This window comes from Malus domestica, chromosome 11 (assembly GCF_042453785.1).
Source record: "Malus domestica chromosome 11, GDT2T_hap1".
Lineage (NCBI taxonomy): Eukaryota > Viridiplantae > Streptophyta > Magnoliopsida > Rosales > Rosaceae > Malus > Malus domestica.
Window position 1 is genome coordinate 8435974 of NC_091671.1, and position 59166 is coordinate 8495139.

The 59166-nt window shown below is 38.0% G+C and overlaps 2 protein-coding genes and 4 long non-coding RNA genes across 14 annotated transcripts; 4 read left to right on the plus strand and 2 right to left on the minus strand.

Moving 5' to 3' along the window:
• The first annotated feature begins 1192 nt into the window (after positions 1-1192).
• LOC139189162 (uncharacterized) lies at positions 1193-2163 on the plus strand. Of its 2 annotated transcripts, XR_011572775.1 has the most exons (3): positions 1193-1582; positions 1702-1752; positions 1876-2163. It is a non-coding gene; the product is annotated as an uncharacterized lncRNA (long non-coding RNA). The 2 variants fall into 2 exon arrangements; XR_011572774.1 differs by having other exon boundaries at positions 1239-1582; positions 1702-1906.
• Positions 2164-4076: 1913 nt separating this feature from the next.
• On the plus strand, positions 4077-23049 carry LOC108174390 (uncharacterized). 3 transcript variants are annotated; one of them, XM_070807498.1, is made up of 4 exons: positions 22064-22345; positions 22460-22552; positions 22643-22711; positions 22824-22888. In XM_070807498.1, exons 1-4 carry the CDS (start codon positions 22112-22114, stop codon positions 22848-22850), a joined length of 423 nt encoding a protein of 140 aa, XP_070663599.1. In that variant the 5' UTR covers positions 22064-22111; the 3' UTR covers positions 22851-22888. The 3 variants fall into 3 exon arrangements, 2 of the variants coding, with proteins under 2 accessions (XP_070663598.1, XP_070663599.1); XR_011572773.1 differs by lacking the exons at positions 22064-22345; positions 22460-22552; positions 22643-22711; positions 22824-22888 and adding exons at positions 4077-4932; positions 5014-5106; positions 5197-5597; XM_070807497.1 differs by lacking the exons at positions 22064-22345; positions 22460-22552 and adding an exon at positions 4196-4932 and having other exon boundaries at positions 22824-23049.
• LOC108172762 (uncharacterized) lies at positions 7784-10972 on the plus strand. Its single transcript, XR_001789343.3, has 3 exons — positions 7784-9652; positions 10570-10638; positions 10744-10972. It is a non-coding gene; the product is annotated as an uncharacterized lncRNA (long non-coding RNA).
• Positions 12182-13143, minus strand: LOC114819493 (uncharacterized). Its single transcript, XR_011573207.1, has 3 exons — positions 12984-13143; positions 12775-12851; positions 12182-12567 (listed from the first exon to the last, which is right to left on the minus strand). It is a non-coding gene; the product is annotated as an uncharacterized lncRNA (long non-coding RNA).
• Positions 23050-29798: 6749 nt separating the features above from the next.
• On the minus strand, positions 29799-33565 carry LOC139189163 (uncharacterized). Of its 3 annotated transcripts, none has more exons than XR_011572778.1 (3): positions 32616-33565; positions 32067-32225; positions 29799-31827 (listed from the first exon to the last, which is right to left on the minus strand). It is a non-coding gene; the product is annotated as an uncharacterized lncRNA (long non-coding RNA). The 3 variants fall into 3 exon arrangements; XR_011572777.1 differs by having other exon boundaries at positions 29799-31857; XR_011572776.1 differs by having other exon boundaries at positions 29799-31869.
• A 577-nt stretch (positions 33566-34142) lies between these two features.
• LOC114819202 (probable LRR receptor-like serine/threonine-protein kinase At3g47570) lies at positions 34143-40371 on the plus strand. Of its 4 annotated transcripts, none has more exons than XM_070807503.1 (5): positions 34143-34749; positions 35755-35918; positions 36572-36736; positions 36827-39870; positions 39984-40371. In XM_070807503.1, the coding sequence occupies exons 4-5, from the start codon at positions 37176-37178 to the stop codon at positions 40349-40351; spliced, it is 3063 nt and encodes a 1020-aa protein (XP_070663604.1). In that variant the 5' UTR covers positions 34143-34749; positions 35755-35918; positions 36572-36736; positions 36827-37175; the 3' UTR covers positions 40352-40371. The 4 variants fall into 4 exon arrangements, 3 of the variants coding, with proteins under 3 accessions (XP_070663604.1, XP_070663605.1, XP_028945146.2); XM_070807504.1 differs by having other exon boundaries at positions 35755-35825; XM_029089313.2 differs by having other exon boundaries at positions 35755-35825; positions 36572-39870.
• Positions 40372-59166: the final 18795 nt, after the last annotated feature.

The window sequence follows — 59166 nt, forward strand, 5'->3', positions numbered from 1 at the left end:
TTTGCGGGAAACAAAGCAGCTCTAAATCACTCGCCTTTGAGTTCGAAATGCATACCTCGATTTCTTAGAGATAACGACGCTTTCTCAAACGTCGTCTATGAGAAGGCCATCCCGGCAATGATCAACGAAAATCGGGAAATGCAGTGAAATTGGAAGCTGAAAGGACACCGTGACCTAGTTGGTGGCCAGACGACGGCAGATATGATGAAATTGCGGCAGAGAAAATGGCTTTTAGGGTTTTAGAGAGGCAGTGAGTGAGGTGAAGAATCTGGAATTTTAGAGAGAGAGAGAGAGGAGAAGGGGGTCTCTACAGCTTGAAAATGGCCTCAGCAAAGGCGTAGCGTTGGTGAATCGCCTCGTCGAGGAAGCCACAGCGCTCCCGGCATAAGGCGACGGCCAGAAGATCGTCGAGCTTGGAGCTCGTCCAGCCCATTGGGTTGGGTATGGAGGGACTATGAGAGGGATGGGTCGGGTTGGGAGGTGGTGGTGAGGGAAGAACGAGTGCGAGTGGGGAGAGGGACGGAGGGGGGAGACCAAGTCGCTCGGGGTGGGGAAGACAAAAGGGATCTGGAGAAGGATGGATATGCAGATGTGCATAAGGATTTAGGGATTTGGGTAGTGAGAGCGGAGAGTGAGAGCGAATGTGCAGAGGTACGTGTCACAGCAAATCGCTCGGGGTGGGGAAGACAAAGGGGATCTGGAGAAGGATGGATGTACAGAGGTGCAGAGGGATATGGGGATTTGGGGAATGAGAGAGAGCGGAGAGTGAGGGTGAGAGCGGATGTGCAGAGGTGCATAAGGAGAAGGGAAGCGGATCGGGGTGGGGAAGACAAAGGGAATCTGGGGATTTTTTTTTTATTTTTTTTATTTTTATACTTTTATTTAATTAAAATTTTAATTGTTTATTTATTTATTTATTTATTTTTAAATTTCCACGTGGATGACCCGTGGCGCCCAGTCATTGTCCACATGAGCGTCACGTCATCACTTAACGGGAGATTTAACAGTTTGACTAACGGATGTATGAGACTGTCTCAAAATTTAAACTTTAGGTATGACTCTGAGACGAAAAAAACTTCATGTACTAAATGTTGAAAACCACGAAATATGAGAGTAGTAAACAATCTTTTACCCTTAAAACTTTCTTTTAAAAGACTCATTTTCTCTAAAAAGTAATAATAAAAAGGGATATCAAATGAAAGGCTCTGGTAGTCTTGAAATACGTGTATTGTAGTTTCTCTATGTATATAAAACAAGAACAATTGATAATCTGTATCTTTGGAAACCAACCATAATTCTCAGTTCCCCTCCTCTCTCAGAGTGCTCTCTCCCTCTCGTCATCACGAGTAAGGCTAGATCTAATGATCTGATTTCAACGACGCCTCTGGCTACCAGATCTGGTACTGGCAACCATTTTTGCTTGGATCTCGCTCTCTCTCCCTCTCGAGCTAAGCAGACGCACCTCCATGGAAGAAGATGGATGCTCGACGTCAAAATGATGGATGTAAGTTGACTGTAGAGATCTGATTTCCTGCTGCCTCTCCACCTCGTTTTCATCATGATGTGCCCTAAACCTAATCTGGTAGGTATTTATTTGGGTATTTTTTTTATCTCGGTTTCTTTTTCTAATTCATTTTCAGATCGTTGGAATGTATGTATATCAAGTTCTATTTATATTCTCTCTTTTTAAATCATTTTCAGATATTCGGGATTGTTTGAGAAGACCTATGAGAATCCCACTTACAAAATTTTGTGAGCAACAAACTTAAGTGTTGAAACATTGTTTGTATTTTCTATTTTTCGTCAAAGTTATTATTTTTTATTTTCTGTTTTTGTATGCTTAATGTTGACTCTTTTGGTGGTATTGTTATGAAGGTGAATCTGGAAAAATATGTTCATTCTAGAATCGTTACTCGAGTTCTTGGATGGATGGGAAGGTTGTGGAACTCTCCTAGGTTTAAATGATTAATTTTCATCCAAAGCATGTGGTATTAATCGTGGACTTCGTCAATGGGAGCTCAGCGGGCTCCCTCTTTTTACATACATAAATTGCAATTTGGACACTGATGCTAAAAGGCATATTTTATGTGAAAAAATATTTAATCTATTAATAAACAAATAAACCAAAATATAATAATGTCATATATCTACTATTCCTTTGCCCACCAATGTATAAATGGTGGTGTTTGTTACAATAGAGACTTCTGTAGAGGACATGGACCCTAATTTAGTGGCTGCATGATGGCTGTTTATGCTTGCCACCGAATTCAGTGTCCAATGTTTCCAATTGGCACCAATAAGATAGTGTTCTATAGCTATTTTCTAAAAAAAAACTAATGAAAAAGGCTTGAAAACTTTAAGTTTTAACGATAAGGATAAAATAAAGGGTAAAATGAATAGTATCAGAATTGACTTTTTAGTGTAAAAATATAATTTTTCGTTAAAGTGAACACTACCATGAGTTTTTTATTAAAACTCCTATTTTTCTAGTAGTGGGTATACTAAGACTGCTAAGTACCATTACACATTGTCAAATGACAGAACTTACAAGCCCATTGTTGCTGATAGTGATTTTTGGAGTCTAGCTACTGTATTGCCCCTAAATAGAGTGGTACTTGTGTACACCGTTGATGATGTCCAACTGATCAATTCAGCCCCAAACATTGAAATTCAAGCTTCAGCAAACTCTTTTGACATTCCTTACATGTCAGCCCCAAACATTGAAATTCAAGCTTCAACAAACTCTTTTGACATTCCTCACGTCTGATCCTTTTGGCATATTTGAGGGATTTTTGGAGCAAGCTTATGAAGGAGATCGGGAACAAGACAACCTTGTTGAGGCAGGTATACATAACATGGAAAATGAAGAGAGAGATGGCGATGGCAATTCGGAAGATTCAAATTAGTGAGACTCAGACTATGAACAAAGTGATGTCGATGACAACTTATTTGACGACAATTTAGAGAAAACTAAAGGGAAAAATACCAATGGAAAATGCAATGGAAATAGGAAAGCATCACGTAATACTGAACCCTTTCCTGATTTAGGATTTGGAGATGTTGAAACAAACTACGAAGATTCTGATGGCTTTAGAAGTGGTTCTAGTTCATCATCTGAAGGTGAACAACCAGTGAAGCGGAAACGTAGGAAGAAAATGCCCAAATTCATTCCTTTTAGAAGTGATTTGGATATGAAGAACTGGAATGATATTTGCCAATAGAAGGGGGCTCAGACAAGCAGTGACATATTATGGTTGTGTGAATGGAAGACAAATAAGATTCCCAATAAGAGAAGGTTATAAAGTTCAGGGTAAGTGTACAAAGGAGGGATGTCCATGGGTGATTTATGCAAGCAAAACAGATGGGAGCCCTGCACTTATAGTGAAGACACTCAATGACGTCCATACATGTCCGAGAGAGCAAAAGCTCAGAGTATGCACCTCAAATTGGTTATCACATAGGTATGCTGACTATTTGCTTGACAATCCTAAGTGGGAAGTGTCAAAATTTCAACAAACTGTTCATAAACAATACAATATGCATGTAACACCGGCTCAACTTTATAAAGCACGATCATTGGCAGCTGAGAAGAGTGAAGGGGCTTATGTGGAGCAATATGCAAGGTTATGGGATTATTGTGAGGAGCTCAAGCGAAGAAATCCTGGCAGTACAATTTTGGTGAAGACTGAAATGGAAGGAGGAAGGCCTAGGTTTCAGAGGTTGTATGTATGCTTTGCAGCATTGAAAAAAGGCTTTTTGGAAGGTTGTAGGCCAGTGGTGGGATTGGATGGATGCCACATTAAAGGTCCACATCCAGGCCAGTTGCTTGCTGCCATTGGTATAGATGCCAACAATGGCATGTATCCAGTAGCATATGCGATTGTTGAAATTGAAGATAGAAGAACTTGGACTTGGTTTCTCGAGCTACTCATCACTGATTTGGGTATTGAAAATGGGCATGCTTGGGTCTTTACGTCAGACAAACAAAAGGGGTTAATAAAAGCTGTGAAGGACCTTATTCCAACTGCTGAACACATACATTGTGTTCGACACTTATATAACAATTTCAAGAAAACACACGTTGGCATTGCATTGAAACAAATTCTTTGGTCAGCAGCTAGAGCAACCACCATTCCAGGATTTAAAGCAGAGATGACTAAGATGGAAGTTGAAGACGGATTGGCTATAAGTTGGTTTGATGACAAACCAGCATGTCATTGAAGCAGATCTTATTCTAGGACATCATCTAAGTGTGATATCTTGTTGAATATTCTATGTGAGTCTTTTAGTAGTGCAATATTGAGAGCAAGAGATAAACCAATATTAACTATGGTGGAAAGGATTACAACATATCTGATGGTCAGAATGGCAAGAATGAGAGAAGCAGCGGATAAGTGGAAAACTGAGGTTGGCCCTAGAATATTTAAAATGGTTGAAAAAAATAAATTAGAAAGTGGTTCATGTATTGCTTGGTTGTCAGGTGATATGGAGTATCAAGTGAAGCATATGAGTGGAGCACAATATGTGGTTGATTTAGCGAAACACACATGTACATGTAGAAGGTGGGATCTCACTGGAATTCCTTGTGCTCATGGAATTGCTGTAATCTATAGAAAGGAGGACGATCCATACAAGTATGTTCATTCTTGTTACAAGAAAGCAGCATACTTGAGAGCCTACACTCCTTATATCCATGCCATGCTTAGTCAAGAATTTTGGCCACCTACAAATCACCAACCCGTTGCATCTCCAAAGTATCATAAGCAAGCTGGTAGGCCAAAGAAGGTGAGGGCAAGAGAGCAAGATGAACCACAACCACCATCAACCTTAAAAAAATTGCCTAAATGCTTCAGCAAGGTCACTTGTGGAATGTGTGGCAAGAAAGGTCATAATCGTACAACATGCGGGAAGAGGCAACGACAAGCTTCACAGGTAAAAATAGCTTAATGGTTTCACTTATCTGCATTTTTAGTCACATATGGTTGTTATAAATTGGGGAATATCATCTCTTAGGCCTATGGAGAAGCTGGGAGAGGACAAACTTGTGGGACAAATGAAATTGGCCATAACTCACCAACTACTGAAAGTGGGCAAACACAAGCAATGGTGTGCGTACTGAAAACTTCGGTATTTTAAGGTTTTGTCTTGTATTTATTGACTGATGTATGTGTAACTCTTTTATTGATCATTTTGTAGCATGCCACTGGAGGAAATACGGGAAGTGAAACTCCACCAAATCAGGGACAAGAAAAATCTGCACCTAATGCAAGTTCTTTTGACCTATGTCTTTGTCCCTTTCTCGTCAGGTTTTTTTTTACTTTTTTATTGTTTGTAGGTTTCTAAAAGGGGTAGAGTGAAAAAAAAATGCAAGAGGTAAGTCAATGCACAAGTCAAGAAAACCACCTAAAAACCGTAGAATCTGAAGAAATCATTTGAAACTTTAGACTTTTTGTTAATATTGTCAATATCCTCTTGGACTCGATGGTACTGAGCACTGTGATCATGATACTCACTAGATCGAAGTGCATGTTTAATAATGGAATCACCAAATGGAAAAGCAAAATCATAAGTTGGGTACAAGTTGTACTCGGACACAATTCGATGATGTGGTGTAGATTGTAGGGGTAATAAATAGGATCTTGAAGAGATTTTTTTTGGATACTGCATATCCAGAGTTCTCCTCAATGAATGATTATGATTTAGGTCACAATTGACCTCGAATGCCCATTTTCTTCTCAAGAATTTGAAAACGAATTTGTGAGCTTAATCAACATCTAATTGTGGACTATCTCACCTAGATATATCTACAAGATGGTCATAATATTATTTGCTTGTTATTACAAGCTCAATTTCCCAATTGTAGGCTATTTCAGACCACTGGGAATTACTTTTAAGCACACAATTTTTCATGGCTTAGCACAAGGTTAAGCATTCTATTCATTGCTAATTTTTGGTTAGGAGAATCATCTTGATCCACAGGCATGTATCATCATGATCATTTCGGTTGACGTTTATTTTTCAACCAACAAGAAATTGTGTACACAAAGATGGTTCAATCCATGAAAATTGAGATTCAAGTTTATCTTTCTAAATAGCAACTAAAATACCTCTTTGTAATTGCAATATACAATTTAGTTTTACAAAAAACATCCAAAAGAGTTTCAAGTCATGCGGATGAACATTTTATGCAAATATATTGCATGGGCTTGATCCTTTTTACTTCATCACTAGTCATTCCCTCGCATTCAGCATGGAAACTTTATGAGCAATTCATATGATGTAATAAGTAAAGATGGAATTGAACAATAACAACTTGAAAGAAAAGAATTTGAAGACTTTACCACTCCTTGCATGCCTCACAGCACACCATGAGATTATCTGGGTTATACGGTATCTGACAAGTGCAATACCTTAAAAAATAATTAAACAAATAAACAGCACATCAAATTTCATCTATAAACACCACATATCAACTAAAACGTAAGATAAAAGAGACTCACAGAGGAATAAGAAAATTGTCGAACCCTTTCCTAGAATGCAAGACCTAAATCTCTAATAGTAATCCTCATATGTTACCATTTGGAGTTTTACGTACTCATCAAGAGTGTGGACATTACACTTTCCGAGAATGGTATCAATGCTCATAGTATCACGATGATTAAACCATATGAGCTCATCCTTTCCAAAGAAAGGAGGACGCTTTTCAAGGGCATCATCTGACCTATAGAACCACCTCACCATCACTTTCTTTTTATTGTGACTAAAACGCAGGATGGCCGCCACCCATGGCTGATCGTTCACTATTGCACCATCATGATTAATCATGACTTAATCCCCAACGGAGAAAGTCTCATTGGTAGTTGTAATGCAACAAGTGGCCATCCCTTCCAAATAACTGGCAATCATATAAAAGAGATCCAACAAGAAGTGATCAGCTTAACCCCAGTGTCCCTCCCAACTCTAATGTCAATCACATAAAAGAGATCCGTCTACTATATGACCTCAACTATAACAAAAGAGCTCAATCTTATAACAAAAGAATAAACAAAACATAAATCTTATAACAAAAGATTAAAAAAACATAGCTATTAGTGCTTTTAGTGAGGGTGAAATAATCTGGACAATAGAATTCAAACTACACCATTACATAATTGATCTACATTCTAATCACTAGCAGCAAATGAAACCTTAATTTTAATTCAAAATTGAAACCCTAATAGCTCAAAATTTCGAACTATTACATAATTGATAACTAGTTTTAAATCAAAATCACTAGCAGTAAACGAAACCCAAATCGAAATCAAGGTGAAATTTCTTACCACGTGCAGTGCAATCGTTGGAGGTGAAAGACATATAGAATTCGAGAGGAGAAAGAGACTCAGAAACGAGTCGAGAGAGAGCCGGTGTGTGGTGATTCTGAATTTGAATTATATTAGCCGTTGAATTTAAATTTGGACCGCCAAATTTTTTACTGTTGGATTTAATCATCTTAGCTGTTGAATTTAAACACTTTATAAAAGAATATGAAACGTATTGAAAAAAATTCTTTTAATTATTTCACTCGTTGAACTCCCGAGTCTCAACTCCATCCCTTAAGACTCTCTGGATTCCAAGTCTCCTACTACCAGGCACCACCACCATCTCCTCTCAAGTCTCAACTCCCACATCTCTTCTATCTCCCGACTCCAACCACCACCATCATCTCCTCTCAACTGAAGTCGATAGCTCGATCCCTCCCACCACTGAGTAAGGTACTCAGTTTTAATTTTTAGGGATTTAAGATTTAGTGTTTTCTAGATTTTGGGGTCTTGATCTAATAATTTCTAGTTGTCTGATAACGGAATCAACTGCTTAGTCTTATAATTTTGAAGCTTTGCTTTGATATTTTGATTAAATTGAAATTTGAATTATGAGAATATTAGAAACTTACATATCTATGTAATGAAGAAAAAGAAAATTAGAAACTTACATGAATTGATCAAAATAATTACACCAACAAAATATCCATTCAGTCAAAATTTTGCACCATTACAGAATTGATCTAAATTCTAATAACTAGCAGCAAACAAAACTTTAATTTTAACTCAAAATCGAAACCATAATAAAATAGGAAAGTTAGCTAAAAATTTCGCACCATTACAAAATTGATTACATTTTTTATTCAGAATAGATTACATTTTTTTTTTCCTTTTCAAAACAGGTTATTTTCACATATCCTTTGTAATCCAAACACAACACTAGCTCAATTCAATTTCAGATCAAAACGACCCTGACTGTACTATTATTATCAAAATCCACAACCATATCAATCACAAAATGGAAGCTTGAATGAGATAAAAAAATATTTAAAAACTTATCACTTTTATCTTATTGAATATGGCTTCCAGGGAGAAAAAAGGGAAAAATTGATGGCGAAATCTCTTTTCTACATGAACAACAAAAACCCAGCACAATGACACCAAATACAATCTAATCCAATTCAATCAAACCAATCTCAATTCTCATATTCGACTTTAATCTCAATTCAATCTCATAATTCCAAATACAATCTGCTTTGCTCAATTCAGTTTCAAAACAAACGACCCGGACTGTACTATTATTATCAAAATCCACAAGCATATCAATAAGAAATGGAAGCTTGAATGAGAGAAAAAAAATATGTAAAAACTGACCACCTTTATCTTATTGAATATGGCTTACAAGGAAAAAAGGGAAAAACTGATGGCGAAATCTTTTATCAACATGAACAACAAAAACCCAGCACAATGACACCAAATACAATCTAATCTCAATTCAATCAAACCAAACTCAATTCTCATATTCCAATCTAATCTCATTTTAATCTCATAATTCCAAACACAATATGCTTATAAGAATGACCCCAACACTTGCCCACCGATCACCAACACCCCAAATCTAAATATTCTCATAATTCTAATTCCAATTCAATCAAATACCAAAGCAAAGCTTCAAAATTATAAGACTAAGCAGTCGATTCCATCATCAGACAACTAGGAATTATTAGGTCAAGACCCCAAAATCCCAAAATCTAGAAAACACTAAATCTTAAATCCTTCGCCCATGAGCGGTAGGTCTTGGGTTCGAGACTTGGGAGCAGCCTCTCCATAAATGGGGGTAAGGCTAGCCGACATTCACCTCTCCCAGACCCTGCGTAAAGCGGGAGCTTATGCACTGGGTACGACCTTACTTAGTGGTGGGAGGGATCGAGCTATCGACTTCAGTTGAGAGGAGATGATGGTTGGTGGTGGTCAGAGTCAGGAGAGAGAAGAGATGTGGGGAGTTGAGACTTGAGAGGAGATGGTGGTGGTGCCTGGTAGTCGAAGACTCGGAATCCAGAGAGTATGGGGGATGGAGTTAAGACTCGGAGTCCAACGGGTAAAATAATTAAAAGAAATTATTTCAATGTGTTTCATATTCTTTTATATAGTGTTCAAATTTAAATTCAACGACTAAGATGATTAAATCCAACAGTTAAAAACAAAATTGACGGTCCAAATTTAAATTCAACGGCTAATATAATTCAAATTCAGAATCACCGGCTCTCTCTTTCTCTCTCGACTCCTTTCTGACTGTCAAGTCTCTGTCTCCTCTCGAATTCTGTCTTTCACCTCCAACGGCTGCACTGCACATGGTAAGATATTTCACCTTGATTTTAATTTGGGTTTCGTTTGCTGCTCGTGTTTCTGATTTTGATTTAAAATTAGTTATCAATTCTATAATAGTTCAAAATTTTGAGCTATTAGGGTTTCGATTTTGAATTAAAATTAAGGTTTCGTTTGCTGCTAGTGATTAGAATGTAGATCAATTCTGTAATGGTGTAGTTTGAAGTCTATTGCCCAGATTAGCTCACCCTCACTAAAAGCACTAATAGCTATGTTTTTTTAATCTTTTGTTATAAGATTTATATTTTTTTTTATTCTTTTGTTTTAAGATTGGGCTTTTTTGTTATAGTTGAGGTCATATAGTTGACGGATCTATTTTATGTGATTGACAATAGAATTGGGAGGGACACTTGGGTTAAGTTGATCACTGCTTGTTGGATCTCTTTTATATGATTGCATGTTATTTGGAGAGGATGACCACTTGTTGCATTACAACTACCAATGAGACTTTCTCCATTGGGGATTGTGTCCTGATTAATCATGATAGTGCAATAGTGAACGATCAGCCATGGATGACGGTCATCCCGTGTTTCAGTCATAATAAAAAGAAAGCGATGGTGAGATGGTTCTATAGGTCAGAGGATGCCCTTGAAAAGCATCCTCCTTTCTTTGGAAATGATGAGCTCATATGGTCTAATCATCGTGATCATGTGAGCATTGATAACATTCTCGGAAAGTGTAATGTCCACACTCTTGATGAGTACGTAAAACTCCAAACGGTAACATATGAGGATTACTATTGGAGATTTAGGTACTTGCCTTCCAGGAAAGGGTTCGACAATTTTCTTATTCCTCTATGAGTCTCTTTTATCTTACGTTTTAGTTGATATGTGGTGTTTATGGATGAAATTTGATGTGCTGTTTATTTGTTTAATTATTTTTTAAGGTATTGCACTTGTCAGATGCCGTATAACCCAGATAATCTCATGGTGTGGTGTGAGGCATGCAAGGAGTGGTAAAGTCTTCAAATTCTTTTCTTTCAAGTTGTTATTGATCAATTCCGTCTACTTATTACATCATATGAATTGCTCATAAAGTTATTTTCCTCTTTGACTTAAAGGTAACATGCTGAGTGCGAGGGAATGACTAGTTATGAAGTAGAAAGGATCAAGCCCTAGCAATATATTTGCATAAAATGTTCATCTGCATGACTTGGAACTCTTTTAGATTTTTTTTTAAAACTAAATTGTATTTGCAATTACAAAGAGGTATTTTAGTTGCTATTTACTTTTGGATGTGTAGAACTAAAGAAAGATAAACTTGAATCTCAATTTTCATGGATTGAACCATTTTTGTGTATACAATTTCTTGTTGGTTGAAAAATAAACGTCAACCGAAATGATCATGATGATGCATGTGGATCAAGATGCTTCTCCCAAGCAAAAATAAGCAATGAATAGAATGCTTAAACCTTGTGCTAAGCCATGAAAAATTGTGTGCTCAAAAGTAATCCCAGTGGCCTGAAATAGCCTACAATTGGGAAATTGAGCTTGTAATAACAAGCAAATAATATTATGACCATCTTGTAGATATATCTAGGTTAGATAGTCCACAATTAGATGTTGATTAAGCTCACAAGTACATTTTCAAATTCTCAAGAAGAAAATGGGGATCTGAGGTCCAGACCTAAATCATAATCATTCATTGAGAAGAACTCTGGATATGCAAGATCCAAAAAAATCTCTTCGAAATCTTGTTTATTACCCCTACAATCTACACGACATCATTGAATTGGGTCCGAGTACAACTTGTACCCAACTTATGATTTTGTTTTTCCATTTGTTGATTCCATTATTAAACATGCACTTCGATCTAGTGAGTATCATGATCGCAATGCTCATATTTGTGCTATTTTGATTACCTTATCTCGCTATCACTTGATTCATTAGTTCTAAAGGAAGTTCTAATCACTACGAAAACAGCTTAATAACAGTTGATTATCCCTAAAACAAAGAGGGCAAACATAGAAATAGTGTTTGTACTCAAAATCCCAATTGTGTAACACATGGTTGTAATCTACCCTGATCTCAAAATTTAAAATTCGACACAAAAATGAAATTTGGAATGATTAGCAGGGAAATAAGAGAGAAGCGTGAGCGAATATACCCATGAGGCCTTCGGATCCGAGTTCGGAGCTTGAAGGGCAGAGGTTGCAAACCCAGAGCATGGAAGAAGCGGGAAGGATTTTCCTCTGTGCTGCCTCGTGTCTTCTACTATTTATCCAAGCATTGACTGTTCAAATATTGGGTAGTGGGTAATCTTAAAACTGATATAATCATATAGAAATAACTTTGTTCAATCTTTCAGGATCTTAACAACATGTCTTTCAACAATATTTGTGATGTTGATTTTGAATCATGTCTCTATTTTAGATTGAGAGAGAGAGCATGATTTAAGCGGGAACTATCTCAGATTCTCAGGCAATTTTCCTATCTAGCAAATGGTTAAGACAGAAAAATGAACCTTCGATATAGAAAACATCGTAAGCTTACAAAAGCCACCAAATCAAAGTTATGCTTTTTTATGTGCTTGTTTGCAACATGGCATATTTATTGCTTTCCAGGGTATAAATGGCTATCATGCAAAATGAAAAAGAAGTTAAAGACTTCCAACAATGGAGAGCATACCACCATCATATGTGATCCAGGGCAACACCATAAAAGCATGCTAGAATTAGAGAGATGAGACTGGTGGCTAGTGGCATATTTTAATTAGCAAAACCTCCAAGATAAGTCGACCTCTCTGATCATATGGGAATTTGCAAAGAAATGGATTTCCCGTAGATATCTTTTGCATCATCATAGTCATTATAAAAAAGGTAAACATGATGACATGTTTCAGGACAGCATACATAACACATGCATAAACACCCCAATTGCAAACTCTACAATGAAAGGGACCAAAATAAAATAAAAACTTCCGTTAAACTAAAACAATTACAAAATCCAAAATTCAATTCTTTTTTTTTTTTTGCAAACTCTTCAATGAAATGGACCAAAATAAAATAAAAACTTTAGTTAAACTAAAACAATTACAAAATGCAAAATTCAATTCTTTCTTTTTTCTTGTGTCAAAATTAAATTATTGTAACCTTCATAAATGCATCAATTTATGGATCCGGCCTTATATTCCTTTCCCTCTCTAACCGTACCAAATCATTCATGTATGCTACAGCATAAAACAATTGACAAAAACAGGGGAAGGATATCAACAGTGCTCGATTGAGTACATGAAATAATTGCTGGAATTAAGAATATATACGCATTGAAAGTAACGAAATTGCAATTAACAAGAACACACCTACATAGGCTTCACTTGCATCTTGACATCTAGCTGTAAAATCCAATGTTTCTCTTACGGTCAGCTCTGGAAAATGATTATCTGTTCGGTGGATTTATGCCCCAAAATTCAAACACCAGAGTTTCCTAAAAGCAAAAAAGACTGAAATCAGACAATCACACGTAGCATCCGAGCACACATACAAAACCCTCCAAAATTACAACATAAAAGCAATTGTAGGCTCATTGGAAAAGTGTATATATATATATATATATATATATATATATATTTTTTTTTTTTTGTGGAAATGCTAATAGATTCATTTTCCAATCCTCAAATCTATTTCCCCACAAAACCAAAAAAAAAAAAAAATGTTAGTTTGCACCCCTCCGAAGCAAAGGGAATGAAAGAAAGGAAGAGCAAAATAAAAGACAAGGGGGAGTCTAAACTTGGACACCAAGCATAATAAGTACAACTACTGCTAAAACCATTTGTCAGATGATATGAAATATGAATCATGAACATACACGCAATAAAGTTTCCCTTATGGAATCCTCAAATAATCTGGTACAGACTGGATCACCTAGAGATTAAGAAATAATAGTCCTACTAGTATAGAAGCATGCAAAAGAAGCTCTAGGAATTAGAAAAACATCGTCCTCCATACCTGATGAAATATCTCAGGCTGCGAGGTGTAACCATTTGCAGTTCATTTATCTGCATCCCACACCATGCAGCTTCACTAATGACCAACGAATTCATACTGCAGTGCATAGAGAAAAATGCAACTGCACATAAACTCTTAACTACATTGAAAGTCATGATACCAAAGCAATGATGAAACTTCTTCACATGATATCATTTTGAACCATACCAAAGCATGTCAATTCTATGTGATTTTGTTAAGAGTAAATGTTCATTTTCTATGTTGTATATATCCATGTACCAACTTCAGATCTACTAACTTTGAGAGAAAGAGAAACAATTACAACATTTTTCTATGCATGACGATAATAAATATGACTCATAAATAATTTTGACCTTAAACAAAAGAAAATGCTTAGGAAAATTAAATTTAACAGAGGTCCATACCTGTAGCAGGGAAAAGAATGGATGTATCCCTTCTTTTTTTCTTTTTTGGTCTGAATGTATCCCTTCCCTTTAAAGGTTGCACTGCCCAAGAAGTAAACTCGTCATAAATTAATCAAAAAAATGAAAGTAAATTATGCATCACGATGTAGTCAATTTGGATTTTAGAGGATTTTAATGGATTTTTTTAAGTGACAAATTTAAAAAGATTTTAATAGATTTACAATTCTATGTAGATTTTGGCAGATTTATATGGATTTCTATTATAGATATTTATGGATTTGAATGGATTTCTTAGGATTTTAGTTGACTCCTACAACATAAAATAAATATTTTTTTTAGTACACAATCTGAAAAGAACATAAATTGAAAGGAACATAAACATATATCTATTGATATAGAAATACAAACCAATCAAATATGTAAATAGAATGGGGTATTGAGAATATTGATCCAAGAGTTTGAATAATTGTTAAGGATAGCATCTGCTTTAGAACATCATAGCCATTCAAGAATGATGATTTCAAGTTCAAGAACAGGATATCCAATCATGAATAATAATAATATATGTGAAAGAATACCAAATGAAAATCGAAATTGAGTAGGACATATTTGGGCAGCAAAATCCTGGGATAAAAAACATTTTAACCATGACCAAAAAAAAAAAACATTTGAAGCCAAAAACATGGACACTAATTTGCAGAAAAAAGGCTTAAATCAAATGGGAAAAGCCAAACTTAGAAAAATCAAAAGTGCAGATGAGAGAATCTCAATTCAGAAAAGCACGAGTATAAAGCAAAACAATATACAACTATAATCCAACAACAACAACAACAACAACAACAACAAAGCCTTTTCCCACTAAGTGGGGTCGGCTATATGAATCCTAGAACGCCATTGCGCTCGGTTTTGTGTCATGTCCTCCGTTAGATCCAAGTACTCTAAGTCTTTTCTTAGAGTCTCTTCCAAAGTTTTCCTAGGTCTTCCTCTACCCCTTCGGCCCTGAACCTCTGTCCCGTAGTCACATCTTCGAACCGGAGCGTCATTCGGCCTTCTTTGCACATGTCCAAATCACCGGAGCCGATTTTCTCTCATCTTTCCTACAATTTCGGCTACTCCTACTTTACCTCGGATATCCTCATTCCCAATCTTATCCTTTCTCGTGTGCCCACACATCCCACGAAGCATCCTCATCTCCGCTACACCCATTTTGTGTACGTGTTGATGCTTCACCGCCCAACATTCTGTGCCATACAACATCGCTGGCCTTATTGCCGTCCTATAAAATTTTCCCTTGAGCTTCAGTGGCCTACGACGGTCACACGACACGCCGGATGCATTCTTACACTTCATCCATCCAGCTCGTATTCTATGGTTGAGATCTCCATCTAATTCTCCGTTCTCTTGCAAGATAGATCCTAGGTAGCGAAAACGGTCGCTTTTTGTGATCTTCGCTAGATTGCTCCGGTCATTAGTGTGGATAAGTATATAAATGGATAGAGATAGGAAAGCAAACACAAGATGTACGTGGTTCACCCATATTGGCTACGTCCACGGAATAGAAGAGTTCTCATTAATTGTGAAGGGTTTACACAAGTACATAGGTTCAAGCTCTCCTTTAGTGAGTACAAGTGAATGATTTAGTACAAATGACATTAGGAAATATTGTGGGAGAATGATCTCGTAATCACGAAACTTTTAAGTATCGGAGTGTGGTGTCGTCTTGACTTGCCTTATCTGTCTCATAGGTAGATGTGGCATCTTCTCTGGAAGTACTCTTCCTCCATCCAGGGGTGGTATCTTTAACTGGTGGAGATGCACAAGGTAATGTATCAATTTCACTTGAAGCTTACTTGTAGTTTCAGGCTTGGTCAAGCGCGATACAAACCATGTAGTAGGAGTCCCCCAAGTCGCCGAGCTAGGGGGTCTGCTGAAAGAGGTGACAGACAAGGTAAGCAATCAGAGCTCCGACTGATTGTTCACCTTCTCCCCATCTTGCAGCAGCATGAAGGATAAAGAGAAGAAAAATGAGAAGAGATGATATGAGATACTTTTGCTTTTGAAGAAGTAACTTTCCACAAGCTTATTCTTGAACTGAGCTGGAGGGTTTTCTGGTTTCCTCCAGAGTATAAGGCCGACTGAAGAATTTGAGGGTCAAAACAAGTCCATCAAATCTAGAGTACGTTCCACCCTGCTGATATGGGATACTTTTGCTTTTGACAGAGTAATGGATGTATCGGCACGTGTGCTGTTACGCTTGTCTCCACATGCTTCCTTGTATCCTTCGCACTTGCCCTATCTGTTCCTCAAGCAGATGCGGAATCTTCCCTGGAAACATAAGATGTTGAAGATGAGTACTCGAGAGCAATGCCAGGTAAGTAATCAGGTAAGGGGTTCCAGGCAGTCAGTTCCTGGCTGGAAGCTTGATTCCAAGTGCTGACTGATTGCTCTCTTTCTCCTTGTCTTGCAGGTAAAAACAAGGCCAAAGGAAAAGACAGGGAAAAAGCATGATATGGGATACTCTTGCTTTTAACCCTGATGATATGAGATATTCTTGCTCTAGTATAGCTTGTTTACAGAGGTATTATCGGGGGGAAAGAAAGCTGAATATTTCGAAAGGCTTCGTTGGGAGTGCCCTCTCAGATATGATGAAGGGTTGAGCATTTTTGCAGGTCTGCCTGTCCGTTGGGGATGGAGGTCGACATATATAGGAGTCTCCCTAACAAGTAGTAATGCTATTCCTTTACCCTGCTTGGTCATAGCACGGTAGTGGGAGCTGCCAGTTTCACATGTTTTAACTCTGTCAGAGCACTTTGAAAAAGTGGTCTGTGGTATTTGGCTCTCGAGATTCGGAGAACGATGCCTCTTCGATTTTTGAGAAAGCAATCATGCTGGGGGTCTGGCTCTCGAGATTCGGAGAGCAGTGTCTCTTCAATTTTTGAGGAAGTAATCATGTTGGGAGTCTGGCTCTCGAGATTCGGAGGGCGGTGCCTCTTCGATTTTGGAGCAAGCAATTTTGTTGGGAGTGTTGTCTCGAATGTGAGTAAAGGTTGGGCATGTTTGCTAGTCTACCTTGCCACGAAGCACAAAGGTTGACACACAGGGACTTTCCAATTATCCAGCAATGGTACTGTTCCTTTACCCTCTCTTCGATTTTGAGAAAGTAGTCATGTTGGGAGTCTGGCTCTCGAGATTCGGAGGACGGTGCCTCTTCGATTTTGGAGCAAGCAATCTTGTTGGGAGTGTTTTCTCGAATGTGAGTAAAGGTTGGGCATGTTTGCTAGTCTACCTTGCCACGAAGCACAGAGGTTGACACACAGGGACTTTCCAATTATCCAGCAGTGGTACTGTTCCTTTACCCTTGTGGGTAATAATATGGTAGCTAGACCTTCAAAATTTATGTGTCTAAACTTTGTTAGTGCTGTTTCTTTGCTATTCTTTTACCTTTCTTGGTCAGAGCGATGTAGTGGGAGCTGCAAGCTTCACGTGCTCAACTTTGGCAAAGTTATCTGTGGTACCCATGAGCTATTGTTGCGTGTGGGAAGTGGGTGATTGAACAGTAAGATTCATGTGCTTTCTACTTCACCAGAAGTCTTCGACAGAATGCCCATAATTTCTGCAAAGCTGAGTGTGCGTGTGACAGGTGCTGACAAGGCTAGAAAAGTAGGTGTCTCTTCGATTTCTGAGATCGGCCCTCGTGGTCTCTGAGCAGCCCAGCTTTTGAGAAAGCGAGCGCCTCTTCGATTGATTCGGAGAACGATGCCTCATCGATTTTTGAGAAAGCAATCATGATGGGGGTCTGGCTCTCGAAGATTCGGGGAGCAGTGTCTCTTCGATTTTTGAGAAAGTAATCATGTTGGGAGTCTGGCTCTCGAGATTCGGAGGGCGGTGCCTCTTCGATTTTGGAGCAAGCAATCTTGTTGGGAGTGTTTTCTCGAATGTGAGTAAAGGTTGGGCATGTTTGCTAGTCTACCTTGCCACGAAGCACAGAGGTTGACACACAGGGACTTTCCAATTATCCAGCAATGGTATTGTTCCTTTACCCTCTTCGATTTTTAAAAAAGTAGTCATGTTGGGAGTCTGGCTCTCGAGATTCGGAGGACGGTGCCTTTTCGATTTTGGAGCAAGCAATCTTATTGGGAGTGTTTTCTCGAATGTGAGTAAAGGTTGGACATGTTTGCTAGTCTACCTTGCCACGAAGCACAGAGGTTGGCACACAGAGACTTTCCAATTATCCAGCAGTGGTACTGTTCCTTTACCCTTGTGGGTAATAATATGGTAGCTAGACCTTCAAAATTTATGGGTCTAAACTTTGTTAGTGCTGTTTCTTTGCTATTCTTTTACCCTTCTTGGTCATAGCGATGTAGTGGGAGCTGCAAGCTTCACGTGCTCAACTTTGGCAGAGAACTTTGGCAAAGTTTTCTGTGGTACCCATGAGCTATTGTTGCGTGTGGAAAGTGGGTGATTGAACAGTAAGATTCATGTGTTTTCTACTTCCCCAGAAGTCTTCGACATAATGCCCATAATTTCCGCAAAGCTGAGTGTGCGTGTGACAGGTGCTGACAAGGCTGGAAAAGTAGGTGCCTCTTCGATTTCTGAGATCGGCCCTCGTGGTCTCTGGGGAGCCCAGCTTTTGAGAAAGAGAGCGCCTCTTCGATTTCTGAGATCAGCCTTCGTGGTCTTTGAGCAGCCCAACTTTTGAGAAAGCAAACGCCTCTTCGATTTCTGAGATCAACCCTCGTGATCTCTAAGCAGCCCAGCTTTTGAGAAAGCAAACGCCTCTTCGATTTCTGAAGCTCCGTCGAGTGCAGATTTTTATAGGGGCTGGCATTAAGTTCCAAAGCACACTTGAATCTCCACCAGTAGAAGCTTCATTCTTGCACTTCTAAGATCTTGATTTGTCCGACCTCTTCTCTCTTCAACACCTTTGAAAATGTCTGGCCCCTCCGACCGTCGTTTTGACTTGAACCTTGTTGAAGAGGCAGCCCCGCCTTCTCCAGACAACATATGGCGCCCATCCTTCGTCTCCCCTACTGGTCCTCTTACCGTTGGGGATTCCGTGATGAAGAATGATATGACCGTTGCGGTGGTGGCCAGGAACCTTCTCACTCCCAAAGATAACAGACTACTTTCCAAACGGTCTGATGAGTTAGCTGTTAAGGATTCGCTGGCTCTCAGTGTTCAGTGTGCAGGTTCTGTGTCTAATATGGCCCAACGCCTATTTGCTCGAACCCGCCAAGTTGAATCATTGGCGGCTGAAGTGATGAGTCTCAAACAGGAGATTAGAGGGCTCAAGCATGAGAATAAACAGTTGCACCGGCTCGCACATGACTATGCTACAAACATGAAGAGGAAGCTTGACCAGATGAAGGAAACTGATGGTCAGGTTTTACTTGATCATCAAAGATTTGTGGGTTTGTTCCAAAGGCATTTATTGCCTTCGTCTTCTGGGGCTGTACCGCGTAATGAAGCTCCAAATGATCAACCTTTGATGCCTCCTCCTTCTAGGGTTCTGTCCAGTACTGAGGCTCCAAATGATCCCCCTCCGGTGCCTTCTCTTTCTGGGGCTCTACCGACTGCTGAGACTTCTCCTAAGCAACCTTTGTGAAGGCTCCCTCTTGTGTGTTTATTTTGACTCATGTATATGCACATATTTGTAGCTTATCGGGGATATCAATAAATAAGCTTTCCTTCATTTCAACGTATTGTGTTAAATACACCAAAGCCTTCTTCGCTAAGTTCTTTGAATTTTCTTTTGTTGAAGCTTGTATGTTGAAGCTTTCTGAGTGGAGCATGAAGGTTGGGGTAGTGTTCCCTTAATTTTCCGAGTGAGGAAAACTTCTCGGTTGGAGACTTGGAAAATCCAAGTCACTGAGTGGGATCGGCTATATGAATCTTAGAACGCCATTGTGCTCAATCCTGTGTCATGTCCTTCGTTAGATCCAAGTACTCTAAGTCTTTTCTTAGAGTCTCTTCCAAAGTTTTCCTAGGTCTTCCTCTACCCCTTCGGCCCTGAACCTCTGTCCCATAGTCGCATCTTCTAATCGGAGCGTCAGTAGGCCTTCTTTGCACATGTCCAAACCACCGTAACCGATTTTCTCTCATCTTTCCTTCAATTTCGGCTACTCCTACTTTACCCCGGATATCCTCATTCCTAATCTTATCCTTTCTCGTGTGCCCACACATCCAACGAAGCATCCTCATCTCCGCTACACCCATTTTGTGTACGTGTTGATGTTTCACCGCCCAACATTCTGTGCCATACAGCATCGCCGGCCTTATTGCCGTCCTATAAAATTTTCCCTTGAGCTTCAGTGGCATACGGCGGTCACATAACACGCCGGATGCACTCTTCCATTTCATCCATCCAGCTTGTATTCTATGGTTGAGATCTCCATCTAATTCTCCGTTCTTTTGCAAGATAGATCCTAGGTAACGAAAACGGTCGCTCTTTGGTATTTCTTGATCTCCGATCCTCACCCCTAACTCGTTTTGGCCTCCATTTGCACTGAACTTGCACTCCATATATTCTGTCTTTGATCGGCTTAGGCGAAGACCTTTAGATTCCAACACTTCTCTCCAAAGGTTAAGCTTTGCATTTACCCCTTCCTGAGTTTCATCTATCAACACTATATCGTCTGCGAAAAGCATACACCAAGGAATATCATCTTGAATATGTCCTGTTAACTCATCCATTACCAACGCAAAAAGGTAAGGACTTAAGGATGAGCCTTGATGTAATCCTACAGTTATGGGAAAGCTTTCGGTTTGTCCTTCATGAGTTCTTACGGCAGTCTTTGCTCCTTCATACATATCCTTTATAGCTTGGATATGTGCTACTCGTACTCCTTTCTTCTCTAAAATCCTCCAAAGAATGTCTCTTGGGACCCTATCATACGCTTTTTCCAAATCTATAAAGACCATGTGTAAATCCTTTTTCCCATCTCTATATCTTTCCATCAATCTTCGTAAGAGATAGATTGCCTCCATGGTTGAGCGCCCTGGCATGAACCCGAATTGGTTGTCCGAAACCCGTGTCTCTTGCCTCAATCTATGCTCAATGACTCTCTCCCAGAGCTTCATTGTATGACTCATTAGCAATTCTCATCTTCCCAAAGGAATAAACCAAGAGCATGAATTCAGAAAAATATATAAACAAGGCGAAAACGGGGAGTCTTCTGGGAAATGCTCTAAACTCATGGTAAGACTGTTCACCTTCTATGGTTTGGTGTGAAAAGAAATTTGAGGGGGGGGGTTGGATTGTTAATAGCATTTGGTATTTATATCACCCACTCTCAAATCCCTTAAAATCCTTCATTCACAAAAATCCTAGCAAATCTTTAACATTTCCACTACACCTAGATTTGTATGGACTTTTTAAACTTTTAATTGACTACCCATGAATTTGGATGTATTCTTTAAATCCTCCTATATCCTAATTTGACTACACCATGATTTTAAAATATTTTAAAATCCACATTCAAACTTCTAATTAACTACTCTGATTTTAAAGTCCGTTAAAATACTATCAAATTCTAGTTTGACTACACCTCTTACTTTTCCGGCAACTTCTTGCAGTGAAGAAGGGGCGAAAAGAAATTCCTGGAAATTAGCTTACCTTACTTCTCCCTTACTCTTTCTCCCTGAACCCATACCAAACAGAAATCGCCGAAAATCCTCTCCCCTACCCTCTGTCACTTGGCGAATTACAGAAATGCAGCTGTTGGATGTGGAATCAAGCAGGGAAAATGGTAATTTCACTACCCCACTCTCACTCCAGAGTCAAAGATCCGCACCAAATCTCTCTCACTCTCTCTGTCTCTCTCTGCAAGCGACATTGCTGTCCCCCTCTGTCGGCTCTAGAATTCCCTACCCATCAATCCAAATTCGTCCCAAAATTAAGATGACAAAAGTGCCCTGCAGCCCTTCAATCTCATCCGCGTGATCCTAACCCTAGATAGATATTTCCGTCATTTAAGCACCCTAAGGCATACAAGTATGTTCATTCTTGTTACAAGAAAGCAGCATACTTGAGAGCCTACACTCCTTATATCCAATCCATGCCTAGTCAAGAATTTTGGTCACCTACAAATCACCAACCCGTTGCACCTCCAAAGTATCATAAGCAAGCTGGTAGGCCAAAGAAGCTGAGGGCAAGAGAGAAAGATGAGCCACAACCACCATCAACCTTAAACAAATTGCCTAAATGCTTCAGTAAGGTCACTTGTGGAATGTGTGGCAAGAAATGTCATAATTGTACAACATTCGGGAAGAAGCAACGACAAGCTTCACAGGTAAAAGTAGCTTAATGCTTTCACTTATCTGCATTTTTTTTTTTTTTGAAAACTCACTTATCTGCATTTTTAGTCACATATGGTTGTTATAAATTGGGGAATATCATCTCATAGGCCTATGTAGAAGCTGGGAGAGGACAAACTTGTGGGACAAATGAAATTGGCCATAACTCACCAACTACTAAAAGTGGGCAAACACAAGCAATGGTGTGCTCACTGAAAACTTTCGTATTTTAAATTTTAGTCTTGTATTTATAGACGGATGTATGTGTAACTTTTTTATTGATCATTTTGTAGCATGCCACTGGAGGAAATATGGGAAGTGAAACTCCACCAAATCAGGGACAAGAACAATCTGCATCTAATGCAAGTTCTTTTGACCTATGTCTTTGTCCCTTTCTCGTGTGTGCTTTTATAACCCAATGCCATCTGTTAATTTTTCAGGTTTTTTATTATTTATTATTTTTATTATTTGTAGGTTTCTAAAAGGCGTAGTGTGAAATGAAATGCAAAAGGCAAGTCAGTGCACAATTCAAGAAAGCCACCTGAAAACTGTAGAATCTGAAGGAAATCATTTGGAAATTTAGACTTTTTGTTAATGTCAATTTTTTTTTTTTTTTGATGAAGACAATGTTGTGAACTTTAAGCCCTGTTTTTTATTTTGAACATAATTAAGCAATGAAATAATATTTTTGATATGGTAGCAATCAAATGATCAGGCATTGCATTCTGTTATGGTTGCTCAAAATATGTTTAAGATACAATAGTGGGTGTGTTCAGTTTAGCATGTCACAAAATCAAATTTTATATGGGCTCTGTAATATAAGAAACGGGTTGAGATTGGTGCCATAAATGGAGTTGTAGATGCATATGCGCTACTCGAACACAACTATCCACATGAATACTCTCTAACAAAAATTTTAAGAGTTTTACTAAAGAAAAGTAAAAACTTGTTAAAAGATCTTAAAATGACATAAATAACCCCGAACAAAGCCATGTGTGAGGCACATGACTTATTTTGGATGGAAAACTTAACGGAGTAAGAGTGAGATGACAAATTGATGATTTCGACAAGTTGGTATGATAAATTGCTTAAAATTTTAGTTTATATGACACATTGAAAAAGATGTACAAGTTCATATTATATTTCAAAAAAATTCCTTGGAAAAATTATGGTCCCTACGTCCAACCAAATAATAAGGTTTTTGATGAGATAATGCATGCCAACTTGAGCATTATAATGTTCATGATTTTGTTTGAGTCTATACATATATTTACTCCGTAAACGTAGATTAGGTCGGTTGGTAAGCCATTGTATCTGTCACGTTTTTATATTTAAGTTTAAATTATTCTCTCGTAACTCGTAAGTTATAGCTTCTAATACCGTCTTAACAAAACTAAATATACTTATTTTTAGTGGGATATATTTTGCTTAAGTATGCATGTTTGCAAGATTAAATGAAAACCTCCAAAACGTATGGGGTTAAATTGAATTCTAACCACCACCACCACCCCCATATAATTAGGGCAAAAGGCGAATTTAGGAGGGCTCCTGTTACAGCCCATCCATAATTTTTTTTTGTTAAATGTGTAACGATCAAAATGCCCTTAGAGGGTATGTGTCGACTTTCATTAACTTACTGGACAGGTCACGTGTGACATATTAATTAGTATATTCTGACAGCATTCGTTATTATGAATGACTGATCATAAGCATAGCGAAAATTAGAACTAGAAGCAAGATTTTATGAAATAGTATAAATCATTTTATTTAAAGTAATGGAAAAGATAATAACACTAGATATAAAATATGAATGATAGAATAAAATAATTTTTAAAAAAAAAAGATGAAAAGATGAGAGGTGGAGAAGGATCGGGAAGAAACGAAAAGAAGGGAAAAGTGGAGAAGGGGGAAAGAAACTTTTCTTCTTCTTCCTTCTCCTTCACTCACGGTATCCCTTTCAAACTATTTTCATCATAATTTCCTCATACGATAACGAAATCACATGAGGTGGGAAGCTATAGTTTCGTAGCAAGGCCGTCTTCAATCTTACCATACCCACCCTTTCAAAACCATTGTATAAAGAAAACGAGGTCCAAATATATTGACGTGTTATGGCGACTTTTCTCTGATTTCGGGCAATCCCACTGGAATCTAGCTCGACCCAAGTGAAAATAATGATTTTCCCCTCGTGGGCTCTCCTCTAGCGTAAGCATTTTTCCAAGGTTTTAACTTTTAGTTTTGGGGTCAATTCATGGTTTCGAATTTTAATTCGATATTTTGTATGCATATTTGAGATGATGCTTGTTGTATTGTTTAGGAGTTGAATCGGAACCGGGTAGTCATGTTTGGTTGCATATATAAGGAAGAACATTGAAATCCTAACCTCAATTCGATTCTCTTTAGAAATTTAAGGGTTGGGTTTGTGTTATAAGCATTAATGTTATTCCATAATCGAGGCCAGATACGTTGGAATATTTTGTGTGCCATATTTGTCCTACCCTTTATGCACTGAAAAGAACATTGCTGAAATTGTATGTGTTGCAGCCTAGGTTTGTCACGCCCCGATCCCGACATACGTTCATGATGGACACGTGACGTCATCAAATAACCATATATCTAACATACCCGTCTTTGGGATATGTACCAAGCACATCCCATACCTCGAATTGCGTAGTCATTTTTTTTTTGTACACTTTATGGCTGCATCTAACCTCCCGTTAGACTGCCTACGTACCCTCAATAGGGATCAAGCCATTCGTAGTTCGTCATTCACTAATTTAGACATTTATTCTAGTACGTTCTAACAGGAATACGTAGCATTCTGTAATTAATTATTAGAACTTGACATGCATGACATTACCAAGTTCAAGGCTACAAAACAAACCAACATGCCATTGTCATTCCACAATCTTGTCAATCGATCAATTCATAAATCAAAGATACATGATCTTAGCATTTAATTATGTTAATCAATGAATGCAATAACATGTCATTTCACAAAATTAACCAAGGAACTCTATATAATTTCCTACTTGGATTATGAGCAATAACATGGTAAATCTATTTTATATTCGCAAGGTCTATTGTGGATAACTCTCATTCATTCGAATCTAGGCTTCTAGACTAACCTTATGGGAATGAGCAAGAGCAAGGATTCCGGACCACTCAACAGAATCCAACAACACTGAGTTTCGGACCACTCAACGAAACCAAAATATCAAGTGGTTTCTTATAATCTATCCAGGCCTGTCATATGTAAAATCAGTGCCAACATCATGGAAATGGTGCACCGACCAAACAGAACTCGGATAAGCTGCGAAGCTCGGGTGAGTGACAATAATACAAGTATGTGATAATCAATAAAAACAAAGACCATTGATCAGAGTTTATAAACCTCAATATAAGTTCGTAAATATAAAAACATAGTCAAGTCTCTAACAACTCTGAATGAGTCATCCAGACATCCAACGGCTTTTCCCATTCAAACCACCAAGATTCTCAAAAACCATCATTCATATGTACATTAAAAACTAGGGCTAGAGGGATGTAGTTCAGCCGAAGCCTACATAAGTAACCAAACACGAAGTGGCCACCCAAAGCGGATTAACCAAGCAGAGCCACCCCTGAGAAAGTAACCAAGTAGGCAATGACCCTCCAATGCGGATTAACCAAGCAGAGTCACTCATATAGTTGTTAGGAAGTGATCACCCAATGCAGATTAACCAAGCATGATCACTCATAAGCATACATGGCCATAAGGATCGCCCAACGCAGATTAACCGAGCGCGATCCACATATAGTATGGTCCCCCAATGCGGATTAACCAAGAAGGACCACTAGTGACCCCCCCAATGCGGATTAACCAAGCAGGGTCAAGATAATTAGGTAGGTAGTGACCCCGAACGCGGATTAACCAAGCAAAGTCACACCTACAGAACTGTTAGGCAGTGATCACCTAACGCGGATTAACCAAACATGATCACCCCTAAGTATAAATGGCCATAAGGATCACCCAACGCGGATTAACCAAGCGTGATCCATATATAGTATGGTGCCCCATGCGGATTAACCAAGCAGGACCATCGATATACCATTGCTCCATGGTGCAGGAAATTTAACACATAATCTACCCACAACTCAACCCCTATGGGTTACAACGTAGTCACTACACCATCAACTTCTCATGGCCACCAACTAATACATCACACAATCATATAAATTCTACATAATACTTCTAATAGGATTCTAAGATCACATAGTCATAGCATTTATCATTCTTATCATTCACATTGCTAAAAAGAGATAATTAAACACACGTATATTACAATCATCAATACACAAGCCAAATCACGTATAGCTAAATATATATATATATATATAAAAAATCACATTTCAAAAGAAATTACATTTATAAAACCAAGTCATATTCACAAATGATATTAATATAAGAAATTAAGGTAATAACCATATCACATATATTCAAATCACTCTCTAACCAATGGTTCACTAGACTTCACTTAGTCTCCCGTAGTACCAATTTTAGTATCCAAAACGTTTCGGGACATGTTGACCAAAAGTCAACTCTCGATCAACGGTAGGGTTCGCAACTCCACGTAATTCAATCCGAAAGATCTGCCGATCCGATTTTGGATCCGTAAGTTCTTAGGTCCTTATTATTCTCATAGAATAACATACTAAATTCTCATTGAGATCCGACGGCCGGATCTCCGCCAATTTCTAGAATTAGGTGGCGGTCAACAATAAGTTTTACAAACTTAGAAATTCAATTCGGGAAAATCCGTACTTCGGATTCCCGATCCGTCAATTTCTAATGTCCTAAAATATTATGTGTTATAATGCACTAAAGTTTGGAGACGATCCAACAGTTGGATCATCAATTCGTATAATGATCAAGTGATGTATCATAATGAAACTAGGTTCAATTAATCAAATCACATTATTCGGATATCAAATATGAAATTAGGGCATCTAATTGGACTTAGAAAGACATCATCGGTCCACCGCCGCACGCGCCGCCGCACACGGCGGCCTGTCGTCCCAACTTGCAGGAAAATTCAACTAACTCCAAAAATTATCAAATTTTACAGGCAAGTAGATTTCAATAAGAGGAACAACTTTCATACCTGGTCCAAAGTCCAATTCAGCCGGGAAGTGGCCTGAAAACTCCTCCATCAGCCAGAACCCTAGAAATTAGGTGCGGTTCAATTCAATGTCAAACTCAACTCCACCGCCTCCAATGTTGATTGGGCTTTGTTCCTGGACTCTAAAGACACTTGAGGGTGGTGATGGTTGACGGAAATCCCTTCGAAAATAGGCGGATCGCCGTCATGGCTTCGGAACACCCACTGTCAGTTCTTCACCAAATTACCCTAAATTACTTCGAATAGGGAGTGGTGAGATAAAGCTTGGGCATGTGAATTCGGTCCAATTTGATGGAAATCCAATGGAAAACCATCAGAAAATATGGTGGAACAAGTCGGGTGCGCGGGTCAAGGGGAAACTCGATTTCCCCCTCATTCTCTCCTTCCCTCATTTCCCCTTCTTTCTTCCTCCCTCATTCGCTACCTCCTTTCTCTATCCTCCTCCCCTTGGCCGAAACTCTCCCCTTTTCCTCTTGAAACTCCCTTCTTCTTTCTTTTCTTCCCTTTTTTTTAATTGGCTGCTGCCTAACCTTTTTTTTTTGTTTAAATCTGATTGGTCATTTCCCTCTTCTAACCAATTGGTCCTTTAACCCAAATATCGGTATGGGCCTCTTACTCACAAAGTGGGAGATAATTAATTCCTAAAATCTATAGTATCACAACTTTAAACGTCGGTAATTATACTGTTATAATCCGAACTCGCAAACGGCTTTCGCTTGTGCGTTCATGGGATCGAGCTCTATTCAGAAATATAAATTGTGACCTCGAAAGATCTACGGATTTTAAATAATTAATTTCCAAACTTCAAACTTCGTAACTGGTTTAATTAAAATCTAAATTCAAATAAATTACTATAAATTCCCAAAAACAACATAAAATTTCAATAATAATAATGCGTGGATTATAACAGTGAAATCCGGGAACGAGATTTCACAAGGTTTGTGCAGTTAATTAGAGTTCTAAAACTACTGAATGGTTCTTTATTCTTCCCATGGCATATTTATTCTTCCCATGGCATTGCCAGATGTTGAATATTTGATTGGACAATGTTATTATTAGAGTATTATATGACTTTTGTTTTGGCTGTGGATTTATTGGTGGTTCTTTATTTCATTCTTTCAGCGGATGAAGAGCTTAAGACTGCTAGGAATTTACATTTTTATTTTGAGGCACTTGAATAAACAATTTGGTTTTTCTATAATAATAATTAAGGATCATTGATATGGTTGGGCTAGTGTACTAGTTACGAATAATTATATGAATGTTATAGTTTATGGATTGCATGTTATTCTATGGCCTGAGAACTAGTTCCTTGGTTAAGATTAATGGATTATCAAACATTATACATATTCTCTAATTGAATACATTACTATGTTTATGAGTTCAAGATCAATTTATTATGGCTGGTATAGATATCAATAGTTGACATATCCAATTTGGTGTGGTTACTTTTCGTTTAAGTATTTCACGCTTATACGTATCATGTTGTTTGCTTAAATGATACAATGGATGTCCTATTAGGTGTAAATGTCTACATGCATGCCTATTCTGAAACCAAAATCAAGTTGATGGTTCATGTTTTGAAGTTATATATATGTGTGAGTGTGTGTGTGTGTGTGTGTGTGTCTCATATGCCTAGACAAGCTATACAAAGAAAGTATACCGTTTCTATTAGTTATTCTGATTACATGTACGTAGTAATGACTTGCAGTGGTGATATGAGTTTATTGAAATGATAAACCACAAATGACTTGATCCCTTTAGGGTATGTAGGCAGTCTAACGAGGAGGTTAGATGCAGCCATAAAGTATACTAAAATTACTACGCAATTCAAATCTTGAGTTATGCTTTGTACATATCCCGGAGGCGGGGTATGTTAGATATACAGATACTTGGTGACGTCACGTGTCGATCCTGGACATATGTCGGGATCGGGGCGTGACGGCTCATTTCAATCATTTTGTACCCCTACATATTATTGTGATTCAATGAAGCTCCCCATTAAATGAATTGCACCAAATAGGGGAGGCCTTCGCGGGATCTCTGTGTCCGAAGCCGACAAACACAGAGATCCAAACCACTCATTTTAAATTATATGGTTCTTATTAGCTCATTCTAATGGCCTTCCTCACACAAACCACTGAGTTTAGATCTCCCTCTCTTTAACTACCTTGGATATGGGGTCACTCTTTAACCACCACCACCCACCCACAACAAAAGTACAACTATAAGCAAAGTTGTATGAGGGGTCGCTCTAAAATTGATCTTAAAATTAAATAGTCCGTCGTTCCAAAAATTGTTTTGGCAATATTGCATTTAAAATTATCTGACAATATAACATTATTCCGAAAAAAATTTGTATAAATTATAAGTTCAAACAAAAGACACTATATAGCTTATTCTTGACTATTTTAGGTGTATATATACTCCATTGCTGAAAATTCTACTATGCTCATCATAATTCTTGCCAATTGACCAGGCAATTGGGTTAAATTACCTTTGACCAAAAATATGATGGTCCGTCGATGCCAAATTGGGCAGGCAATTGTTGGGCTCCAAGAAGCTCGTTGAACTACCCTTGCAGCCCGTTGGCAATAAGTAACGACGGGCCTGACGTCAAGTAGCTGGAGGCTGACCTTAACCCCGTGCACCAATGTTGAACCAAACAGCTCTAATTTGGGCGCCCCACAACTATTGGATTTTCAACAATTTGTTGATCCGGACTATTAAATTTCAAAAGATACAAGTAATTTAAAAGATGATGTTGTGCCACGTGGCACTTTGTGGCGCATTTGATATTAAAATTTTGAAAAATTCAACGGTCAGGATTAATCCCACGGTAAAAAATACAAAAAAAAAATTAGAAAAAATTTACAACAAAAAATATCTAAAAAAACTTTCAAATTTCACACTTAAACAAAAATCTGAGCTGATATTACTAATAGATAAAGACACGTGGTGCGATGAAAGTGGTTGAAAATGGAAAAGTATCCTCTCCGGCTCCCTTCCACCAAATCCACCAAGTTCAAAGATCCGAGTAATTTAAATTTGATCAAACGGCTACAAACAAAGTTCACTATAAAAGTTATAATAGATTTGATCAAATTTCAAGGGCCGATCCGAACTTGTGAATTTGGCGGAAGGGATCCGGAGTCATTTCTGTTGAAAATCTCATCGCCTCTCCTTTCAGCCCTTCAAGGAAAACCCACTTCTTGGGCCGTCTTCAACCACGTAAAGCTTCACTCTTATATTAGTTTCGGTGTTTAAAATTGTTGGGATTTGCAGTTTTGGATTGAAATTTGTGTTTTGGGATTTGTTGGGTGCTCGCATGTGTTAATTTGGAAAATTTTAGTTGTGGATTATGGGGAACTGATGTAATGGCGATCCCGTTTCATGTAAGTTGCTTTTGTTGATGTGTTTTTGGTGAAATAATGACGAGGAGGGTTGGATAGTTTGGCTGGTTTTAATTTTTTTTTGTGAAATTAGAGTGGGATCAATCAAGGTTGAGACTTTTTAAGGTAAGAGTTATTGTGAAAGTTATGTTTTTACAAATTTTTGGGCAAATTTTGTGACTTGGTGGATTTGGAATTTTGGTTATATTAGATATATGTGTAAAGAAAATAGTTGAACTGCATGAAGCTTGAGGGGTAATGAGGGTTTTAGGTATTTAGTGACATTCAGGCCATGCTTGATGTCTATTTGATGTCGGTGTATCGGAAATGCTTGAACAAAGAAGAAAGGTGCTCGAAGAGCTGCAGTAGTTAACTACTTGGTTTGATTAGATTGCTATGTTAATCAAAATGTCCCCTGTAGTATGTTTATAGGGTTAAAGTTTTACTTTAGCGTTCTTTAGCGACTTGGTTTCAAAAGTTCACTTTCCTTGGTCTGTGAGGCCAATGGTAGAATGATCATGGAAAAATGAAATTGTTCTGTCTTAATTTTGTCTGGTAAGAGCGGGTATGCATTCTTACAGGACTCGTTTGTCATTCTTTTAAGCTGTTTAATGTGCTCATTTCAGTATGCATCATCCAAAGTCTTTAACCGCTCAAAGTAGCACTACAAGGGCCAGGGAGCTATCATCTGTTTGTAAATAAGAGCTATAGACATGTCCTATAAGGTCAATAGGTCTCAGTTGCATATCTAACTTGTTTCTCATGTGTTTTCATCCTAAAGGTTAGAAAAGGTGGGTGCTCTAGACACGCAAGGAGTGGTTCATCAACACCAAGGGATGGCGGCTGATCTCATGTATGTGGTTACATGCTGGAGTTTTCCATGTGCTTGCCAATATGCTGAGTCTTGTATTCATTGGAATTCGGCTTGAGCAAGAATTTGAATTTGGTAAGCATCTGGATTTTTAGCTTCATGTATGTTATCATGCATGTATGGCCACATCCATAAGTGATTGTAGTAAAAGATAATACATATATATATATATATATATATATATATATATATATATATATATATATATATATATGAGCAAAAAGCCGTCTCAAAGAAGGAGAACGAAGCTTTAATCTCATTGGCTACTACATAATGGATAAAAAGGTCGTACCTAGTGCACAAGGCTCCTGCTTTACGCAGGGTCTGGAAGAGGTGAATGTCGGCTAGCCTTACCACCATTTATGGAGAGGCTGCTCCCAAATCTCGAACCCGAGACCTACCGCTCATGAGCGAAAGCACTTGCCATCGCACCAAGTGCGACCTCTAGCTACTACATAATGGATGCATCAAAAAAAAAATCCACACATATATGACATTAGCGTAAAATTATATGAAATGGGTTCAGTCTAAAACTTGTAACAAGCTAAGTTGTACATTTCTTGAATTCATCTGGCAAAAGGCTAGTTCTGTCTTAGCTAACTTTGTAATATACTTCTACTAAAGCATGCCAACAATCTAAGTTTAAGTTCCTATTACTACTAAGGCATTCCATCTTTCAACTCTAAATCTTAAGAATAATCAGAAATCCACCAACTTTAAAGATATTTGACCCTCCCACAACATGGAATTGATGGTTTACAAACACAGTATCAAACAGAAAATAGTATTGCATATGAACATGATTTGAACGAAATAGGAGCCAGAAGAAAGAAATGCCCACCATCCTGTCATGAACTTTTTTGATGCCCAACTTCTAACAATTTTGGAAAACGTCTGCACAGAGATAAAAAGAGATTAGAATGATTGTTATGAAGATTAAGAAAAAGGAGCACAAACACTCAAAGCATCGGAAAACTTATGCCCCAACTTAGGCCACCAAAAAGTAACAAACTTTGACACACTGTAACCGTTTCTTCTTCTCCTTCCGATTCAGAGTGTATTATGCGTCTTGCCTAGTTGTATTATGTTGAAAAGTTGGACTGGGCATTCATATGGCTTCCCTTTCTCCGGCCAAAACCAAACAACAGCTTGCTCATCCCCTGCAATTAAAATACAACAAAAAAAATCAAAAGAATAAGTTAAAATTTAAAATCTCATCTGGGTACGTTGGGTTCGATATTTTATCAATTGTTGTTTCTGAGTTGTGTTTTTTGCGGATTTTCACAACCAAAAATAAACCTTAATACCCAGACCTAAATTCTTGTTCGGATTTTATTAGATTTTTTATACCGTATAACTTACCAATTTCCATTGTGTTTGAGAAGATAAACTACTTTTGTAAAGAACTTTAGAATTCTAAATTAGGATAAATTGCTTATCTTTAGCAAAATGGATTCTACTGCTATTCTTCACAGGCGACGGTGAATGTTTGGGTGCCGCTGCTGGTTGGGATTGCGCTAGTTGTTGCACACGCGGCGTTGAGGTGGACCGATGGGTTGCCGTGGACAAAGAGAGCTCTGCGTTGTTGACTGGTTATTCGGCTCGATTATGCGAATTCATGGATTTGGATGAATCAGTGATGGCGGTGGTTTGGGTAAACTATTTGGAGAAACAATTTACAGCGTCACACGGTGGGGAAGCATCCAGAAATCAGGTGGGTCGACAGACTGAAACGGTGGGGCAAGGAAGAATTCAGAAATGAAGTAAAAGACCAAAGAATAATAAGGGGGTGTATTCAATTATTGGTATTTTAAGAGCTTTTAATTTTTTTAATGAATATAGGGTGTATTCAATTACGATTTTAAAAAGGTTCACAATATTACAAATGTATTCAATTAGTATTTGATTTTAAAGAATTTTAGAAAGTTGAGTAATTATAGGAAATTTGAGAGATTTTGTAGTATATTTTAAGCATCTATAAATCTCTTATCTTCCCATGAGATTTCAAGGTAATTAAATTAAAATTTTACATAAAATCTTTACAAATCAATTAAACTTCATAAAAATCCATGAATTTATAAACCTTTTAAAATCTCATCAATTCTCAATTGAATACACCCTTTTAAAGCAGGACTCAAGATGGAATCTCATTGTACAATATACAGTAACGACAGAAACAGAGAAAGAATAAAAATGGAATAACACTGTAGAATAAACAGTGTTTTAGGCAATTTTCTCTTTTAGTGTGTGTATATAATTTGCATAGTATGTAACACTGAGAAAAATGACACGTAATATAACAACAACAAAACACTAAGAACTACTAAATCTTATTCTATTATGCATGGGTTAGCCGTATAAATTCTAAAATTTCACTAAGCCGGTTTGGTGATAAGTTTTTCGTTACCATCGTACTCCATATCTTTCTTACCATTTCTTCCCAAATGTTCTTACTTCCTCTACCCTCTGAACTAACCCAAGAAACATAAATTTTTTTTTTTTTAAAAAACCCCAAAAAGTAGAAAAAAAAGAGGCAAACTTCAGAACCCATTTCATTCAATTTTGTCCCACATTTTGATTTCGATGAGATTCGAATCAAAACCCAAATGGGGTTTCTGGGTCTGAATCCAAATTTTTGATTGAAGACAAAAAAAACGAAAAAAGGGGAGATTTTTATGGAGAGAGGCCAACCTGCTGCGCCGAGCAGCTTAGAGATAAAGGTGGTGAGTCCACGGCGGAGCGACAACGTTGTGCACCCGGCGGGACAGCCTCCGGAGACGACGACGCCGCGGCAATCGTTCAGCGACTACAGCCCGTTGAAGAGGTGGGTGTCATGGCTGGTGCCGTCGATTGTGGTGGCCAACATTGTGGTTTTTGTGGTGACCATGTTCGTGAACGATTGCCCCAAGAACTCCGACACTTGCATTGGTCGGTTCCTCGGCCGCCTCTCCTTTCAGCCCTTCAAGGAAAACCATGTAAATTTTTCACTCTTTTATTTGTTGGGGTTTGGAGTTTTGGATTGAAATTTGTGTTTTGGGATTTATTGGGCATTTACATGTGGAAATTTGGAAAATTTTAGTTGTGGATTGTGGGGAACTGCCGTAGTGGCGGCGAGCCCGTTTGTGTGTTTTTTGGTGAAACTATGATGAGGAGGGTTGGATAGTTGGATTGGTTTAGTTGTGAAATTAGAGTGGGATCAATCAAGGTCGAGACTTTTTTAGGTAAGAGTAATTGTGAAAGTTATGTTTTTACCATTTTTTAGGTAAATTTTATGACTTGGTGGATCTAGAATTTTGGTTATATTACATATATTTGTAAAGAAAACAGTTGAACTGCATGAAGCTTGATGTAATTCTGCTTTTAATCAATGTTGGACTTGGGAACCCTAGTGAATATAGAAGTGAATCTACGATTAGTTGAGAAACTTAAGGGAGCTTGACGGGTAATGAGGGTTTATGTATTTAGTGACATTCAGGCAATGCTTGATGTCTATTTGATGTCGGCATATTGGAAATGCTTGAACAAAGAAGAAGGGTGCTTGAAGAGCTGCAAGTAGTGAACTACTTGGCTTGATTAGATTGCTATGTTAACCAAAATGTACCCTGTAATATGTTACAGGGTTAAAGTTTTACAGTAGTGTTCTTTAGCGATTTAGTTTCAAAATTTTCGTTCGACTTTCCTTGCTCTGTGAGGTCAATGTTAGAATGATTATGGAAAAATGAAATTGTTTGTCCTAGTATCTCTGGTAAGAGCGGGTATGCGTTCTTCAAGGACTTGTTTGTCATTCTTTAAAGCTGTTTAATGTGCTCATTTCAGTATGTGTCATCCAAAGTCTATAACTGCTAAAAGTAGCACTACAAGGCCGAGGGAGCTATCATCTGTATGGAAATAAGAGCTATAGACATGCCCCATAAGGGTCAATAGGTCTCAGCTGCACATCTAAGTATCTAACTTGTTTCTCATCTGTTTTCATCCTGAAGGTTAGAAAAGATGGGTGCTCTAGACGTTCAGAGAGTGGTTCATCGACACCAGGGATGGCGGCTGATCTCATGTATGTGGTTACATGCTGGAGTTTTCCATGTGCTTGCCAATATGCTGAGTCTTGTATTCATTGGAATTCGGCTTGAGCAAGAATTTGGTTTTGGTATGCATCTGGATTTTTGGCTTCATGTATGTTATCATGCATGTATAGCCACATCCATAAATGTTTGCAGTAAAAGATAAAGCACACAACATAAATTGTAGAATAATAAATTAGTTACCAAGTGCAAAACTTCTTTCATAAATCTAGAAGAGACACTTTCCGGATGGTTTCATCTACCTTGCGATTAATCTACAGAGGATTTCTCTGCATTTGTTTATTGAATTGTAATCCTAGAGTAGTGGTCATGTAGTGCTGGTTGCATTATAACTTTCACCAGTATGTTGCTAGGTTTGATGGAAACAAGAGGACGTTTTATTCAGCGGTGAGCAAAGAAAAGAGTTTATACACCGAAGATGGGGTTCAAACTTTAGTTTTAGACATAGTATTTCATTTTATAGAATAAAATTGCTTGAAACAAAAGCTGAGAGATTATTTCAGTTTTCCATCACATCTGTGGGAACAAGGATTGTTTTGGATATCCAGTACATGTAGACATGGTTCCTCATTTTGAAATGTTTCAAGATGCCGTCTATTTGAAAAGATTGAAAAAATAATAGTTTGATGCTGATCTACATCATGTACGGTTGTTTTGATGAACTGTTTTAACTAATTGGTTTGAAATTCTAATTTTTTTTTTATTTGTTCTTCGGCAGTTCGAATTGGTTTCCTATATTCTCATGTCTGGTTTTGGTGGGAGTTTGCTTTCAGCTCTTTTTATTCAATATGGTATTTCTGTTGGTGCTTCTGGTGCACTTTTTGGTTTACTCGGAAGCATGCTTTCAGAGCTCATATCAAATTGGACAATGTATGTAAATAAGGTAAATAAAGTTTCTGTATACTCAACGATGCACCTCTTTATAGTATGTGCACGACCCTTTGATCTTACAGTTTCAGATTTCAATCCGCAGTTGGCAGCATTGCTTACTTTCCTTTTCATCATCATAATAAACTTAGCAGTGGGAATTCTACCACACGTGGACAACTTTGCTCATATTGGAGGATTTGTCTCCGGATTTCTTCTTGGATTTTTTTTTTCATTTTGAACCAAATGTTACAAATTTCAATCAATGCTCTCGAGTCTTGAACCAAATGTTTTTTCATTTTGGATGATTGCCAAATGTTTCCAGAGAGCTTCTGAAGTCAAGGTGCTTTAAGGGTCTTGGTCCTTGGCGTACCGAAAATGCCAGACAATAGGGCCCAGTAGTGGAAGTAAGCTAGTGAAGTCGTCTAAAAAAACAAGCCAAAGTTGTTCCTCCTATGATCCTATCCTTGCTTTTCAGTGCAGTGTTCGTTTGCTGTAGGAGCTCCCTGCAGTCGGGACTCGGAGGGAATGCGACGGATAGGCTGGCGCTGCTTGCCATCAAAGCTCAAATAAAGCAAGATCTCCATAATTACAACGTGATGAGCTCCTGGAACGAATCCACGCACTTTTGCATGTGGAATGGTGTGACGTGCAGTCGACGACATCGTCAAAGGGTCACTACCCTAGACCTGCAATCTCAAAATCTGGTAGGGAAACTATCCCCAAACATTGGAAATCTAAGTTTTCTAAGGGAGCTGTGGCTGTTAAATAACAGCTTCAGTCATGAAATTCCTCCACAAATTGGGAATTTGCGTAGGTTGCAGGTATTGCGATTAGACTTTAACTCGTTTAGTGGCAGTATTCCACACAATATATCATATTGCTTCAACCTTATCCATGTGAATTTCACTCGCAACAAGTTGGTGGGTAAAATTCCTTCAGAAATTGGATTGTTGTCGAAGCTGCAAAAACTTGCATTAGAATATAATAATGTAACGGGACAGGTCCCTCCTTCCTTGGGGAACCTTTCGTCTCTCCAGGGACTAAGTCTTCTTAGTAATAACTTGATGGGAAACATCCCTAGTTCTCTTGGCCGGTTGAAAAAATTAACCTTCCTGGGATTGGGGGTAAATCAGTTGTCTGGTAGCATCCCTTCCTCCATTTATAACCTATCTTCTCTTGTTACATTTACCATGCCATTTAACCAAATTCAAGGGAGTATTCCATCAGATATTGGCAAAAATATTCCTAATCTTGGATTCTTTAACGTCCACAAAAACCAACTCACTGGGTGCATACCTCACTCAATATTCAATGTCACAAGTGTTTTGGGTTTTGATGTTGGGAGTAACAACCTAATCGGACAGGTATCGAATCTCCAAAAGCTTCACAACCTCCTGCATTTCAGCATTCAAAATAATAATATTGGAAGCGGTAAAGATGGTGACTTAAGTTTTCTCTCGGACTTGACCAATGCCACCCAGTTACAACGGTTGTTTATTAACAACAACAATTTTGGAGGGACATTGCCCATGTCAATATCCAATCTCTCAACCAAACTTGATATGTTTTGGGTTGGCGGTAACCAAATATATGGAAGCATCCCATCTGGGATAGGGAATCTGGTGAGCTTGGAATCGTTGTATTTGGGGTATAATAGCTTCACAGGTAACATCCCCTCTGACATGGGTAAGCTGTCAAACATTGGAATATTAGATATTTCCAATAACACATTATCAGGAAATATTCCGTCTTCCATAAGAAATTTAACCAAGTTATTCCGTCTTGCGTTGCATAGAAATCATCTTGAGTGCAGCATTCCTTCAGGTATGGGGGAATGCCATGGGTTGCAATTGTTGAATCTTTCTTATAACCTCCTAAATGGCACAATACCCAAACAAGTTTTTAGACTCTCCTCCTTATCGATTTCTTTGGACTTGTCTAATAACCTCTTCACAGGTTCCCTTCCCTCGGAGGTTGGGAATTTCCAGAGTCTAAGTGAACTGTATCTTTCTGATAACATGTTATCTGGAGAACTCCCCAGTAGGCTTGGTGGTTGTGAGAGTTTAGAAGTCCTGCATTTGCAAGGAAACTTCTTCAATGGGGCCATTCCATTGTCTATGAGTTCAGTGAGAGGGATTCAAGATCTAGACCTTTCTCGCAATAATTTTTCAGGTGAAATTCCGCATTTTTTAGAAGGCTTTAGATTCTTGAATAATTTGAACTTATCCTTCAATCAATTTTGGGGAGTGGTACCAACTGGAGGTGTTTACAAAAATGCGAGTGCTATTTCAGTTATTGGCAACACTAATCTGTGCAGCCCTGTTGCTAATTTAAAGCTTCCCAAGTGCAAGTCTATAGAGACCAAGACACAAAGATTGTATCGTAGCTTGAAACTAATACTCCCTTTAGTATTTGGACTTACTCTTCTAGGAATAGCCATGGTGTTCTCCTATTTCTTTCTTTGTTCGTCAAGGAAGAAAAGGAAAGAAATTTCATTGAGCACTTTGGGGAACACTACTCTACAAGTGTCATATGCTGCTCTACTCAAAGCTACCGACGGGTTCTCAGAGGCTAATTTAATTGGTGCTGGTAGTTTTGGGTCTGTGTACAAAGGAGTTCTTGATGAGGATGACAAATCTCAACTTGTTGCCGTGAAGGTGTTTAACTTGTTACGCCATGGAGCTTTAAGGAGTTTCATAGTCGAATGTGAAGCTTTGAGAAATATTAGGCATCGAAATCTCGTCAAGATTATAACAATGTGTTCAAGTGTTGATTTTCATGGTAATGATTTCAAGGCTCTAGTTTATGAGTTCATGGACAACGGGAGCTTAGAGGAGTGGCTGCATCCACCTATTGAAACTGAAGAGTTAAGAGACCATGTACCCAAGAAGTTAAGTCTTCTTCAGAGGCTAGAAATTGCCATTGGTGTTGCTTGTGCACTGGATTATCTTCATAATCATTGTAAAACTCCAGTAGTTCATTGTGATCTTAAGCCAAGCAACGTTCTCTTGGACAATGAATTGATTGGCCATGTTTCTGATTTTGGATTAGCAAGGTTTATCTCACAAGTAACAAGTAATGTTTCAGCAATTCAGAGTCGGACAAGTTCTGTTGGAATAAGAGGAACAGTTGGTTATGCAGCTTCAGGTATATATATGTTAGATATGTACTTCATTATATTTCCTTTTTTATTTTGGAGTATTGAATTTACAAAATTCAAAATGAACTATTTATACACAAATGTGATGTTTGAATTGTAGAGTATGGCATGAGGAGTGAGGTGTCAACGAATGGTGATGTCTACAGCTTTGGCATTCTCTTGTTGGAGATGTTTACACGGAAGAGACCCACTGACAACATATTTGGTGATAGCTTGAACCTTCATAATTTTGTCAAGATGGCTCTCCTCGGGCGAGTTACTGAGATTGTAGACGCGCCACTTCTTCAAGGAGGCACAAACGAGAATCCCAATCAATGCAACGCAAGAATTCATAAAGTTGAGGTGTGCTTGGGTTCAATATTTAGAATTGGAATTGCTTGTTCTGCTGAATCCGCAACAGATCGACTAAAGAATATCAATGATGCTGCATCTGAACTTCATTCCATTAGGAATACTTTTCTTGGATAGAAACTCTTTTTTATGTGCTTTTGTGATAGAGAAGTTTCGTGTGAAGGGTGTATTACTACTTTTATGTACTGCCTGTGTAAGTCTAGCTTTTATGTTACCACAGTAGATGTGGAAGTTTGCAATGTAAATAATCACCAATGAGGTTCATTGTGTGAAGAGTGTATTACTACATCTTGTACTTGGTATTTTTGTGTAAGATTCACATCGATTTGTTTGGATCAAAACTTAAACTTTGGGCTCGAAGGAAGTTGGCCCAAAGAGCAGCCTAAAGGGGAGAGGTACTCGAAGGCCCAGTCAAAACCCAGCCGAAGTCCAGAAGACAGGAGAAGCTTGTTTCTGACTAGGTGCAGGCCATGCAGACCACTTGCTCACCTACCCAAAGGCCAAGTGGTATAGACCAGCCAGCTAATCAGCCCAAAAAGTACTTTTAAATGGTAGTACAAGTAAATAGCTGATGAGTCACTACCCTTCAAACTGCATTCGGGCAAGGTTGTTGCTACCGGAGGCCAAGCCAAGGTGTCTATAAAAGGAGAAAGAGAGGTCAGAATCAAGGACACTCAAACAAACAAATACAAGCACAAACTCTGCTCAAAGCCAGATTTGCCTTCAAAACTAAGCTGTAGTCAGCCCAAGCCTTCATCCATTTCGGGATAAACCTTTTGTAATAGCTCTGCTACCCTGTTCAACTCTTGTTGTAGTATCGATTTCTTTTGTAAACTCACCTCCCAACCCTTTTTCTAAGCTTTCAAACTTTCTGATAAACCACAAAGATAGGAAGTTGCAAGACGATCAGCCTTGCCTGACAAGGTTAAACCTTGCCCAACCCTCTTTGTTTTTTTTCTTTTCATTCATTAGCCTAGCAATATGTTGTATACTACAAGTTGTATCCCAGTTGTTTCTAGTAATATGGCTATTAAAGGACTCTCTCAGCACTTGAATCCGATTTGAATATGTCTTCACAGTTTAAGCCAGATTTAAGTTCTAAGTCTTCGGGCATATAAGATTTGATCATTCTAAAAGTCCTTGGCCTCAAGGCATAAAAAAGAACCTGATGTGGACTTAACCCATCCACTACAAGCTTTGATAACAAGAAGTCCGAAGTTACTTGGGGCGCAAGTAATCGACCTGTCACTTAGTTTTATTGCTGTTATATTATGATTACCATATAGCGTCCGAGGACAGGATGAATTCTGATGGGAAGCCTCAAGGCCTATTCAAGGCCCCACAAAGGCACCTATTTGGATTCATCCTATTTCTCGGGCAAGAACATTGAGTATAGAAGGGGTTTTGATGGGAAGCCTCAAGGCCTATTTAAGGCCCCACAAAGGCATCTATTTGGATTCATTCTGCTCTTTGAGCTCAGGTAATCAGAAGTATGATGGTTATAAGACCCATATAACCAAGAAAAGGAACCTTATGTGTTCGAGTACTAAGTTAGTTATTTATGGGAAGCCTCAAGGCCTACACCTAAGGCCCCACAAAGGCACCTGTCAATAACTAAACTTAGTCTCTCGAATATATAATTAAACTCAAACATCCGTTCTACATCTGCCATGCTGAAAATGGCAGTGGCACGCCTGAGCACTTAAAAGTTAATTTTGATTGTGAGCCTCAAGGCCTACACCTAAGGCCTCACAAAGGCACCTTTCAAAGTTAACTTTGTCATTCTCTTTCAGCCTTGCCCGACAAGCCCGCCAGTAAAGCAGGAGCCCGACATAAAAGCATCAACCGGCGCCAACCTCTCGGGGAGCTGTGTGCTCGTCGGACAGGAAGCATCCCCCACGGAAATTCCTGCCACGAACACGATTAAAGTCTAGTTAGGGCCACGAAATTGTTGAATATTCACATTGACATATTTGAAATTTTTGAAAGATTCATAACCTCAAAACCCTCAACGTTCAATAAAATCATCTTGGCAGCTGTAAAGATGGTGAGTTGAGTTTCCTATCAGACTTGACCACCATCAGTGTTAGATTCTGCAAGGGAATTCCTAATCTCAAGCTGCCCTATTGCAAGTCTAAAGAGCTCCAAGAAAAGAAGATTAGCTTGAAATTAATAATCCCTTTAGTATTCGGACTTGATCTACTTGCAAGTGTCATATGCTACTTTCTCAAAAGCCACTGATTGGTTTTCTTCAGCTAATTCGACTAGTGTTTAACATGTTATACGTCATGGAGCATCAAAGAGTTTCATAGCCGAATATAAGGCTTTGAGAAATTTCAAGCATCAAAATCGTGTCAAGATCATATCTACATGTTTTCTCGATGATTATTTCAAGGGTCATGTTTATGAGTTGATGCACCAAAGGAGCTTAGAGGAGTGGTTGCTTCCCCTCCTGTAATTGAAAAGGTAAGAGATCAATACATCCAACAATTTAAAATCTTCTTCAAGGGCTAGATATTGTTATTGGTGTTGCTATTATGCACTGGATTATTTTCATAACCATAGCGAAACACGAATAGTTCATTATGATCTAAAGCCAAGCAATGTTCTTCTAAACACCAAGTTAACTGGACATGTTTATTGAAAGTAGATTAATATCAGACTGTTACTTATATGAACTCCTCCATATAAGTGAAGGGAATTGGGTTCAAGTTGGTTGGTTTGGTTAATAGGGTTTGCAAATGGCCATCTTTTGTAGAATTTTAACCCCAACTTTAAAGCCCATGGGCTATGACAAATCAAGGTTTTCTAGCATTGTTGCTATCAATATTCTCCCATGCGCATTCTGAAGTCTATTCCAATGGTTTTAGCAGTCGTTCTACTAATCTTGACAATGAACGAGTTTTTATTTATTTTTTATTCGAGCAAATGATATTATCTACACTAAGAGGAAGGGGATAGTTTTAGTCTTATAATGGGCTAACAATAATGTGGTTTAAATTCGTCTTTGGTGAGAAACGAACCCAAGACCTCTCACTTACAAGTGAAGAGAATACCACTAGACCGTAGTACTAAGTGGCATGAAAGAGTTTCTATTAAACCCGCAAAAATGAAAATTCTCAACCATTCATTAATGGATACTAACAAATTTTTTTTTAGTACAAAGATATGTCACGATAATGTAACTTATAGTTGTGTCACTGACCTTTTAACTTATTGCCCTATCTTTAACTCACTCCAATTAATATCGTCCTCTAATTGTTAGTATCTAATGAATCTCATCATAAATTGTTACCCAATATATTAATTATCAAAGCAAATAAACTTGATTGAGTTATAAATTTATTGTGACCCAATTGGTATGGTTAGTAGAAAAATCAATTTTGTTCATAATTTTCATGTCTTCCAAGTGAACATGGGGCTATAAGTGAAGTTCCAAAGGTTACGGTGGTGTAATTTGGTCCATGAATTGTCTCCTTCATTTTGCATGCATGCGGTAGGTTACTGACTACCAAATAATTCTCGTTACCAAGCAAATTAAATACCATTAATTAAGAGCTTAAAAAGTCTTTAATTATTACCTCTCTATTTTGCTTTAGCAATTAGGAAATTTTCCCCTTTTGCGTACAATATTATAAGAATATTTGTGTTCTCCACACTCAAATGATGGTGATGCTTACTACCTTATTTATCACTGTTATATGAGTTTAGTACCTTGGATAGACACAAATCTCAAAATTTAAACAAATACAACGGTAACAAATAAGGTGGTAAGCATTACCACCACTTGAGAGTGATGACTAAAAATCTCCCCAATAATATAAGTAGTTAAGTTTGTTGGTGTGGTAGTTGGTCTTTAGCAAGCTTCTTATAGAAAAGAAGAAGCATTTATTTGAAAAGATTCAGACTCCTTTTGGATATAGATAAACAATGGCTTGTTAAAAACCAAAATGATAAGGCATTCAACATTCAACATTCACCTAAAAAAAATGATATACATGATATCCATCAATGTTTTGGTAACAAATTCCCAAATTGCTCTATCTACCAAACATTTGCAGATCAATAGTTACAGAAGGTCACTTTTATGATATTCAACCCAATACCCACATTATTGGCAAAACAAACATTGTATAGATCTTTTGAGTACCCGAGCCAATGACAATAACATTGACGGCAACTACAAAAAATTTACATTATATAAAGAGGCAATCTCAGAATCAAAATTGTCAAAATCCATATTTGATGGCTACATTTTTTCATCAGTCAATCAATACACACATAACACATAATCACAAACTCGATAAAAATTCAAACCCATAAATCCATAATTAGCAATGTTTTTTCTTAACCCCCAAAAACAATCCAAATCTTAGTGGTTACATTCCTTAGTCAAGCACTCAACCACTTGGGCACATCGACTACAACTTGGGAATGTTACGCAAATCTTAGGCAGCTTGAATCATTAAATTTGAGTTGGAAGAAGCTCTGTTACCTGCTCTGCTAGTTGAGGAGTGTCACCAAATTCGGCACTATCATCAGCATCAACACATTTCACAAACTCCCACTTCCAAAACATTTCACAAAATCAAAAATCAAATGAGTTTATGTAGCAGAAAAGATTGACGGAAAAATAGACTAGGAAAAGCAATTAATATTAAATAGAGGATAAATGATGTTGTCCAGTAAATAAGACAGTTGTATATATTTCTCGACCATGAGAAAACATCAAATTAATAGAGGCATTAATCCTAAGTTTGCCATTCATTGTTGTCGGTCTAAACTTGATGACATATTGTAAAGTCCTCGTACATACAGATTCATGAAATATTAATTTATTTCCATGAGTTATTTGATTTTGCAAATTCAAAATAATTGAAGAATACTGAGAATTACTAAACATCCAAAGATAGCATTTGTGAATTACTATCCCATTTGTGAATTACTGTCCTTCTAAGCATCCAAAGATAGCATACCCAAAATACCAAATTCAACTCCAATATAATAAAAAATTAAAAAACAAATTAACCAAATTGGGATAGTTAGATCAAATAAAGATTTACGTCAACCAATTACACAAAATAATTCATGCAAAGTAGGCTCCTAAGAAAATATACCACTATGGAGGTGGAGGAGGCCCAGGCTCAAACAGTGGAGGACGGTAGCATTTAAATATACCGCAGCAGCATGGAATCCACAAACTGCATAATCAAAACCAAAATTTTAAAATTTATATTTATATTTAAATTTGAAAGAAAAATGCAGTAGAATTGTATAATGAGAAATTCTCCAATGTGGATAAATTAATCTTGCAGGATGCGATCAGTTGTATTGGGCTGGCAACCGGCTTATGCTCAAATCCAACTAAATTTATCATACAGCCTTCCAACTACAATTCAAGGGAAGAAGTTCCAAGTCCATGCATAATGTTTGCTCAACTAAAATAAATTGCTTTTCATGATTAAAATAGCCAACCAACCAACACTCATTTGATAAAATTGAACATTTGGAGTTATATATCCACATATTCCACATATTTAAGATCGAACGAACCTTCTCATGAAGACCACCCAAGGGTCCATTAGTGAGTTGTGTGACCAGAGGATTTACTGCACTTGAGTTTCCTCGTGCAGCTGCAAGAGCTATGAGCTTACGTTGACTGTCAATCACTTCTCCGCTTAAGGTTTGCGTCACCGATGATGCAGAATTAATAGCTTCCTGCAAAGAAGTGCAATAAGAAACCTTAATTTGTTAAAATGTGAGTAACTACAGTGTTCTCAATTGATTAAAACATCATCCGATGGTGTTTTCTAGGCTTTTTTTTTCCTTCCTTTCGCAGGCCATTATTTCATTAGCCATCTGAAGAATTGCAATTGATAGAATCGGTGTTCTTTGAAATAATCATAACACTTCACAACACAATGGCAACAATTTATACAAATTCTAACAACAAATTGTCAAAAACAATGAGAACAATTACCAGAAATTTCAAATCTTTTGGGGGTTCAGAGTAATTACCAAAGAGATGAAAGCTAAAATCAACATTAGTCCAATTTTTTCAAAATAAGAACAGCTCCGATCTGAGAAATACAATGCAATTTCTGAAGGAAAAAAAAAAGCAAGAAAACCCTAAAATCCCTAAGAACCCTAATTTATAAACCCTAAACAAACGCAAAAGGAGAGGAGACTCAAATAAAGGGAAAATCGAGAAATTCAACATACTATCGGAGCGAGGACGCTTTCTGACGACCAAATTCATCGACACCGGAGGCGGTTGTCGACCATCGCTGCACCTTCATTTCGCCTCCGCCATGTTTGAGGCTTTCGACCGTCACTACTTGGTTTGTGTGCTTCATGTCGAGAGATATGGGGAGCCGAGAGGTTGTGGGTTTTCTAGTAGAGAAGGACAGAAACAGGAAGAGTGAGAGATGAGAGAGCGCTCGCGTAGGAGAGAAAGAGGAAGAGTGAGAGATGAGACCAGAGCGCACGCGTCTAACCCATCGCAATCCGTTATAAACTTACCCTATCAACTTTTGAGAAATACCCTCCCAACCCATCCCCATTTGGCTGACATTGTTGTAAATAGCGTCAAATTGAGTGGCAAAGATTTGAAATTACACCCGCTCATTGCTGCAAGAATCAGTTGTTTCAGGCGTAATCGGATGAATAAAACACATTTAAGTTAAATTTAACACAATTATGAACAAACAGAGGGATACATGAGTGAATGAAGTCGATAAGATAAGCAGTTTTGCTTTTATATACATTCAAGTGAGCTAGCATATAAACATATTGTACAACGAGTGGGAAGAAACTGAACGTCTTTGATTACAAAGATATGGTTTCCAAAAAAGTTTTTTTTTCTTAAGAAATAGAAGAAACATGTAGTTCACACATAATATGTGTCTTGCAGTGTAGACAGTCATTGAACAGGTAATATCAAGAAAAGAAATTAAAATATTAGGCATATGAGTGCAAGCTTACAAATACGTTGTTTTTGTATAATTTCTTCTCCCTTCAATGATAGTTTGTTTCTTATGCAGAAAAATAAAATGACCAGGTCAATGATACTCACATGTGCAAAATGCTAATTCTAAGGTCTAAAGCTAACTGAGTTTTTAAGTGTAAAATCCCTAATTTCACTGCATTTGGATTGATCACAGTTCGTGACTTGTTAAACTTGATATCCCCTTGTACATTTTGTGAACTTGACAACTTAAAGAAGTGCTCATAAAAGCAAATTACACAATATCTACTGAAAAACTTAGAGAAGAGACTTAACTAATCAACAAACAGGTGCCTCACACTTAAATATTAAAGACCAAAGAGAGAAAACCAAGCCGAACTCTTCAAAATTCGTTGGCACACATGCTTCATTAGCTCAATTGAATGTATAATGCCTACTTAGATACAACAATTCGAACAATAGCTCATAAACAGTGCTGAAATTCCATTAGCACTAATCACACACTGCAGGAACATAGATCCTAGCAAAGCTACACCAATTAAATGACAACGACTAAAAACCACAAACAGGAAAAATAGAAAAACAGAGTTATTAGACAGCATGATTCAGATATAATTTTATTAGGGTTGGTAAAAGAACAACCCATCCAGCACTTCGAACACACCGTGGGATTTAAAAGTAGGTCTTTCTTGATTATAAGCTCATATGTCTTGCACCTAATTTTCAAACACTCAAGCGTCAGTGTCTTAATACTTCTAACCCACAGTTCAAAACAGAAAGAACCTCATTTGATGAAAATGCCAAAATTTTCTAAGAATGGAGTCCAAAAATTTATTTTTAAGCATCCAAAAAGCCATTAAACTAAAAATAGTTAGTTCTTCGTACCTTTGTATGAAGATATCACAGGAAAACATTAGCCTTCCTACATGCTATGTTGGAATTTCAGGGGTTAGATTAGAGCCACACTTGAGTTCGACATTGAAAGTGAGGCCTCGCTGGTGTGTTTCCACACCACATGCTCTGCAAAAGAGATACAATCTCAGAATCATAAACACATTGATAAGAAATATACACACCATATATATAGCAAGAGAAACTTAAGAAACGAAAAGTTCAATCAAAGTGAGTGAAGTGAACCTTTCTTCTTTTTTTAACCCAAAGCATTGAAAGTAGCGCAAACCATTCTTTTGTCCTCTTTCTCCCCTCTTCCCGTGTCCCTCACTCTTTTTCATCCTTTGAAACAATAACTGATAAGGAAAAATTAAAAATTACTATGCAATCTTGATTCTGCTAACATTCCAAAATTATTATCAGTAAGTCTCCATATAACCTTTTTGATTCGCTTCTTTTTCCTCCTATTTCCCAACCAACAACACATTTCTTATCATCTTTCTTACTAACATATGGGCACACACAAAATATGTGAGAAAAGTTTTTATTTTTGTTTTTGAAATAGAATGAGAGAGGAAGAGAGTGCTAGAGAATGTGAAAGTGGGAAGGTTTTTTTTTATTTTTTAATTAAAGATATGTTAGGATTACATGTAAGTGAGACTTTGAAAAAAAAAAACAAAATTTGATTGTGTAAAATTACATTTCTTATGCATGTTCTGTTTTAATTAGAGGGTTAAACTGGTAATTTCATAAGATTTTGATTGACAATGAGTTTCATTAATTAGTAGAGATTCATATATATGACAATAAACAAAAAAAAAACAATATGCAAAAGATACAAAAAGTAACAATAGCACCTTCATATTTACCATTTACACTTGAAGTAAAATCTCGAAATATTTCAGAAATATTGTTGATGCACAAAATCAGCGATGACTTTGGTACAACAGAAAGTGTCAAGTTTGTGACCTTCGCTAGATTGCTCCAGTCACTAGTGTGGATAAGTATGTAAATGGATAAAGAGAGGGAAGCAAACACAAGATGTATGTGGTTCACCCAAATTGGCTACGTCTACAGAGTAGAGGAGTTCTCATTAATTGTGAAGGGTTTACACAAGTACATAGGTTCAAGCTCTCCTTTAGTGAGTACTAGTGAATGATTTAGTACAAATGAAATTAGGAAATATTGTGGGAGAATGATCTCCTTTTATAGAAGAGAGTTTCTAGCTTTGTTTTGACATTGACATGTGTCGTGTTATGATTGACTTCTGATGTTGACACGTGTCGCATTATGATTGGCTTCTGATGTCGACACGTGTCGCGCTGTGATTGGCCTCCTGGTTGGAGGGAAACTCTTCTGGGTCATTGACAATATAACGTTGATCGGTGCTCGGTAGTTTCGAGATTGATCAAGTATGGTACAAACAAATATCATATGAAATGCACAATGTTACAAATGAAATTGATTAATTAGCACACAAAAAAAATTGATAGTGGAGAATTGGAAATAACTATAGGTCGTACCCAGTGCACAAGGCTCCCGCTTTACGCAGGATCTGGGAGAGGTGAATATCGGCTAGCCTTACCCCCATTTATGGAGAGGCTGCTCCCAAGTCTCGAACCCGAGACCTACCGCTCATGGGCGAAGGCACTTGCCATCGCACCAAGTGCGACCTCTAGAATTGGAAATAACTATAAAAAATTAAAAATATCAATAGACCAGGAGAAAACTACTTTAAACAAAATGAAAACTCAGAATTTAGGATAAAAAGAAGGAAAGAAATCAAACAGAAAAGAAGACAAAAGAGAAGAAAAAAATTAAAGCAAAATACCTGAAGCTCGGTGAGATTCAAGCTTCGAACTGAAAAATGAAACATTCGGCGGTCAACACCCAATCACTAATTAACTAAGTGGTGACCTGCTGACCATGAACACGTGAATAAAATTGTAGAGGTTAATTATACGGAATCTTACCGCAAAAAAAATAAAAAATAAAAAACTAATTGAAATTAGGGGTGGGTTCAAAAACGAAAACCGAAAACCGAACCGAACCGAAATCGAAAAAACCGAATCAAATTAAAAAAATCGAACCGAACCGAATTAATTAAATTAATATATTTTTTTTATATTTAATTATTTGTTTTGGGTATTATTTTTTAAACCCAATTTGTAAGCCCAATGTGTTGCCCAAAATCAGAAATTCCAAATGCATCGCTACTTTTCCATTAACTACAAGGAAGAAGTCGTATAAAAAAGCAAGACCTAAAATAGTGATAACAAAATGGTGCTAACTCCTGACACAGTACTGTTAGTTTCTTATTCTTGTTTAATATGGCTTCTTGCTTCAAGTATTTGTATGCTTATTCAATACTTCATTGCTTATTGTTATATGCAGTGATCAGGTATTGGTTTTGATAAAGTGTTTTCCCATTTGATATTACTTCTTCCGACTAAATAGTAAATTACATTACTAAATGACCGATAATACATACAAAGAGAGCATAATCGATATATGACCCTCATTGGTTAGTATGATAATGCTCTCATTGTACGTACTATCGTGATAAAATAATCAGCACATGTTCACCAACATACACCAGCTCTTTATATTATTCATGGTTAAGAGTTGAGGTGTGAAGAAAATGGTAGAAAATTTTACTTTTCTAAAAAGAAATCTATTTACAATTAAACTTTAAACACAAAATATTAAAAAAAACCTTTATGTTATAATTCTAGTTGAACTTTAAATATTTATTTTCATTTTCTTTTATTCTAGTTGGAATATTTATGTTATGATTATGTTGGAGATGTTAAAATTTAAGACTTCAATTTTTTTCATTTTTTGAAAAAAAAAACACCGAAACCGAACTGGAAAAAACTGAAAAAAAAAATGAACTGAACCGAAATTTCGGTGATTTCGGTTTTGGAAAAAAACCAAACCGATTTGACCCGAACCCAGCCCTAATTGAAATTATGTGTTGCACACAGTGATATCGAAGAAGAATAATTTCTATTTAACTGAAATTAAATCCGAATAAATGATTCATAAAATTACAGATTTTCAATCAAATGCGGAATATACACAACAATTTTATTTCTGATTTGAATATAACCAACTAAATCCCAAGTTGTATCAGTATCAATGGATCCAACATGGTGACCATCTGCCCCTCAAGTATTCATATCTGCAAACCCCCGTCTAAAGAAAAATTCATCCAGAAATTAATCACTGAGTATGCAAGGTTGGCATGCATATTCACGTTTTATCGTGGCCATGATGATAGGAATTAAAAAAACACGAAAATAGGAATGATGTACCTTTACTTAGATTTCAGGGTTCTAAAACCTGTTGCTGAGATTTGAGAAACATAGGAAATGTGTTTCATGATTTCAATTTAGATTTGCATAAGAGTTCAGAAACACATACATCCCTTCTTTTCATTCCGCGCCTAGGCTTGCAACACCAAAATAGCACCAGATCTTTGCAATGTGCAGGGAATATACTGAAAAAACTTAAACCACAATCAATCATCATCTATCTAAACAAAATCAGAACCCAAACCCCTAAATATATAATAATAATAATGATTCTAGTAGAAATTCCAATCCATTACAACAAAACACAGAGCTAAAACAACAAAACACAGAATACCAGGTATTGCTGGATGTAGATATCCAAAACAGTGGCACCCATCTATTGATCTAATTACGTATCCATTCCCTATCCATGGCAGACAAAGTTTGTACTCCCTGTTTACATGTTATAAAACATTTACTAGACCAGCAATCAAAATTAACAACCCTAATTGTTGTATACGCTAAGCTCTCCAACTGAAAATGTTTAATTAAATTTTCCAACTTAAAACCCTAAATTAAATCCTACAATTTGAAATAGCAGAAACAAAATTAGAGAGAAGGAAGAAATCAATGACCTTCGAGTTGTTGAAAGCTCAGATAGGTGTTTCTTTTCATCCAGCCCTAAAATTAACCCAGCCTGTGTATAGAAAAATTGAACAAATTTAGACATTTATATGTATGTATATTCCAGTAAAAAGAATGAAATGCATTGAACCCTAAATTGCAAAACTACATCAAACTGATTAAAGAAAAGAAACAGAGAGGGAGTGGGACAGAGAGAAAACCCTAAAAACAGAACCCTTTGGCAACCTAATACAAAATCAAGCCAACAAATTCCATTCCAATTTTGACAAAACAAATCGAAAAAGAATAATGAAAACCTGAATGAATTACGGAGGAACCGATGGGTTTATGCATCAGCAATGTGATAAAACCCAGAAACACAAAACCTAATATGTAACAGCTACAAAAACCCAAATAAATAAATAAAACACTCAAATTTCAAACGAAGATGTCATAGATGGAGGAAGAGAGAAGCGATAGAGGGGGAGAGATACTAACTCAACCCCACCATCTCTCTGCAGCCAACACACTGATTCCCTCAACCCTACCCTCAAATCTTGTACCCAATCAACTCTCTTTCTGTCCCCCTAATCGTGCACCCGCCGTCACCTTCTCTCTGCAACCAACCCCCTCTCCTCTCTTCCCCATATCACACCCCCACCTGTGAGGGCACTGACAGCAGACTACCTCCCTAGAAACCGGCCCTAAAAACCCATACCCATACCTCCCTTACTCGTTCCCTTTAACCCTCGCATAAAATCCTCCCATCTATCTGTCTTTGCAAATCGCAGAAAACAAACCCTAAACCAAATCCCTAAAATCCCACCTCAATCCTCCCACACTTCTCTTGGACACTCCCTATCTCTCTCTGCAATTCGTAAAACAAATCTCCTAAATCCTATCTCGGGCACCCGCATCTCTCTACAAATCACACAAACAAAACCCCAAACCTAATCCTTGAAATCCTACCCAAACCTAATCCCTGAAACCCTTTCTCTTGGACATCCCATACCACAGAAAATGTATCTGAACTTTAGTTTATAAAATCGCAGGCCGCCTTCTCTCTTCCTACCTTTTAACAATTCACCAGTAAGATTATCTCAATAAAAACTTATATTAGCAAATCCAGTGACGAATGATGTCAAACTGAAGCCGTAATGAAAGCATATTTTGAGAAAGAATGAAAAGCCGTCTTTCTACAACTTGAAACCAAAATTTAAGTGAATGGCCTTGTAACTAAGGTTATTGAACATGATTAACTATTCGCAACCCTCAACCTTGTCCCATCTTTCTGTCCCTGCAAATTGCAGAAAACAAACCCTAAACCAAATCCCTAAAATCCCGCCTAAATCCTCCCACACTTCTCTTGGACACTCCCTATCTCTCTCTGCAATTCGTAAAACAAATCTCCTAAATCCTATCTCAGACACCCCCATCTCTCTACAAATCGCACAAACAAAACCCCAAACCTAATCCTTGAAATCCCACCCAAACCTAATCCCTGAAACCCTTTCTCTCGGACATCCCACACCATAGAAAATGCATCTGAACTTTAGTTTAGAAAATCGCAGGCCGCCTTCTCTCTTCCTACCTTTTAACAATTCACCAGTAAGATTATCTCAATAAAAACTTATATTAGCAAGTCCAGTGACGAATGATGTGAAACTAAAGCTGTAATGAAAGCTTATTTTGAGAGAGAATGAAAAGCCATCTTTCTACAGCTTGAAACCAAAATTTAAGTGAATGGCCCTGTAACTAAGGTTATTGAACATGATTAACTATCCGCAATATGACAACCATCTGCAACCCTCAACCTTGTAACCTGGATCAAGCTGGTTTCACACATACCAATAGAAAACCAAAATATCAATGTTTGGGGAAGTTACCTTATTTGAAATACCACTAAAAAACAGAGTACACTTTTAGGCAAATATTGTTTAAACACGCAAACATAATTCATGATATGTGCCAAAAAGAAAATACCTCTCGATTAGATTTCTTTTGTTCATGAACTTTCTCCCTGACAAACTCCTGAGATAGAACCAAAAAAGAAAATAAGTCACAACTGATGCAAGTAGAGGGGAATGAGGCAGAGAAAAGTATGAATTTATGAGTACACCACTCCTGTTTTAGGTTCCCAACTTATAAGGATGCTAACTTCATCATATAGGACTATTGTTAAACTCATTTCTTTCCGAAATTAAATTAAGAAAAAAGTTCGACACTGGCATGCCACAACACAATGTTACATAAAGTAATCTTACCATCACAACCAAATTGACACAAAACTTCTAACAGTCATTTTGAAAGTGAAAATCAAGCAAATACTCATTTTCCGAAAAAGAAAAAACCCAACAAAAATAAACAAAAAGTAGAAGTACCTAAGTTCCCAATAGTCCAATCCATCAGGAAAATACAAACTTGCACATGTTTGAGTAAAAGGACCATAAGAAAGAAGCAGGGGATGCAAAATTTTGAGAATGGGTCTAATAATACTCATCAAGTACAGATAATCAAAGTTAAAAGGAGGTAATAAAGGTATTGAAAAAAGAAGAATATATTCTACAAGTGAATGAAACAAAATATGGTGAAACTAGAATGGAAACACTTCAGGAGGCCAGAGGAAGAGGGACAATACTATAGCAAATAAATTGATAATGCTTGTGCTCTCCTCTGTTCTTTCCCAAGTTGATCCTACAAACAAAAGCACAGACAAAACTTAAAAAACGATGCCAATCAATGAAAGCTATATTATACCCATCCTGAATCTTTTATAAAACAAGGCACCAAGAAAATTTCAACAGCAAATATTTCATACGATAAACAAAACGATGAAATAAATTTCAACATCGGCTTGTTTCAGACATTAACATCTTACTTTGAAATTTCTCCCATGGTTCGTTGACAGTCATTGTAGAGTAAACATTAGGTGGACAACTCTTTGACTACGTCATTAGACAACTACAAAAGCTTACTTTCCATAAGCTTGTAACTTACAAATTCCAAACTACATGTATCATTTGTGTGCCCTCAGCTTTCATTCTGTAATCACATTTACGATTGAAACATTAACCAAATCCAACAACAACAACAACAAAGCCTTTTCCCACTAAGTGGGGTCGGCTATATGAATCCTAGAACGCCATTGCGCTCGGTTTTGTGTCATGTCCTCCGTTAGATCCAAGTACTCAAGTCTTTTCTTAGGGTCTCTTCCAAAGTTTTCCTAGGTCTTCCTCTACCCCTTCGGCCCTGAACCTCTGTCCCGTAGTCACATTTTCGAACCGGAGCGTCAGTAGGCCTTCTTTGCACATGTCCAAACCACCGGAACCGATTTTCTCTCATATTTCCTTCAATTTTGGCTACTCCTACTTTACCTCGGATATCCTCATTCCCAATCTTATCCTTTCTCGTGTGCCCATACATCCCACGAAGCATCCTCATCTCTGCTACACCCAATTTGTGTACGTGTTGATGCTTCACCGCCCAACATTCTGTGCCATACAACATCGCTGGCCTTATTGCTGTCCTATAAAATTTTCCCTTGAGCTTCAGTGGCCTACGACGGTCACACAACACGCCGGATGCACTCTTACACTTCATCCATCCAGCTTGTATTTTATGGTTGAGATCTCCATCTAATTCTCCGTTCTCTTGCAAGATAGATCCTAGGTAGCGAAAACGGTCACTTTTTGTGATCTTCGCTAGATTGCTCCGGTCATTAGTGTGGATATGTATATAAATGGATAGAGATAGGAAAGCAAACACAAGATGTACGTGGTTCACCCAGATTGGCTACGTCCACGGAATAGAGGAGTTCTCATTAATTGTGAAGGGTTTACACAAGTACATAGGTTCAAGCTCTCCTTTAGTGAGTACAAGTGAATGATTTAGTACAAATGAAATTAGGAAATATTATGGGAGAATGATCTCGTAACCACGAAACTTCTAAGTACCGGAGTGTGGTATCGTCTTGACTTGCCTTATCTGTCTCATAGGTAGATGTGACATCTTCTCTGGAAGTACTCTTCCTCCATCTAGGGGTGGTATCTGTAACTGGTGGAGATGCACAAGGTAATGTATCAATTTCACTTGAAGCTTACTTGTAGTTTCAGGTTTGGTCAAGCGCGATACAAACCATGTAGTAGGAGTCCCCCAAGTCGCCGAGCTAGGGGATCTGCTGAAAGAGGTGACAGACAAGGTAAGCAATCAGAGCTTCGGCTGATTGTTCACATTCTCCCTATCTTGCAGGCAGCATAAAGGATAAAGAGAAGAAAATGAGAAGAGATGATATGTGATACTTTTGCTTTTGAAGAAGTAACTTTCCACATGCTTATTCTTGAACTGGGTTGGAAGGTTTTCTGGTTTCCTTCAGAGTATAAGGTCGATTGAAGAATTTGAGGGTCAAAACAAGTCCATCAAATCTGGAGTACGTTCGACCCTGCTGATATGGGATACTTTTGCTTTTGACAGAGTAGTGGATGTATCGGCACGTGTGCTGTTACGCTTGTCTCCACATGCTTCCTTGTATCCTTCTCACTTGCCCTATCTGTTCCTCAGGCAGATGCGGTATCTTCCCTGGAAGCATAAGATGTTGAAGATGAGTACTCGAGAGCAATGCAGGTAAGTAATCAGGTAAGAGGTTCCAGGCAGTCAGTTCCTGGCTGGAAGCTTGATTCCAAGTGCTGACTGATTGCTCTCTTTCTCCTTGTCTTGCAGGTAAGAACAAGGCCAAAGGAAAAGACAGGGAAAAAGCATGATATGAGATACTCTTGCTTTTAACCCTGATGATATGAGATATTCTTGCTCTAGTATAGATTGTTTACAAAGGTATTATCGGGGGGAAAGAAAGCTGAATATTTCGAAAGGCTTCGTTGGGAGTGCCCTCTCAGATAAGAGGAAGGGTTGAGCATTTTTGCAGGTCTGCCTCACCGTTGGGGATGGAGGTCGACATATATAGGAGTCTCCCTAACATCAAGTAATAATGCTATTCCTTTACCCTGCTTGGTCATAGCACGGTAGTGGAAGCTGCCAGCTTCACATGTTTTAACTCTGTCAGAGCACTTTGAAAACGTGGTCTGTGGTATCTGAAAAGCTGATGTTGCGTGTGAAGATTACAGACAAGTTTTATCCAAGGAGAACCAACTCTTGAAGTTGGGAAAGTGGTGCCTCTTCGATTTTCGAACAAGCAATCTTGTCGGGGATCTGGCTCTCAAGATTCGGAGAACGATGCCTCTTCGATTTTTTAGAAAGCAATCCTGCTGGGGGTCTGGCTCTCGAGATTCGGAGAGCGGTGTCTCTTTGATTTTTGAGAAAATAATCATGTTGGGAGTCTGGCTCTCGAGATTCGGAGGGCGGTGCCTCTTCGATTATTGAGCAAGCAATCTTGTTGGGAGTGTTTTCTCGAATGTGAGTAAAGGTTAGGCATGTTTGCTAGTCTACCTTGCCACGAAGCACAGAGGTTGACACACAGGGACTTTCCAATTATCCAGCAGTGGTACTGTTCCTTTACCCTCTCTTCGATTTTTAAGAAAGTAACCATGTTGGGAGTCTGGCTCTCGAGATTCGGAGGGCGGTGCTTCTTCGATTTTGGAGCAAGCAATCTTATTGGGAGTGTTTTCTCGAATGTGAGTAAAGGTTGGGCATGTTTGCTAGTCTACCTTGCCACGAAGCACAGAGGTTGACACACCGGGACTTTCCAATTATCCAGCAGTGGTATTGTTCCTTTACCCTTGTGGGTAATAATATGGTAGCTAGACCTTCAAAATTTATGTGTCTAAACTTTGTTAGTGTTGTTTCTTTGCTATTCTTTTACCCTTCTTGGTCAGAGCGATGTAGTGGGAGCTGCAAGCTTCACGTGTCTCAACTTTGTCAGAGAACTTTGGCAAAGTTATCTATGGTACTCATGAGCTACTGTTGCGTGTGGGAAGTGGATGATTGAACAATACGATTCATGTGCTTTCTACTTCGCCAGAAATCTTCGACAGAATGCCCATAATTTCCGCAAAGCTGAGTGTGCGTGTGACAGGTGCTGACAAGGCTGGAAAAATAGGTGCCTCTTCGATTTCTGAGATCGGCCCTCGTGGTCTCTGAGCAGCTCAGCTTTTGAGAAAGCAAGCCTCTTCGATTTCTGAGATCGGCCTTCGTGGTCTTTGAGCAGCCAAGCTTTTGAGAAAACAAACGCCTCTTCGATTTCTGAGATCGACCCTCGTTGTCTCTGAGCAGCCCAGCTTTTGAGAAAGCAAACGCCTCTTCGATTTCTGAAAAGGCGCCTCTTCGATTTCTGAAGCTTCGTCGGGTGCAGATTTTTATAGGGGCTGACATTAAGTTCCAAAGCACACTTGAATATCCACCAGTAGAAGCTCTATTCTTGCACTTCTAAGATCTTGATTTGTCCTACCTCTTCTCTCTTCAACACCTTTGAAAATGTCTGGCCCCTCCGACCGTCGTTTTGAATTGAACCTTGTTGAAGATGTAGCCCCGCCTTCTCCAGACAACATATGGCGCCCATCATTCGTCTCCCCTACTGGTCCTCTTACCGTTGGGGATTATGTGATGAAGAATGATATGACCGCTGCGGTAGTGGCTAGGAACCTTCTTACTCTCAAAGATAACAGACTACTTTCCAAACGATCTGATGAGTTGGCTGTTAAGGATTCTCTGGCTCTCAGTGTTCAGTGTGCAGGTTTTGTGTCTAATATGGCCTAACGTCTATTTGCTCGAACCCGCCAAGTTGAATCATTGGCGGCTAAAGTGATGAGTCTCAAACAGGAGATTAGAGGGCTCAAGCATGAGAATAAACAATTGCACCGACTTGCACACGACTATGCTACAAATATGAAGAAGAAGCTTGACCAGATGAAGAAATCTGATGGTCAGGTTTTACCTGATCATCAGAGATTTGTGGGTTTGTTCCAAAGGCATTTATTGCCTTCGTCTTCTAGGGCTGTACCGCGTAATGAAGCTCCAAATGATCAACCTCTGATGCCTCCTCCTTCTAGGGTTCTGTCCAGTACTGAGGCTCCGAATGATCCCCCTCCGGTGCCTTCTTTTACTGGGGCTCTACCGACTGCTGAGACTTCTCCTAAGCAACCTTTGTGAAGGCTCCCTCTTGTTTGTTTATTTTGACTCAAGTATATGTACATATTTGTAACTAG

What these genes read in the sequence shown, in the direction of transcription:
- LOC114819202 (XM_070807503.1), top strand. Translation starts at nt 37,176, where the DNA reads ATGATCCTATCCTTGCTTTTCAGTGCAGTGTTCGTTTGCTGTAGGAGC. An exon ending in AGTTGGTTATGCAGCTTCAG is followed by an intron (nt 39,871 to 39,983) that starts GTATATATATGT and finishes TTTGAATTGTAG; the next exon opens with AGTATGGCATGAGGAGTGAG.
- LOC108174390 (XM_070807497.1), top strand. Translation starts at nt 4,330, where the DNA reads ATGGTGGAAAGGATTACAACATATCTGATGGTCAGAATGGCAAGAATG. An exon ending in GGCAACGACAAGCTTCACAG is followed by an intron (nt 4,933 to 22,642) that starts GTAAAAATAGCT and finishes ATCATTTTGTAG; the next exon opens with CATGCCACTGGAGGAAATAT. An exon ending in AAGAACAATCTGCATCTAAT is followed by an intron (nt 22,712 to 22,823) that starts GCAAGTTCTTTT and finishes TATTATTTGTAG; the next exon opens with GTTTCTAAAAGGCGTAGTGT.